General features: G+C 44.1%; 1 protein-coding gene and 3 pseudogenes across 1 annotated transcript; all 4 read right to left on the bottom strand.

Annotated features, from left to right (window-relative positions):
• Nucleotides 1-3,240: 3,240 nt before the first annotated feature.
• LOC133891090 (equilibrative nucleotide transporter 3-like) lies at nt 3,241-7,370 on the bottom strand. The gene is made up of 9 exons (XM_062331786.1): nt 7,230-7,370; nt 6,217-6,289; nt 5,997-6,101; nt 5,473-5,628; nt 5,249-5,392; nt 5,026-5,131; nt 4,367-4,542; nt 3,915-4,075; nt 3,241-3,784 (listed from the first exon to the last, which is right to left on the bottom strand). The coding sequence occupies exons 2-9, from the start codon at nt 6,256-6,258 to the stop codon at nt 3,418-3,420; spliced, it is 1,257 nt and encodes a 418-aa protein (XP_062187770.1). The 5' UTR covers nt 6,259-6,289; nt 7,230-7,370; the 3' UTR covers nt 3,241-3,417.
• Nucleotides 7,371-21,889: 14,519 nt separating this feature from the next.
• LOC133891454 (equilibrative nucleotide transporter 3-like) lies at nt 21,890-26,874 on the bottom strand (annotated as a pseudogene).
• Nucleotides 26,875-29,456: 2,582 nt separating this feature from the next.
• Nucleotides 29,457-43,516, bottom strand: LOC133890335 (equilibrative nucleotide transporter 3-like; annotated as a pseudogene).
• A 27,014-nt stretch (nt 43,517-70,530) lies between these two features.
• LOC133890336 (uncharacterized) overlaps nt 70,531-72,089 on the bottom strand; it is a 5,229-nt pseudogene continuing 3,670 nt past the window's right edge.

Raw genomic sequence — 72,089 nt, forward strand, 5'->3', positions numbered from 1 at the left:
TGTGAAACATTTCTCCTTCATCTGTAATGCTCCGGCATGCACAACTTCAGAACATTGGACCATCTGATGTGTACAATACACTCAGAAAAACACTTTGATGTGTACAATGGCACTACACCGGATTATCCGGTGTGTTCAATTTTCTTAAGACTTCTCTAATTCAATCAATCTTTGTTTCGGTTGTGGTGGTTTCTTCGTATCTTATATCCATTAGACTTACTAAAGCATATACTTGGTAAATATATTAATCTAATTGATTATGTTATCATTAATCATAAAAAATATATACATGTCTTAATAGAGCCATATTCGCTACAAAGAGAGAATTGATGAACAGAACGACGAGGGCGCTTGTCTCGGCTTTCCTCTTCCCCACTGCTACCCCATCCTCAAATCTGATTCCCTAGTTCTCGGACCCCTTCTTCTTCCCAGTCTACCACTCTTTTCATATTTGATTCCCCTTCTTCCAACTGTATCTACTCATACATGTATTTGAAGATAATGTTGGAACATAAATCTTATACTGTATGTTGATTAATCGGTATTGATCCAACTAGTTCGGGACATAATAGTATCAGAGCCATTGATACATAGAGCACAATATGAACGCGCATAGCATGGTCATTACAGCTATCCGCTCTCATGTCGTGATCCGATAGGGGTGGAGATGGCCCGCATGCCGCAGCAACACAGTAGCTGCGCTCGTCGGCAGCCGAAGCAAGTAGACTTTATTAGCCCTATCAGCACAAGTTGATTATTGCTTCAGTGATGGATGGTCTAGACTACTGTGGTAGGCAATGCTGTTCCATCTCCCAACACCTGAGATTATCAGATGTGGAAGACAGGGAGGGAGACATCAGGTGGCAGACAGCCATTCTAATTCGACTCAGCGCCTCGAGCTCCTGTTCTTCGGTTTGGGGACACGACCGACTAACTGTGAGTCTGTGACAAGCTCACAGCTCACATGTCATTGGCAGCTTGTTTCGATGGTTGGCCATGTTTCATGTCAATGTTATCAACGGAATCGTTCAGTTTCTGCACTAAACATAAAATAAATGTTCCATGTTTGGGCCTGTATTTTCTTCTTTTACAATTCACGCAGATTAATTCTGTTCACCGAGAATTCATTGCTAGATGCGATTTGGAGATCCAGTATTAGTAGTATTTTGAGATCAATGTATGTGCTGAATCCATAGCACGGTACAGTCTGTGACAGACTCTAAACTGAATTTGCTGGATTGTCTTTAACCAAGACCCGACACACTCCTGAATCCTGAAGCGTAACTGAAAACAAATACTACTAGCTCCCATCACTCTTCCCGCTCAGTCTACTCGAACCCAACAAGAACTGGGAAAAAAAAAAGAGAAATGGGGGCATGGAGATCCAATCTACTAGATCTCTCTCTGTTTATTTTTCCGTTGTCCCATCCTGAACTCAGTAAATTCAAAACAAAAATTTCACATATGTACACAGTCTGTGGGTATGGGCCCGATGCCCTGGTCCATCAGACGGCACTGGGCTCTCGTTTTAGCCCGTTAAGAACGAGAAAAAGCTCATGTGAACTGCGTATCAGTAAACTTCTCCTTTTCTAATACGAGGATTAAAAAATAAACTATACCCTTTATTGTGAGCATGATACACTTGTCAATCACGGCTCGTAAAGAAAAGGATTGTCCATACATGTACTAGCGCCCTCTTCTGAAGTACAACGCACTAGTTCTGAAAAATTCACCAGCCCTTCCCTACGAGCAATCGGGGTGGCATAGCAAGAGGACCAGGGGGACCGGATGGAGACCGAGACACGAGGAGGGAACATGTAAAAAAAGTTTTAAGATTTGTAGAGCAACAGAATATCACTATTTTAAAAAAAAAGATGAAGAGAAATTGAACGGTGAGTAATGTTCATCACGGGAAGCACTGTTTATGACGGCGTCTTCTTAGCGGCGGTAAAACCTAACCACCTAATGAGAGAGCGGTAAGACTTGGCAGTACCACTGTGACATGCTTTTCACTTTCTGAGATGGCTGCAGTCCTCTCAAAAGATGATAAACGTCTATTATTATAAATCTATTCATCCAAGTCTATTTATTTAATTATTTAAGTTCGAAAATGTAAAAAAAAAAAACTCTGTTCCATTCCCGCCGACGAGTTGTTGGCCTCCTTTGTATTGCTGACGTTGGGCTTGCTTTGAGCCGTAGCTTGGGCTACCGGACTTGCCGACCCACACAGTTCGTGATACTGCATAGGCATGACGTCCTCCTGAATCCTGACGTTGATCGGTGATGGTTAGCCACCACCCAGCCTCTTTCGCGGGACTCCTGTCGCGGTCGCAGGTCGCCAGCGAACCCAGCCGGCCCGAGCCTTCGTCGTGTCTTCTTCCTAAAACGGAGAAGGAGAAGTCCCTCAGTAGACCAAGCTGATCGTACTTGAGCCGCCGAGCGAAGCACAGCCAGGCAGGCAGTGCCGTCATGCCCTTGGTAGCTGCGAAGTCGCTGCCATTTTTTCGATCGCCTCGGCTGTCTCGCACCGGCACCCCATCCCACAGCCTCGAATTCTACTCTCGTTTTTAAGACAAGCCACCGCGCCTTGGGATACCCAAAAGTCGAGGAAAAAATGGGGAATACTCCCTCGATACCAAGTCGTCGTTGAGAGCTCATGCGGAAACCAAGCTCTGCGTAACTGGCCCGCGTACGTATCTGTGCATGTATTGCCCATATGGAGAGAGGTCTGGGAGAAGGTGAGAGGATAGTCACATGATGCAATAATCCCATCTCATTAAGAACAGTCCATTTAAGATTGGTGGAACGACTCCATGTCATTGCTAGCGCTGAATCAGTGTCGTACATCTACTACGATCATCATGTACTATATTGCATAAAATTTATGGAAGGGGAAGAACCAAAGAATGTTTGAAGACAAGTCAGTGTACCCTTAGCAGGTCTTCAATCTGAGGCACTGTTTATTTGTTTCTGTTTCTGACGTCTCTGACGCTAAAAGTAAGTTTAAATAAACAAGATTGCTGAAAATTATTTTAAGCTAGAAGTCTATTTATAGTGAAAATGAACTAGAAACTGAGAATAATTTTTCTGAAAAATTATATGCTGAGAAGTTAAAAGTTATTATAAAAACCTAACAACTAAAATTAAAAAAAAAACAACATACAACAAACAAACATTCTCTGATCGACGAAGAGATAGGCATATATAAACTAGCTTGCAATCTATCGGAGATAGCCTAGCTACATTGAGGCACCTTTCAGTTTATTCATGTAATCACAACAGTTACAATATTTGAATTTCTCCTTGTTCTTAAATAATAGAGCTGTGCTCCTGCTCATAGTTTAAAAACAAAGAGTGAAGCTTCACGAGCAAGATGAACAGAGATCTAAAATCTAACTGATCCCGCGCAGGGTCGGATCACCACCCCTTGCCGATCAGCCACAGCCAGTCGAGCACGACGCCGGAGAAGATGCCGCCGAGGAGACAGACGACGAGCACGTTCCCCAGCGCGTTCTGCTCGGGGCCCTTGTACCCCTTGGGCGCCTCCGTGAGGACGCACACGGTGAGGTACCCGTTGCTGAGCCCCAGGAAGGAGGTGAGGAAGATCATGTACCCCTGGTCGCCGTACTTGGCCGTGAAGTAGAACGCCGGGATGAACAGGAACCGCGCCAGGGTCGCCGCCGTCATGCCCTTCCGGGACGTCAGCTTGATGCACGGGATCAGCGGCAGGTACCGCCCGATGATGTCCCACACGTTGTACATCGCGATCAGCACGAGCGCGTACCTGCATGAATTTCCGTCAGGAATGGCATTTTCAGACAACATGGATATCCTCCATTGTTACCTCAAGAAGTTATAATTTTGGTGCCTCTTTGGTACCTTTCCAAGGACAGTAAAAAGCTCAAAAACTTTACCATTCTCCCAGGCTGTGCGCTCCGGTGTCTTCAGACAAAAATCCTGGGAAGATCGACAGTGTCAGGACGTATATCAGGTAGATATTAAGCGCGTAGTCGATGTTCTCCACCAGCAGCTCCTTGGTGCTCAAACGCTTGAATTTCTGTGGATCCTCCTCGGCCTGCACGAGTCACTCAATATACATCACCAGCACTCGATCTATCATGGTAAAGCTGCAGGGGTACGCGCGTGCAGCGAGTTGGTTAAGGTAGCCGGTTGTGGCGCCCCGGGTACCTACCAAAAAAAACACCCCACCTCGCTGCTGCTGCTTTGAGCGCGCGCCTTCGGTGGGGGGTTTTTCTCGGTTAGTTGAAAGCCCCCAGGATGTCTTCCTGGCTGGGTCGAGTTTTTTTTTTTTTAATGTAAAGCTGCAGGAGATGCATAACCGTTTGGTATCAGAGGGCATGCGTACTTGTCCGTGCTGTTCAGTGCTGAGTCCTGCAGCAGCGAGGTCGCTGGCAACAGTCTTGCTCCCTTCAGCGGCCGCCTTCGAGCGGTAGTACTTCACGATGGGTAGTTTGGGGAAGACGAACGTGTATAGGAGGAGGCACACCAGCTCGAACAGGCATGTTACTGAAAAGAATAGTACTGCACCAAGTAATGAAAGATGGGTTATTTTACTGATAAATCATTATTTTTTATTAAATGTGTAGACAAGATTGTAACAGGGAAGAACATCCAAGGAATGAAGAGAGTTATGAACAACCGTTGAAATTGGATATTTCTTTTGTTGTAGTTTTCTTTTTTAGATCGGTGGATATAATTCAGCAGATAAAAGCATCTAAGGCATGCATCTTGACCAAAATAGACAAATACATAGCTCTAGTTGTCATAGCAAAAAAAAAAAAAAAAAAGAGGAAAATTACCATCACTTAACACAAATGAAAATGCACAGATCTAAAGCACTTATAGTAGTAATCTCATGCCATTGATCATCCCCTTTTAATTCCCCTCATTTTCTTTAAAATTCATGAAGTTTTTTTTGGGAAGTGTCAAGATATGTTTTTGTTATTTTAAACTAAAAACATAAATATACTAAATCTGCAAATGTCTGAAAAGATTAGGACTTACTAGCTCCAATGCGAAGACCATCTTTTGAGTTCTCAAAAGCTGCCTTGGTAATTAACCTCAGAGCGGATGTTAGAACTCCTGATGCAGCCAAGCCCGCAAGGAAGGACTGAAAACTCAAAGCACGGTATGGATCATGAAAGGTGAAACAAAATGGCCTCAAAGACCTATAAGGATTACCACGAACACCACAAATGATTGAAAAGAGACAAATGTGAGATGTTACCTGAATGAACTCCGGGCACATCAAGGAAAGGTCGCCAACCAATGCGCCTTGACAATTCGCATCAGCCGTTCCAAATACGGCGCTGATTATGCATACACCAACGAAGACTCCAAGCCCACCCCGTCCTTTAGTAGCAATATCCAGCTAGAAGAACAAACATGATTACGAGCTGATATGCTGGCATATCAATCTGTACTCTTTGTTTGCAATGGCAATTTACTTACAATTATCAATGCGAAAGAACCGATGAAGAAAAGGGAAAATCCTGCTAGATTTCTGCGTCTTGTGTTCATCTTCGCTTCATAGTATGTCATGATGCAGGTGATTCCAAAGGCGAAAGGCTGGTAAACTAGTGTGAGGACTCTTGTTGGGTGGTAATCCTGCAATCAGAAGAAGTAAATTATACATCATTACATATTTGTTACAAATTTGAATATATGATGGCAACAAATTCTGCAAGGGACCCTTTTTATCTTCTTAGTAATCATTTATAAATGGACTGAATTGAGAATAAAACGACAAACCGTATCAGTAGAAATGTGTTCAATATTTAATTGGCAAGTGGGGCATTTGAATGTTTAAATGTTAACTGAGTTGAGTAAATAATATTGGTTACATTCAGTTTACCCAAGAACCAAGACAAAACAAGGGCTTTCCCCCCATCCTTTTCAAGTTCATGTTTGCTGCTACTATGCTACACTGTATACTGAATTGTTCCAACTATAAACCGAGTTTCACAAGCATGTACCGGGAAGAGAGCGACATAGTAATCTTCGATGGTGAGCATACTGTTCCACGCGAAAAGGCTTCCATTTCCCAAAAGCCAGCAGACGAGTATACCAAGGAACTTCCCCTGTCAATATCAGAACCAAACACTGTATCTCATAAGTACAAATCAATTTGCAGTTTACAACACTAAACGGACCTGTATCTGAACTTGCAGAACAGAAGGAAAGAAGCGAAGATACCTTAACTTGAGGTGCCTCTGCACCTGCTATCTCGATGCTCATTAGTAATTAGGGTAATTATGCTCACATGCACCTATAATGGGCACACTGCCGTAAGTCCATAGTCCATACAACACAAAAGTTACATGTAATCGCTAACCAATATCAAATTCTTATCTGCTTAGTTATGATCACGCATATCCTAATTAACAAAAGGGTTAACATTTCAATTAGCAATGTCATGAATTAACTTTAATTCCATTCCTAATATGTACAACATACTGAGTTTAATTTGTTGTTCCATGCTTGCATTAACAAGATGTCATGAATCATGTGTTGATCACGATCAATGGAGGATGTCAAAACTGTTCGGCTCTCTCCAGCCTCCTCAACTGGTTGCAGGTGCATATCAAAACCCAATAACCAAAAAATCCATCAGAGAATTATCAAACGGCGCACAACTACCAAAACAAATCAGAGAGTCACAAATTAGACAGATTTGAGAGCAAGAAATCTATCAACAGATAAATAGCAAAATCGAAATAAAAAAGTTTCAGACGTCTAACAGTAAGACACCCGCTACTACTCAGTACTCACTACTGCTACCTGACCGACTGACCCTGAAGCTGAGGATCTGAAGCATAAGAAAAGGGTCGATACTCAATTCACGTCACCAATCCGATTCCGACTTTCCGACCACTCAGTCAGAATAAACTAGCAGAGAGCAGATCGATCTCTTCGAGTTCGGTCTCTCGTGTCCCACTCACAAAACATTAGCAATCCGGAAGCATACTAGTACTAGCAGAGGAGCAGATCGATCTCTTCGAGCGCATGAACCCCAAAGAGAAATAGTCAAAACACCACGCACCATAGCAGCGTATAGCGACGCGAAGAAAAACACTCCAATTCAGGAAAATGCCAGATTTTGATAGGGACAGCTGAACGCCAAAAAGAACCCCAAGATTGCATCTTTTCCCGATGTTATCACCAGAGGAGAGGAGCCGAAACAGAGAGACGGGAGAACGAACACTCACCGGCCGGCGCAGCAGTCGATCTAAGCGGGCACGGCAGCGGCGGCGGCGGCGGCAGGCAAGAATTCGATAATAGCAGGGCACGCGGGCGAGGAGGCCGGGGAGGCCGGGGGAGGGCAACGACCGAGAGTACCAGGCTGTTGCGCGCGGTATCCGACTGTATATATATAGCAGTTGAGATTTACACGGAAAAAATACAGCTGGAATCTCTGAACTTTCTTTGAGCCCTCCTTGGCAGAATCTCTGAAGCCAATTGAAAAAAAATGCGCGTGTAATGTGTGCACGCGCGCATGAGAAGCGATGCGCAAAAAAAAATATTTTTTTTAGTTGAAAGGAGGCGAAATTATTTGGGCCAAGCTGGTGAGGAATTACTGTTACCAGATTACAGCTTATCAATAGCTTTCGTCTCTCAAAAATCATATGCTACGCTAAACAGGTTGAGTTTATGATGACTTTTAAAAAACTGATAGTTAGGTTATGATAAAATAAACTAAAAATTGATAATATGATTAAAAGTAATTTTTCTGAAATGTTGTATTCTGAGAGTCTAAAAATTAAGACCATAAATTAATAGCTTTTTTCAGAAATCATAAGTAGCTTTTCAGTAAAAATCTATAAATTTTAGCTGTTCTAAACAAGACCGTAGTTTAGAGATCCTAAAAGAAATTACGTAAAGGAGATATAATATAGGGGAACAAATTTTCCCTTTTTTATTCATTTGTATTCTATAATAAGGGGTTTTATCCCATATATATAGTGTCAAAAATATCTAAGAGATAGAATCGATCTTTTAAGAGATCGAGATAGATCCATATTTGGTTGTAAAACTCCAGGTTTCATAACACTCCTAATTAGCACTTCTCGCGAAATGTATATATCTTATCAAAACTCCTCAAAAATCCGGTAGAAAAATTCAGAGAAAGAGTACATAGCTCGTGACATGGCCACACGAATTACCTTATTAAAAACCTTATTATGAGAAACTTCAGAAAAACTCGTTTAAGGGGAAAAGTGTATAATCCACCCAAAAAACTTCATATAATCTTCAAGATTAACTTTGAGCACTTAATCTTCTTGACTATGATTTAATTCCTTGTATTTGTACCATGTGAAAATTCTTCCTCTGAAATATGTAACTCTTTAAGCCTCTTTATCCCAATACCATAAACACATCTTTCGAAACTAGATGCAAGAAGAGACTTAGTAAATAAATTTACAAGATTCTCACATGATTTGGTATGCATTACCTTTATTTCATTCATTTTATGCAATTCGTGAGCATAAAAGAATTTGGGGTGATATGCTTCGTTAAGTTATTTTTTACATATCCCGATTGCACTTTTGCAACACATGCAGCATTATCTTCATAAATAATGGTGGGGTGTTAGAAGTGTTCAAACCACATAACTGCAAGATATGATTAACCACTCTTATAAGTTATGTGTATTCCCGTGCGGCTTCATATAAAACTATTATTTCCGAATAGTTCGTCAAAGTAGATACAAGACTTTGCTTTGACAATTTCTAGGATATTTCAGTTCCATCATATAGAAAAATATAGTCAGTCTGTGATTTCACTGTATGCGGGTCTGACCAGACTTATGTCATGATTCTTTCTATAGAATAGACGCATATCTTTGCTACCTTGCAAGTAATACAAAATATCCTTCACACCCTTCCAATACCTTTTAATGGGTTCTGAACTGTATCGTGCAAGTAGATTTACTGCAAACATTATGTCTGGCCTAATGCAATTAGGCAAATATATTAGCGCACCTATTGAACTTAAGTATGGAAATTCAGGTCCCAATACTTCCTCCTCTTCTTCTCTAGGTATATAGAAATCTTGATCTGCTTGCAATGACCTTCTGATTGTGGGGGTTTTAAAGTGAAATGATTTTTCAAAACTAGACCGCTCTAACACCTTCTAAGTGTAGTTTAACTGATATACAAAAATTTCATTTGTCACATGCTCTAGCTGCAGATCTAAGAAAATCTTAGTTTTAACCAAATCTTTCATTTCAAATTCAGACTTCAAGTACGAACTTGCTTCTTCAATTTCTTCTCATTCAGATCATCTTCATATGCATAAATCCATTCTGAGACCTGACTGTTTCAACCCATATAGTGATTTCTTCAATTAGACGCTATACAGATGTCTATTTCTTCTATCCGGATCCGACAATGGTATTTCTTCATGTACCTTCATATAAATGTTCGAATCAAGACTCCCATAAAGATATACGATCACAACATCCATCAGTTTTATTTTCAACTCTTTGTTGACTGTCATTGAGATTAAATATCTAAAGGTAATATCACCCATCACCGAGAAATAGGTTTCTTCATGATCAATGTCTGATCGTTGAGTGAAACCTTATGCAACTAGTCATGTTTTGTAAATCGCAATTTTATTCCTTTCATTCCTCTTACGAACAAAAACCCACTTATATCGTATTGGTTTGATGTGGAGGAGGTGTGCGGCATACTAGCTTAAAAACCTCTCTTTTATTCAGGGACAACAATTCGACTGTTATTGCCTCTGCAGTCTTCCCAATCTAACATCATTTTACATTCAGTGAGCGATGCAGGCTCAGTGTCATGACATATAATTGTGACAATTTTATTTATGAAGTATATGTCAACTACTGTGATTGTTCTGTTCCAGGATTCCCCTGAATTCACATAGTTCATTGCTATTTCATCATGGGTTGTACTTTCAGGTGCTTCTTTATCTTGCTCTTCATTATTTATTTCAGGTGCACTGTCAGGTGCTTCTTCATTATTTCTTACTATAGGATCAAGGTCCTTTACTTTACCAACATCGATTTTAGCGTGCGTATTTTCGTTGGTTTCTTCTTATGTTGGAAGATTCAAATCTGGTATGCCTACTTCCTTAGATTTCATACCATCGTCAGGTCTCAACTGGCTCCCATTTTTCTTCCTTAGGACATTTTTATGATCAGCTGTGATAAGCTCTCATTTCCAACTTTCGCTAGACGTCTTCGGCTACTTGAGACTCGAGGAACCAAATTTCTTGTCCTTCTATTATTTTTCGGAGCTTCTAGGACAAGATGAGGGGTACCTTACTGATGAACACCATGGTTGTGGTTTGTCTGTTGGCCCGATCTTTCAGTGAGTTTGATAAATGACGTCTGATGAGGAGCGAGGTTGACGATCCGACTACAACTGTACATGATAATACGCTTTAACAATTGCTACACCACGCCTTGAGTGTTATCAACCTTGCCACGACACGGTTGGCTTAACCACAAAGGTTAATTCATGCAATGCGACGAAGAACAATGCAAGAACAAGATAAAGGGCAATTTGAAATTGCGGGTATGAATTGAAGCTTCAAATTGATAAACTCAACAATGTGGGGTTCTGAAGATGAGTAATACGAGCGATCTAGTCGACACGCGTGATTACAGGAGAAAGTAGCAGTAGCTAACTTTGATCTCCCGAGTTCTTCAGCATCGACTGTTGAGTATATATGAGAGGAAGAGGGCAAGGAGGATGTGTTAGAGTCGGCCTACGGTTGTGCACGACTAGGTGGGGTGCATATAACTTGGGCATGGGCTCCGACACACTTATAAGGCCCGGTTCAGCCTATCTGGTGATGCAACACCTCTCTCGGATGATTATGATGTGGAGACAACGAATCTACCAGTGAGACTGGATCCGTTGGAAACTAGACTTAATAAGTTTTCTAAGAAGTCTAAGAACATACGGAACAAACAAAGCCATTTGAATCCATCCCAGTTTTTGCAGTCTAAATCCGAATCCAGAATGTATTCAACTAAAAATCTTACTTCCCTTGGCCCATAAACGATGTGGTGGCTTTGAAGAATAGTTGGAGAAGGTTCAGACTCGGTCCCCAATCAATTTCATTTATTCTCCTTGCGTTCCACGCGTGTCATCTTTTATTTAGCTTAATCCATGCCAACACTTCTAAAAAAGAAAACACACAGAACTCATGGTGCAACACACTTTGCTCAAATATATAAAAAGTAAATCTAACAAAGAATGCATGCACCTTTGGTTCACTCTTGTATAACATAGGATGGTCATATGTGAGCCGATGATGTCCTCATCACTTACTTTGGTACTTAAACCCTCTCCGGTGCATTGCATGCAGGCACATACAACTTAGTCACACTTTTTAAACCACAAAAATGATCAGGCAGGTCATTTGCTAATTTCTATAAAATGATAATTTTCTATACTTCATCATTTGCTTCACTAGTGCGACGATCATGTGTCGCAATTCCTTCCGCCTGCCAAATAATTTTCCAATATTTTTCATCCAAGGGTATATTTCCTCCCCCTAATGACGGAAAATTGTTTTCATCAAAAATGCAGTCAATGAAGCGGGCCGTATGCAAATTTTTAGTTGTTGGTTCTAAATATCGGATTATGGATGCAGTCTCATAAGTAACATATATTCCAACTTTCGAAAGGTCCCATAGCGATTCACTATGACGGCGGTATTAGCACATAAACCATACATCCAAATTTGTGTAAATGTGAAATTCTTGGAATTACCCCTTGCACTAGTTGCATAGTGGAATGGATGTTATATGAGGATGGTATATAATTAATGAGAGCTGCATGTAAGACTATATGTCCCCAACATGTAGCAGACAAATTACAGTGCTGTAACAAAGGTCTAACAGTAAATTTTATTCTTTTTATCAGTGCTTCCGCTAGTCCATTCTAAGTGTGGACATGTGGTACAAAATTTTGAACTTTAATTCTCGTATCAGTGCAATAATCATAGAACAATTTAGAAGTAAATTCTCCAGTGTTATTCATTCTAATGGATTTCACTCGATAGTCAGAAAAATTATTCCTGATTTGTATGATCGGCGAGATCAACTTTGCAAATGTGTGGTTGCGGGTAGATAATAGACATACATGCGACCACTTCGAGAATACGTCTATCAATACCATAAAGTGTCGGAATGGGCCAGAGAGCGGTTGAATTGGACCACAAATATCCCCTGGATTTAGTCCAGGAATACGGATTTCATCTTGTACCTTCAAGGTAGACAGTCTTATTATTCATTTTCTGGTAGCATATGCAGTGCATATAAAATCTTCATGATTCGGGAAATTCTTTACATTTATGCTATAACCTTATGAGTTAGTAATTATATTCCTCATCATTCTAAGGTCTGGGTGACAAAATCTATTATGCCATAAGAAGAATAATTCTGCACTACGAAACACAATATTCAAGGTAGTCAACACTTCAAGTACTTTAATGCAAGTATAGGACTAAATCACCCCTCATGGAGGGAAGTTATTCTAGTATTCTCACTTCACTATCACGCTTAGTGATGAGTAGGTGTTCTCTAACATCTTCTTCACCAGTTTCTACATGAAAAATATTAGCGCAAATATCTTTAAAACTTAAGAGATTTCTTGTAGATTCAAGATACAATAATGCTTCTTCAGTATGCAAAATAGTTCTCATAAGTAGTATGATTGTGGCTCTTCCAGAACCTACTATGCAATTATCACTACTAGTGACAGTCATCACATTTACAAAAACTATTTCTAATAGACTATAAATACATATTTTCTCTTAAGATAGTATTTGTGGTTCCACTATCCACAATATATGCCTCCTCTATACGGGCGCCACGTATATTCTATAAATACCAAAAAAAATTGTTTACACCTAAGCTTGCTCTTCTAGAACTTTCATTTATTCATTCAATCCTTCTAAATTCAGCAACTAAATGGATGGCTAATTACTCTAATCCTAGATAGAGTCTGCGAAATATTCTACCACTTCTTTTTCAATGGCTTTCTTTTCTGCTTTATCCTTCATGGCATTTTCTATGGCAGTGGAGCAGGGCAAAGTAGAGGTCTCTGCATCTTTTATTGGGTGGTCTTTTACTGTCAATGTGGGAGCATCATCAACTTCCATGCGAGATGTTTTCCTTTCAATTGTTGCTGTCGTGTCCACTTTCGTCCCCATTGCAATAGTAAGGTATGCTTCTGACTACTCTTTTTCTTCTTCCGGTATGCTTCCACAACATACTTTGGTGCTTTGCATATTTGGGACAAATGGCTTCAAACACCGCACTTATAGCATGTCTGGCTCTGCTCACCATATAGCTTGACTTCTTTCTTTGTCTTGCCATTATCATCACCAGGTTTGACCTTGTCTGCCGTCACTTCCCTTCCTCTCTTCCCCCGCTTCTTGCGTGCTTCGAAAGAGTTGTGATTGACTTCTAGGCCACTGCTCTTTCTTTATAGCTGGGATAAGAAGTTCTCGTTTATGACTCCATCATAAACTTAATTAAGCTGCAACACATCAATCAGTTTTGAATACTTCTTGTATTTTGACTGACGGTGGTTGCGTGCGGATTCTGCCACATTCAAGTGGAAAGTGGCGAGAGTCTTCTGAATTTTCTCATCTTCTGTAATCTCTTTCCCACAGAGGTATAGAAGTGTGCAAATATGATGCAGCGCTGAGTTGTACTCTCTTACATGCTTATAGAAACGGAGTCGGACTCATTTTTGCTCTACAAGAGGCTTGATGGTGTACTTAAGGCACTCAAAACGCTCCTGTAGTGCATCCTATAGTGTCTTAGCGCTGGTCATTGACATGTACTCATCCTTCAAAGTAGGGGAGAGATGATGGTGGAGAAAATGAGGTGTCTAATCGTTCTTATCCTCCATGGGAACCATTTCACTACTTATTCCTAGGCCAATGGTACCGCAGAACCTTTTTGCTCCTAGTACAATCCAGACGTCCGACACCCAAGTGAGATATTTGCAGCCATCTGCACTCAGCTCTGTGGACTCCTTGTTCGTGATGCCAGCCATCTTCATATTTAAATGACGCAAGTATTATTATTAGTAAGGTTGCATCGTGTTGCTAAATAGGATTGCTGCAAATTTTTCGATATTTTCTATGATATTATATGAATATTACTGAATTTAAATGCATAACATGCAATTTAAATAGTAACAATAACATAGAAATAAATAATGCATAATTGCTAAAACAAATACAAAATTCAAATTCTGGAGATACTTATATGCAAAAATAGAGCATCTGGATAATTTTCAGAACAACGAGGAGCCTAAATGAAAAGATAGAGATTGTGCTCAATTAATAGAAAAATTGAGGGGCTAAAAGTAAAATTTTATTTTCCCTTTTTTTCCTTTATTTCCTCCACCTTTCATCCCTTTTTGGTCAGTCTGCTAACATTTGGGCTGGTACGCCCAATCCAGCCCGCACACGCCTTCTTGGGGGAGGCTAGGGTTAAACCCTAGCCGCCACCCGGCCCATTTGAGGGCCACCATTAGGCCGGTGGTGCATGGTAGCATCGAGTGTCAGTGAGCCAGCGTGCTGGCTAGGATGGAGGTGCGCAACAATGTAGGCGGCAACACATAGCAATGTATGCGGCAACATGCAACGGTCGTCGGGACTGGTGTGGCTACCCGGTGCAGCGGGTGAGGTGAGGTCGGGGCGGGGCAGTGATGACGAAGCTGGTGTGGAGCGGCACCGATAGCCTGTGGTGGATTGCAATGATGCAGCGCGTGATGGCGCCGCTTCGGGCGATGCGTGGTGGTGCCACTTCGGTGGTCTCGTGTGCGGGCGACATGATGGCTTCAAGTGACAATGCGGGAAGTGTCACATCCTAAAAGTCCTAATCTAGTTATTTAGCGTGCATGAGCATCATGGCATCTTAAAATCATGTTTTAAGTGTTCAAAAACATTTCAAAAATATATGTCTTTAGTTTATGTGTGTTTCCACCATATTTACTTTGAGTGGAAATGGTTTGGCAGTGGCTAAGAAGACCAAAAACCCTTTAGAAATGGAAAAGACCCCCCCCCCCCCAAGTGGTCCAAACGAGCACATGCCCAACCCGAGTGTGAGAGAGGGGGAGAGAGAGGATAAGAGGGAAGATCCCCAACCTCGAGCTCAATGGAGGCCAAAGATCGAAGGAGATGGTCGTCCACGAGTCCCCCACGTCGTCCTTGAGCTTGTCCCCAAGTTTTCCCCTTGCCGAAGCAAGACCCAAGCCAGAGGGGAGAGAGAAGAGCTCCACCTTTACTACCACAACGTCTGGAGATCGACAGACATGGCTTCCCCAAGCTCCTTGAGGACTTCCCCGAGCTCATCCCCCTTCCTCCTCTTCGCCGGAGACGTTTCTATATGGATTCATCTACACCAAGCCCGTACACCACCTCAGAGCCTGATCTCCAAATCGGAGCTTCCTCAGAGTGATCCCCTCCAATAGAAAGCTTCTCTACACTAAGGTGAGACATCTCCTACTATTTTCCCATCGTTCCCGAGCCCTAATAAGTCCCTATTCCATTTAGACTTAAGCTCCACCCTAGCCTAGATCCCATCCATGAAGCTTTCCAAGTTTAGCTCAGTGAATGTTGTTCAACCCACTCTAGAAGCACTCCACTAGTCTCCTAGAGCGTCTTGGTACCCTTCATGTTCAAAGGCATCATAGGAGCCTTCGTCGATGGTCTCACGGAGATGCTACCGGCTAGGCCCAGCAATCTAACCGCCATTATGGCCATTCTGATCGCCGGGATGGAAACTTAGCCAATTAGTTCCATTTTAGACTCAATAGTCAGGAGTCAGACTGCCGTTTAGCCGATTTCACTGCCAGCCACGGTCTGATAGCCAACCCTCCTAGTCTGACTGCCAGATCCACTCAGAGCCATTTTCCTCTATGTTCGCCCATGATCTGACTGTCACCCTGCCGCTGGTCTAACCGCCAGCCACCTAGATCACAGTACCCTTAGGTTGTCTTATCTGATGTTTAAACCTCTTCTAGCCAATCGTCTAAGCGTTCTTTTACAAATATTTTCGTAATCACGCATCATATAAATTATTTTGTAGTATTTCATCATACTTATTACGATGCATTCTCCTCTTTTAGTGATTGTCGAGATGGAGAGTAGCGGGTTTTCGCAAGAAGGTTTGTGGGTTGATCTCATTTTGAAGCAGAGTAACAAGATAAGCATCTAAGCATATTTTACCTTATAATTTAGATCATGTGGAGTCTAAAATGATAAGTTATTGCTTATGTAAGTTATGCATGCTAGCGTTTCAATGCCGGGTTATATGGGTAGAACCTATGTTGCTGTATTATTTCTACTTTGATCTTGCTGATGATCCTTATCCTTGTAACCTGGATAGAATATTGTTGATGTCTAACTTAAAACGTTAACCGCAATGCTTAGCAATACATAGGTCATTGGTAGAAGTCAAGTAGTGATTCAACCATTGTTCATGACCTTATGACTTATTTTATTGTTTATCAAGATAATTATGATATTAGGAAGTATGAGTTGTGAGAATGATACAAGATATGGGCGGTACTAGGATAGGTTCGGAGAGGAACTCAGATGTCATAGACCGCTTGCATCGTTTAAGCATCGACTGTTATTGCAGTTGACTCTAGCATTTTTCGTACTAACCATATATTTGATTATGGGTAGGATGAGTCGAATACCTCATGTAGATGTGGCCCTTTGACTTGCACGTCTCAAGTGTGGTGGGTATAATATGCTTGTAGAGGTATCTAATTTGCTCTAGGAGTAGTTCTAGATGACCCCTGCACCTAGAGACCCCGGTTCAAACAGTTGGGGCTTACTTAGGAAAGGTTGACACGAGTACCCCTTGTATGAGTCTGTGTGGTCATACAAGCCGAATTGCCCTCGAGTCGTGTGGGTAAAGATATACCCCAGATATACCCCTGTAGGGTGTAAGAACAATTCGAATTGTTGCGCTCTCGATCATGAGCATACTTCTATCTATTTGCAACATCGTAGAGTACCGATGTAGGATGATGGTATAGTATGTTAGAAAATGGTTGGTGATAGCTATTTGATTATGGGAAGGATGGACCGAATACCTCATGTAGATGTGACCCTTTGACTCGCACGTCTCAAGTGTGGTGGGCATAATAGGCTTGTAGAGGTTCTGTTACAGATATATTTGTGTTATGGATTTTAGGATAGAAGGGTATATATTGTTAAGTGTAGATGCTCACACATTTGTGTCAAAATTGCTTTTACATATGAATCTACTTAACCTTGTGACCAATTTCTTGCTAACTCATCCAAATGTATAATTCTTAGAGTTGGGTTATTATATGTACCCATTATAGATTAAGTCTTGCGAGTACCTTCGTACTCACGCTGCTTATTTTTTTTCAGATGAAGTTATATGCCAGCTACTTGTCTCCCACCGAGAGTGGTGTGGTGGCGAGCAGCAGCTATGCTACTCTAATCCTGGTTGTTGGCCTTGTAGGCAAATAGCATCACCAGTTTTATTTCTTTAGTTTTATTTTTCCCTGCGATGTATATATGTTTATGCTAGATGAAACTTTGTTTTTTTGTTAAATGTATCCACTTGTAATCTTTTGAATCCTAGTAAATATTGATGTTGTGATATTCATGCTGTTAAAGATATATATATGGGTAATAGTTTTCCTAGAAGTTACCAACGCACACATACTGGAATTGCTGGAATTGGATTCAGGCTAATCATTAGTGGTTACGATCTTTGTGATGAGATGTGGGTTAGCACACGACATGTCGAAAGACATGTGTGTTCTAGCTCTCATCTTATCAAATGATCGTCCTGGTGATTAATTCGAATATAATTTGGACGAGTCCTCACAAGAAGGTCGCCGGCTTCAATACAAGCGGTGTACCCTTACTCCCCTTTTTTCCTCTTTTCTTCTCCGATCTATGGTGGTGGCCTTCGAGCCACCGCGATCTGTGCGGGGTATGGCTGCCGGTTTGCGGCCAGTGGCATGGTGGTGATGCGGTGAGCACCGATGGGGAGGTCGACGGCTTCCATGCCAGCGAGGTGCCATGCATCCTCTTTCTTCCTTTTTTGATTTGTGCAGAGAGGTGGCTGCCGGTTCCCAATCGACGGTGTGGTGGTTGCTTGTAGGGCCCACTTAATCATCTACTGGCCATGGCAACGCACCCGTATTGCTACTTATGCTACTATTCATGTAATTCATGCTACTGTTCATGATATACATGCTATTGTTCATGCAATTTACAGATCTATTTTGACGCAAAAACAGTAGTAGCAAGAAAAATGTACCAGACCGATCTCGTACCTTTTAATTCTTATGAACAGATTTATACCGTGTATGGCATATAGGTTAGGCCATGACTTGCCTACTTGATGACGATGTCGATGCAATACAGATCGGTCACAGGCAGATTCGTTCCGCTAGCTTGGTCTCCGATAGAGTTTTTGTGTTGATAACGTGTTGAGGATCCACTACTATCGGGCATAGTTCAAAGACCACTCAAGAAAATAATTGTACAAAGGATGCACGATATAGTAGAAAACTTTCTTTTATTTATTCATCTGTGTTCTATAATAAAATATTTTGTCCTATATATATAATATCAAAACTACTCAAAGATATAATCGAATTTTTTAAAAAAGTCATGGCAACTCACTTTTAATTGTAAAGTTTAGATTTGCCGACAGAAGCATGTATGAACGGCGACTAGGAGTCTAGACTTGATAATTGATAGGAAAATCGGACGGCGTTCACACTGTCCCCACTGCGTCAAAGTTCAGAAAAAAAAGTCTGGTGTTGCATAAGATATTTCCGTGTTAGGTTTCAGAAGAAGAAAAATAATTCGCCACGTTAGACACGTACTTAAATTTAATCAAATCCAAAACTGAATAGCAAATCAGCAACTAGCTGGTCCTGTTGGCTGTTCAAAAGAGACGGGGTATCTTATCTCCTAGCAGTAATCTTATCTTTGTTCGTTCGCAAAGTGATGATGGCTGGCAACTCAAAAAAGCTCTTCATTTTCTTCACTACTTTAAAAACAGAGTGGGTGGTCGTGATGGTCTTCCGTTCGACGCATCCACCTCCAAGTGAAAAACGCGCCGACAGGTGGGCCCGCTGCTGGCGACCTCGGCTCCGCACAGCAGCGCACCCGATCCCCTCACTCCGCCAGCCCACGGCACTTCGCCTCCAGCTCCTCCACACAGCCCCTCAGCCATTGCCTCCCTCCCCTGCCCTCACCACCGCCGCTTCCTCACCCCTCCGTACCACAAGATTTTGCTCGAGCGGCTCCAACACGGCAACATCTCTAGGATGCTCTTCTCCGGCCGTTCGAAGCAAGAGGGACGAGAAGTCCACCATCTCCGGCCGTTCAAAGCAGCCATGGAAGGAGAGGGACGAGAAGCGGGTCCACCAAATCTGCACTCGAAGAGAATGGTTGAGATGGTGGATACTGCAGAGATCCGAAACGTCTTGCCGGCACCGCCGAGGTGGCGCGCCGTGGTCTACGTGCATCTGAATAGGTTTGTTGGCGAGGGTTAGAAGCGATGCGGATTTGGTGGGAGAGCCCAACCTGCACTGTCGAGTCCCAGGTCGGCGTCCAGCGGATAGCCCAGGTCGCGCGACTATGCGGGAAGGCGAGAGCTGGGGGTACTGCCGCCCTCCTCTCCTGCTCCTCAGTCCTCACCCTCGCGCCCACATAAAGCGAGCATCTCTAGGCACCCACACACCTCGCTTCAGATCCACTGCACAATGCTTAATTTAAGATTATTTTTAGTCATATTCTCTTTATTTCGTTTTTTTCTTAATTCTTTTTTTTGTTTTTAATTTTTTATATATAATAGTTTTTATTCGAAGAGATTTGTGAAAAAAAATTCATCCTAGACAAATAAAAGGGGATTCCTGAAGGAATTCGTAAAAAAAAACAGTTAAAATGTTAAAAGAAATAAATTCGTGAAAAAAACCGTTAAAACGCTGAAAAAAATAAAAATTTCTTTATGAAAAAATTCTCATTCTCGGAGAGAATCGATTAGGATGCTTAAGGAAAACCGGGATAGTTGGGATGAGGATAGCACGTTGACTCGATTTTACATGGCCAATAGCGAGATCAGCCATTCCATGCGACGGATTTTACAACGGCGATGCACATTGACGAGAGGAGGAGAAAGAGAAACGTATCACTGCCAGTTTGTAGAGCTCGATGTCAATTTACCAGGTGTGAGACCTGTTAAGTTTCCGAGGCAACGCCTGCCCGTGACAAGATTCGTCTGCAGGGCAGTGGTCACTGACGCATGAACCCCACCAAGTCTGGGCCCACGCGGCAGTGACCTTACTGCCCTCTGCAGTTACTGCAGAGGAACCCGTTCCTGCATTGCTTTGCCACAATCATACGCGTATGCTATGTGCATCCAGAACATGGTGAATGGGTGACGTGGCGGTGGGTACAGGTTATTGCTATATATAGTGTAGTCTCTAGCTTTGGCGTGTGAAAATCAAATTTAAAATGTAGATTTCAATAAGTATCCAAATGACTTAAATTCTATAAATATTTTCTCATTTCGAAAGGATATCTCAAATGTAGCGACTGTTGATTTACAATGGAATTAATAAAGTTTAAATGTGTCTTGATATTTTATAGGGTTCACTTAAGTCACTTTGCATTGGGAATGTGGAAGTACGGAAAATGTGTTGAGTGACTTGTTCGTATGTTGTACTCCATCATACATATGATTCAATTATATTATACCATAGCAATGCAAGGGCATTTTTTTTTGTCCGAACCAATTCACCGTGAAATGAGCCAAGCATGCATGAATTTTTCTCTTAGTCAGTATCCGGGGTAGCTTGTCCTGTGTCCTTAAAAATGCATGAATTTCTCTAAACATATGTTATAATTGTTAAAACAATTCTATACATGACATTGCTCTCAAGGGAGTGTAGGATACATAGGAGAAGCAACCAACTATTATGTTTTTAATTGTAATTGTTATGGAATTCACATCATATAGATTAACTTGCTTCTTCTGTTTTTCTAGAATTAGATTTCGTTTACTTGAATTTAGAAGTCATAGTAACGCACGGGCACCTTGGCTAGTCAAAAAAAAAAAAGCTCAGAAAGGTCATGCCATCGCCGCACAGGGAGGATCGTCAAAAGGAGACGAGGGGCCTACTCGATTTGACCTAAAATTCCAGGAGAGAGTGACACCGTGATGGAATAAGCTAATCTCATCCTCGAGCCGCACGAAGTCGCACTCATCATTGGAAAAACTAGGATAGATTCCCACCAAGTTGCTAGCTAGAAAAAAGAAAATTAGTTGCTGACACCACTAGCTTGGTGTGTTCTTGCATGACCAGGTTTCTCATCTTGGCTTTTCTGCCTGCCACTTTGCTCAGTTTTTGTCATCCGTTGCTTCCAAACTCGCACCTTTTCCTGCACGCTTTTCGTAGTCAAACGCTGTGAACCTGTGAATGTGATGTTCCTAATCTAAAAGAGATTGTTTGTTTTATCCCTGTCCTAAACCATGGTTTAAGGCGTTAATCATCTAGTCCCCACCACCTAAATTTTTCGTATTTGCTTGCATGAACAGCTAATCTAAGAGGCCTGAAATGAATAATGCTGACAACATGTCGTCGTCTGCATGATTGTGTTAGATACCTTCAGTGTCAGCTAACCTAAGCTCATTTTATCAGATAAGTTGAACTGCACCATTCTTTTATCAGCATCAAGCTTTCTCATCAAAAGACGAATATATTACGGAATGCCTTTTGCTCTAGTCAGTTTCAAGCCTCTCTATCCATTTGTTTCATATCCGAAACCTTCACGAAGTCCGAACTGGGGAAAAGATATACAAATTGGTACACGTCCGAACTGGGGAAAAGATATACAAATTGGTACACAAGTACACCATAACAGTATAACTCATAAAATTATACAACTCAGCATGTCTTTCCATTAGTTTTTGTTCCCTACCCTTTTTTTCTTGAAGCAGTTGGAAGCGAAATCTGAACCCGCGACAAACGTAGTGCAGTCGGAAGTGAAATCTTCAGGGGGGGAAATGATCCAGCCACGCCGGAAGACACCGACAAGAACATGTTACATGATTTGATCACCACCCTTTGCAAATGAGCCACACCCAGTCGAGAACGGCCCCACAGAATATGCCTTCCAAGAGGGAAAGCACAAGCAAGTTGCCCAAAGCATTTTGTTCTGGTCCCTGCATGCACAATCATGAACATAACTCGATCAGATGCTATAAAACACAACAGTGAGGGTTCAAAGCATTCATCCACTGACATGTACCCTTTGGGTGCCTCAGTGAGGACACACACGGTGAGATATCCGTTGGTCAAACCAAGAAACGACGTTAACATGATCATCCAGCCAAACCAAGAAACGACGTTAACATGATCATCCAGCCCTGATCACCGTACCATATTTTGCAGTGTAGTAGAAAGCAGAAATGAGCAATAACCGTGAGACGACAGCAACTAGTAGCCCCTTTCGAGACCTCAGCTTAATTGTTCAATTAGAGGTACATATCTTCCAATCAGATCCCATACGTTATAGCTCGCGACTAAGGCAAGTGCATACCTGCATAATGATGTGACATGGTATCAGAAGAATTTGTTGTCATTTTCTTACAGTATAAACTTTGATGTCCTATCTGTTAGCGGAGATAATTCACGCAACTGATTGATTGATTTCATAAGTCACAAGAGATTACACATATATATAGCTAGCTATGACTAATGAGAATCATGACTAATGTGAACACTAGACTAATGTGAACACTAGTGGGAATGCATGACTAATGTGAACACTAAGCCAGTGTGAACATGAGGTGCGAACACGACATCTGTCTAACACGTCCTCGTAGTCTGAGCGTCTACTCACAGACGTTCAGAATGGACCGAGACAGACATAGGCAATCCCTTGGTGAAGACGTAGGCAATCTCGAACGTCCCCCCCACAGTCGTAGCATAAGCCCTCTCATACTGGAGTGTAAGCCGACGATTGGCTCAAGATGATGATAGCCCTTTTATTGCTAAGGTAGCCGAGAGCAAGGTGATCGTAGTCGAACCGTGGAGGAGGATGCAAGTCTAAAGTACCAACACGAGCACACACGTGCACAAAGTCAGGTTGATCCGTCCGTGGACCTCGACTGGCGGCAGCGGCGGCCTCGATGGGTGGTGGCGGTGGCCTGGAGGTGTTGGAGGAAGGCGCTAACTCGGAGCGGTAGCTAGCGTGATGACGAGAACGAGCAGCATGGGGTAGAATCACTGTTTGGAGAGACGGGGACCCCGATGATGATGGCATGACCACGAGCATGGCGCTGCAGCCATGATGGGCGATGCAGCGACAGACTTATTCTCGATGGTGTGACGGGCTCGTGCTTGCGGACGACGAGCCGACGACGATGATCCGACGTAATGACAACGACGGAAGGCCGTAGATGAGGGCTATGTCGATGAACGCGTCGTGTCCAGCCGCGAAGCCATCGGAGGAGAGGAGGCGCCGGAGAGGTCGAAGCCAAGGCGGTGAAGTCCAAAGCCAAGGAATATCGACAGGTCGACAGGGCGACGCAAACCGATCTATGATCGGAAAAAATAGAAAAAAATCCAATCTGAAGATGATTGGGGAAAACTCTAATTGGTGGTAGCCGATATTTGGATCGGCGACACGAACGCTAAACTATGGGTTGCGCAACCCCCGGTGGAGATTATGGGGATTTATATCCCCGGGGGTGGCGTGGCGGAAGCGATTTAGTAGCTCGGTTGAGGAACGAAACCCTCTAATACCATGTTAGCAGAGATAATTCACGTAACTGATTGATTGATTTCATAAGTCACAAGAGATTTACACATATATATAGCCAACTATGGCTAATGAGAATCATGACTAATGTGAACACTAGACTAATGTGAACACCAGTGGGAATACATAACTAATATGAATACTAAGCAGGTGTGAACACAAGGTGTGAACACCAGGTGTGAACACAAGGTGTGAACATGACATATAGGTAGCCAACTACAGAAGTTTCAGATAGTACAGTAACAAGAGCCCAAGCTGTGTGACCCTGTATCTTCAGCTAAAAACCCCGGGAAAATTGACAACATCAATATATAGACCAGGAACAAGTCCAATGCAGAGTCTATGTTCTGCAGTAGCAATTGCTTGGTGTTCAAACACTCGACACATGCAGGGTCTTCTTCAGACTAAAAAAATACATGCAAAACTTAGTTTACTGATTAGACACAATTATACAATACTTGCTGCCAGTTAAAATAGATACCGATAGATTAGGGCGATTTTGGACGCCACCGGCAGCAAGATCAGCAGTGACTGTCAAAGGTCCCTCTGAAGCTGCTTTTGAACGATAGAACTTGACGATTGGCAACTTAGGGAAGATGAAAGCATATAGCAGAACACAAAGCAGCTCAAAGAAGCATGATATTGATGAGAAGAGCACTGCATAAATTTTAGTGCAGGTAAATATATCAGATGCAGGCAAAGGGAGGCATGGGGAAAATTATACATAGTTGTCGCAACATACTAGCTCCTTTGCGAATGACATCTCGGGAATTCTCGAAAGATGCTTTCGTTGCAAACCTCAAGGCTGAGGTTATTGCTCCTGATGCAGCTAGCCAAGCAAAGAACAACTGCAAATAAATCAAATTAAACGAATAAGCTACAGTTGTAAGTCAAATCAAAATGTGTTACTTGAACGTTTCCAAGAAAAAATTGTTCTTGTGAAGCAGTACCAGGATGAACTCTGGGCACATCAGGGAGAGATCACCCGTCATACCACCTTGAACAGGACCATCAGCAACCCCAAAAGCAGCAGCAATGATACATATGCCAACAAAGGGTGCAATTCCCCCTCAACCTGAAGTTGCAACATCCAGCTGCAACGTTTGCTAACACATCAGCGAGATATGGTACTGTGGATTAGTTATTCAAAAATAAAGTGTCAATGCAATTAGTTATGCTTACAATGACAACTGCAAATGAGCTCAAGAAGAACAGTGTGTACCCCGCCAGATTGTGCAATCTAGTGTTGATCTTTGCCTCATGATAGGTAAATATGGCGGTTGTGGCGAGGACAAATGGCTGATATGTCAATGTAACAACTCTTGTTGGGTGGTACTTCAGCATTCAGAAAGCATGAAAATCTGTTAAAGGGAAATTCCTTTTATACAAGTAATTTGATATAATTGAATAATTAAGTAGAGAACAATAATACTGCATGCAATTCATACCGGGAAGAGGTAAGTGTAGTAATCTTCAATAGTAACCATGCTGTTGAATCCAAAGAGGCATCCATTCCCCAGAAACCATCAAATAAAAATACCACAACATTTTCCCTATGATCAGTGTACCATTGTTGCAGAAAACAACATTTGTTAAGTGAAGAGTTTACAACAACCATTTCAGTGAGGAGAGCTAACGTAAACCTGAACTGTAGCAACTCTGGGGTCCTCTTTCTCATATACCATGTTTTGTAGTTCACTGTGAAGAAATAGATCATGAAAAAGATATGTATACCAAACTGAGCACTTGGAAACAATGAGTACTTACTGGGATGGCATTGTAAGATGAGGAGCTGTGCGGCAAACATAAAAAAGGAAGGGACGCTTTTATTGGCAAAAAAACCAGGAAATTCGAAGGGACAAATGGAACAAAGAGCAGACTAAGAAGGGAAGGAACACGGAAGAAAAGGTTGCACTCAGAGGAGGACTAATATGAGGTTAGATGAACCAATGAAAAATACTTCATAAACATAGGCCATCATATATAAGTACTATACAGATGCTTGCTTCATTTGTTGGCTCCAGAAGATGGGATCACATCCACATGACGCTGAAGCAAGAAAAAAAAAATGGTGATAACAATGTTGCGTGCCGATTGTGCAGTATGCCAGTATGGCTGAGCGTGGCAAGTGGAAGTATTTTATCCTGGAGATATTAAATACGTTTCGTTCAACGCAGCGCATCAGTTGTCGCATTGCGCCTAATCATCAGGAAACAAAACAGAGTTGCCGCGTTGCTTGGATTCATGAATTTTAGTAGAATAATCAGCACTCGACAAGGCAGCAACGGGATTGACATGGACGGCTTCACAATTCAGGAAGCCTAATCACTGCACCCTACCCTAGGCTAGTGAGCGGCGGCGGATCCACCGGGGGGGGGGGGGGGCTTGAGCCCCCTGCCCCTGGGAACCCCTAGCCCCCTTACAATTGTTGGATATGGAAGAGGAAGAAGAAGAGAAGAAGAGGAGGAGTAGAAGGAAGAAGAGAAAAAAGAGGAGATGAAGGTAGAAGAAGAGGAGGTTGAGCCTCCCTAAAAGTTTGCTCCGGATCCGCGCAGTGAGCCACCCACTGTGAGACTGCGATGGAGTGAACCCATGGCCAGGTTAACTCTGCTACCTGGAGACACAAAAATACAGGACGCAGAACGAATTCCCGAGCTCAAGAGACAGTTAATGAAACCAAGAAGCATCAGAACGCGTTCAGAAATCATTATCAGGATGGCATCTTGGCTTGGAGGAGGAAAAGACGACTTACCCTGTAGAAGAGGAAGCTCTCCCATCTTCCTGGCCTGAGAACCTCGGCCAGAAGCATACGAGGAGTGGCCGTCGCAGGGGGGGGGGGGGGGACAACCACTAATCGGTGTGGAAATGTTAGCGCCGGAAGCATTATTTAATCCCTGCCACCGCAGAGCACGCAAAGAGGGATGGCCGCACGGCAGCGCGGTTGGGCAGCGCCGCCGGCGGAGACGAGCATGACAAGAGAGAGAGATGGAAGCGGAGGCCGGCGACGAGGGTGGTAAGTGAATCGGTGTATAGCTGGGCTGCAGGTGGGCTACTAGCTGGGCTGCAACCGCATCATGTTCATGTCCCGTGTACTACAAGTCCAGCCCGGTTCCTATGTCGGCCTAGCTAAGCCCAGTCTTCCCTAAAAATGAAAAGTTTAAGCCCAGCCTAGGTCCAACTTGCCTAACTCAGGAATATTAAGAGCAAAATTTCATAAACCTCCGTATATATCTTCTCAAATTTTGAGACAGGCATACAAATACATTTTCAGCATTTACACCGTAAGTTACTCCTCCTTTGATTTTTATATCCTCTTTGTTGGTTGTTCTTGTCTATCCCTACTTGCTTGGAATTAAATCATGTTGTTGTTTACACCATAAAAGCATCTCCAGCAACTCTTTCATCACCCCCTCCATCCACCCTCTAGCCAAAATGCCCAAAAACCAGTCTCCAGCAACTCCTCCATCACGCCCACTATAGTGACGCACTCTCCATCACCGGTCTTCCGCATGCCAAATATGGCATCCCTTTTCTCCACGCCATCCCCAACCGTCGCTCCCTCGCTGGCTCTTGCCTAGAAGGAAGGAAGCCATGATGGGGGACTGGCGGCGACGATTGTAGCTAGCACTACTCGTGGCTGATCCACGAGCTGGGTGCGCTGCTGTCGGAGGGTGAACTTCTCAAGCAGGGATCCGGAGGGACCCCATTTGAGATTCGGCCGGGGGATGATTCTAAATCTATTTTGCGGGTGAAGTAAATGGGCGTAAATACGATGTAGGTGGAATGGAATGATCGGATGCAGAAGTAGTAAATGCACAGGAGATTTTTAGACTGGTTCGGGCCGCACTGAGCGTAACACCCTACTCCTATGTGTATGCTATAAATGCTCTGAGAATATCTCTCAGAGATGTTGCTGGTCACAAGAATATTTGTCTAGCCTAGAGCTTCGGGCTCCTTGTTCTTCGGTGATCTGAGCTTCTGTGCTTGTACCGAGCCTCTGTCTATTGTTCTGTGTCCACCGGTCCTCACTTAGTTGTTACTCACCTGTCTTCTCCGGGGAGCCCACCCCGCCTTAAATACCTGCCGGGGCGGTAGCATACCCAGAAAGTGAGGGTGCGAGTTCCGAGGCGCTATAAATGGAAAGCAACCATCATGAGCTGCTGCGCTAAGTGACAGGGAGGGTTAAAAACGCGTCCCCATCCGGTCTTGTTCGTCATCATGTTGTTCTTCAACAGCCACCGCAGGGAGGACCCACCCAGTCAGAGCGAGTTTGACACAGCAGGGCGGCAGGCGGGGCGCCTTGGGACTCGCGATGTTATCCCGAGGAGTACCGGATGTCCCGCGATGGGACCCGTGCATTAAATGCCCCCACGCCCCCTGCCAGAACGTGGCATAGACTGTCAGCAAGCATGGGGGAGCAGTTGGAGGTGACAGGCCACGCGCTCTCTTAAATGCAGCATCGGGCCTTTCACTGGTTGACACCTCATCGCTGGACCTCTGTGGGGGGCCACCGACGAAGGACTTCCGAGGCCGTTGGGGAACCGAGTGCTCGGGGATCACTGTTCACAGCCCCGAGCACTCTCTCCCGGAATTGCCCTTTCTTGGTCCTCGGGTGGGTCCTCAAGGTACTCGGGTGCTCGGAGGCCACTATTCGCAGCCCCGAGCACCCCCTTCCCGGTACTTGGCTTTTCTGGTCGTTGAGGGACTCGAGTGCTCAGGGACCACTGTTCGCAGCCCCGAGCACTCTCTTCCCGGCACTCGGTCTTCTCGGATCATCGGGGAACTCGGGTACTCGGGGACCACTGCTCATGGCCCCGAGCACCCTCTCCTGGGATTTAGTCTTCTCGTACCTCGCGGAGGTGATCCCGCGGGAGGGCGCCACGTGGCAAACTGCTGATCTGGCCTCGGGACTCGGGGACCCTGGTTCCTGTGTCACCGACAGCTGATCTTCACAATCATCTCCCCTTAGGTTCCGGCGCCGATGATGTCTCCGGCAGCTGTGGCGTCCATGCTGCTCCATATGTAAAAAGTGTCCCTACCATTACTTGGTCTGATAATGTGTTCCAAGAGAATATAAAAAATCAAAACAATCACTAAGGTATGGTCCGTCTAACCTGATAGTGACTATAATTTCCAACATTTTTTCAAAAAAATGTAAAAATGATCATTTTTTTTTTTGTTTCAATTAGCTTTATCTCCTTGCTTCCCTTTCTTCCATATAGATGCAACAATGAGCGTAACATATGCCATAGACATTTTCACATGACAGTTTTAGACCATGCGCAACAAATGCAATGAACGGAAAAATAATAATAAAAGAGGGGAGTTGTAGGGTATATAAATTGCAGTGAAATTTCAGGGAGGGTGGTTTATACGTTAAATAATTCCCCCTTGTTCAATGTACTTTTACTGAACCCTCAAGAACTTTGAGTAGTTCAACAGTGTGACAACTGGTATACTATGTGAATTAGATCATTGATATTGATTTGTGACGAAAAAATAAGCTTAATTTGCTGTCAACTATTAGAACACGATAACTGTTACACGATCTGCTCTATTGCATGGATACACTAAAAAAGAAAAGAATAGTTTGATCACCACCATTTGCCTATGATCCACAACCAATCAGAAACAGCACCACAAAATATGCCTGCCAAGGGAAAAAGCACCAGCCGGTTCCCCAAAGCATTTTGTTCTGGTCCCTGCAGAAACACAGGCATGTAGATTACTTGAGCAAACACTGCTGGAAACAACGGTGGTTCAGAATGTTCAGACACCAACCTTGTACCCTCTGGGCGCCTAAGCGAGGACGCATACGGTGAGATGTCCGTAGCTCAATCCAAGAAACGACGTTAACATGATGATCCAGCCCTGATCACCGTACTTTACAGTGTAGTAGAAAGCAGGGATGAGCAGAAACCTTGAGATGACTGCGATTAGTAGCCCCTTCCTGGATGTCAGCTTGATTTGTTCAATCAGAGGCAGGTATCTTCCGATCAAGTCCGACGCATTAAAGCTCGTGATCAAGACAAGCACATACCTGAATTGCGGAAAGATGAAGTAGCAATCATTCGCCAAGATCATACACAGTTTAGCAGTTACAAGCAGGTGAGCATAGTCAGCTGGATAAATTGAAGTAGGCTATTAGTACCAAGAACCCAAGCTGTGTTATCCAGTGTCTTCAGCCAAAAACCCTGGGAAAATTGACAATGCCAGGATATAGATCAGGAACATGTTGTGACGTCTGAATTTTTGCGCGGTCCAGCCCAGATTTTCAGCCCGCAGCCCAGCTCCCGGCCAGCGCAGCCCAGCCCATCCCCTTTCTCTCTCTTGCTGACAACCGGGCCCCGCACGTCAGCTTCAACCTCGCGCCGCGCTAGCAACCGCCGCGCTGCGTCTTACGATTTCGCCGGCACGTCCAGCCCGCGCCCACGATCTCTGCAATGGCCTGCACGTCTATGTGCTTTAAGATGCATCGTAGCCCCTGCGCCTCCCACATCCCGCACTCCCTCTCCAGTTCCTGAGCTGCCATTGCCGTCGCCGAGCTCCGCCGAACGCCGTCCGCCACGTCCAAGCTCTCTCCTTTGCGTCTGAGTCCGTCGCCAGCTTCGCCGAAGCACGGGGGTTCCGTTACACCGCTTGTCGATGCCTCTCCGCCGCCAGAATCGCCTCTCCACCGAGCGCCGGTAAGACCCATCACCACCTTGCTGTCGATAGCTCTGACCGAGGCATCCCGCAGCCAATTGACTCTCTCTCCGGCACTGCATGTTCCCCAGGAAGCTTCCCCGGTCCTCGATTTCGCCTCTTTGTCGCCGTAGCTGCGATTTCGTCGAGCTCCGCCCTCCGCCGCCGTTCTCCACCGTCGCCGACCACCGCAAAGACCCTGCCGACCGTCGAGAACCCCTAGGTGAGACTCCCCGTCGCCGTCTCGTTCATTTGCATCATAAATCGTCGAGTTTGGTAGCCCGTAACGCTAGATCAAGCCTCACCGGCGATGCTCCGCCGAAACCCGCGACGTCGTCGCCGTCCGCTAGGCCCTACCGCCGCCCCTCCCTCCCCAAACGCTGAGAGCCGTTGGATCTCCCACCGACGGCCCAGATTAGATCAACCGAGCCAATACCCTTTCGGTCCACCATGGACCCGTGGACCCAGTCCATGGTACCGGTCCACCATCCCTGTCAGCAGCCCTGTAAGCATCACGTCAGCTTCTGAGCCGAGTCAACAGCCGCGTAAGCCGCCACGTTAGCCCACCGAGCCCAGTCAGCCTACTGACGTAATAAATAGGTTTTCCAGTAAAAAAATAATTCCCTTATTCCCTGAAAATAGGTAATTTTATATTTAGGCCCCCAAACTTTTCTATTTTCATAAATAAGCCCCTGGTTAGTTATGTACTTTACTTTTTAGCCCCTAAACTTTTATATAATTACAAATAGGTCCCTAAATTTTACATATAGGTCCCTAGAACTTTCTAATTTTTTGCAATTTAGTCCCTGTAATTTTTTAGAAAAGCCCCTTAAGATTAAAACCATCACAACTTTTTCATACGAGCTCTGATTTAGGCGATTCTTGCGCTCACGCGATCGTAGCAGCGTGTACTGTCCATTAGTAACCATTTTATAGTGCTTTGCCTCTGTGTTTGTGTACTGTACTTAGCTATGGTGTTTGTTTGTTTTCCAGTGTTCGCGATTGCTTTAGGAGACAAGCAGTGTGTAAGCTTGCAGGACCAGGCATTCGAGGATTTTGATCAACCTGCATTCGAAGACAAGTGCCCTTGACCACTTTGACACCATTGTAGGACAATGTAGCTTTTATTTTTCCCAAATGCATGCTTGCTTAATACGGAATCCCATGGTTATGGTTTTACTAGAATTTGTGTGACATTTCTTGTAGCCATTGAAGAGTCATGGGAAATAAAGGGTAGCTGTACTAGTGCTGTCATGGTAGGGGTAAAGATTAACCTGCACTAATGTTTATGTAATAAGAAATTGGGTATGGTAATCTTATAGTAACATGGTATAGGGATCCCAACTGGATGGCTAGTTTGAGTGGAGCTGCATAGCAGGGTTGTGTTTGTTCCTGTGTGGGATCCTAAGGATCAGTTTGTGAAACCTGTTACCCGGTATAACAACACAACCACGAGACTTATATGGGTACGGCCTGGGCAAATAATTAGTTGTTTTTCATGTTCTGTATGCACCAGTGGACGGTTAAGTGGTACAAGAAGGGTTCTTTGCAGTGGATAGAATCCCTATTAGCGGTGAAACCTTAGTGGGTGTATATAGATTTGGAGGCGCTTTGTAACGGCCTTGTAGTGAGACCCCGGCTCTACACCCCGAAAGTGTAAAGCAAAACGAGAATCACGATTCGTGGGTAAAATGTGCAAACTCTGCAGAGTAATAAAACTGATTAATTAGCCGTGCTCACGGTTAAGAGCGGGTTTGGACTTCTTCATAATTAGTGAGAATCTTGAATGATTGGTTTGGGTAGTCGGGTGGTGGAACCCTCGATGAGTCGGTAGCCAAATATGGGATATCTGGTGAGTCTGGTAGTCGGATGGAATCCGATTAGTTGTTTTCTTTAATGTCGGAGTCATAACCTAGTAAATAGGTTGCTATGTTTTTTGAGTCCTAGTTTAGTTTGGCATAGTTGCAGTCACCCCGAGTCAAGCTTTCCCTTATCATAAAGCCTACATGTTATGTTTTCCCTCACTTGCTGAGTACTCTATGTACTCACGCTTACCTTCTCCCAACTTCCAGACGCTGCTTAGAAGACGAAGTTTTCGAAGACCTTCCGGATGATGGTGCCGAGTTCTAGGTGAAGGAAGACGTCGCTCTAAAGACAACACCTGTGGATGGATGGAAGTCCTGCTACCACTAGAAGCTTTCTTAGTGTTTTCTTTAGACCTACGGGTCCTTTTATAAGGAATATTATCATTAATTAATGACACAGTTATGTTATCACTGATGATGTCACTGCAGGTATGAAAACTTGATTCTAGTATACATGTGAAATACATCTGATTTGTTCTCTTAAAAACCAGGTGTGACACATGTCCAGAGCATAGTCCATGTTCTGCTGCTGCAACTACTTGTTGCTTAATCGTTCAGAGTGAGCAGGTCCTTCTTCAACCTGGCCAATTCATAGAAAATTCAGCATCATGATATTGGATTTGGTTGACTGTTAATGCCTCCGGCAGCAAGATCAGCTGTGACCATCAGAGATCCCTCAGAGGCGGCTTTTGAACGGTAGAATTTCACAATTGGCAACTTTGGGAATACAAAGCGTACAGTAGAACACATTGCAGCTCAAAGAAGCATGAGATTGAAGAGAACAGCACTGCCACCATTTAAGTAGTCCACGTGTATGTATCAGTAACGGTAGGTTTCATAAATCATGAGGTAAATTCACCGCTGATTGTTGCACGTACTAGCTCCTTTCCGAAGGCCATCTCTGGAATTCTCAAAACCCGCTTTTGTGAAGAACCTCAACGCCGAAGTTGTTGCACCTGATCCAGCCAAGCCGGCAAAGGAGGACCGAAAATCCAAATCCGAACATACCAAAAGGTGCGGTAAGTTTTATATTAAACAAATTCTGACCAAATGTTACTAGTCAATTTCTGTTGTAGTGATTATTAATATGAAATGCCACCTGGATGAATTCCGGGCACATTAGGGACAGATAACCAGTCATCCCACCTTGAACATGATGCATACACCAATGAACGGGGGAATTCCACCGCTCCCTGAAGATAAAACATCCAGCTACCGCATACAAGAACAAATTAGGTGAAGTTTGGTAATAGGGATTTGTGGTTCAGACTTCAGAACATGTCTTATGCTGGTAGGCGGTAATCAGCAGAGCTTACAATGATCACTCCAAATGAGCTCAAGAAGAACAGCACGTATCCTGCCAAGTTGCGCACCCTAGTGTTGACCTTTGCCTCGTGATACGTAAATATGGCGGTTGTGGCGAGAACAAACGGCTGATATGTGAGAGTCATGTCGACATTCGTACTGGGAAGAGGTCGACGTAGTAATCTTCGATTGTAAGCATCCCATTGAACCCAGAGAGCCATCCATTTCCGAGAAGCCAGCAGATGAAGATGTCCCAGTACTTTACCTATTATTATCAGCATTCCAGTGCTCCAGGCACCAATATTTAGCATGCGAAAATAGTAAAAGCATCTCTTCAGTAAAGTCAATAAGTGCAAACCTAAGTTTTTAGCTACTCTAATGTCTTCGTCATCGTATTCCATGCTTGATTCACACTGATGGCCGTACAGATCAAGACGACAAGCAGCAAGAAGAGTGGCAGGGGTCAAACTGGTGGCACGGCATACCATTTGTATTAAGAAAGAGATTGAACTGTATATTTTGGTAAACTGAGAGTACATACTGGGATAGTGCTGTAAGACGAAGAGCCGGCCAAGGAGCACAAGTGGGAAGAAAGGACAAGTTTTTTTTAAAAGAGAAACCGGTAGGAGATCTGCCAATTTTATATTGATAGAGTAAAATACAGTATCATAAAAGATCAAAAAAACCAAAAAAGAACCCAAACTAGGGAAGAGAAAAAAAAAAAGAAGCTAGGCTATTGACTCCGGCGAGGCACCACGATTGAGCCTCCTCCTTGATTTTCGCTACCAGGGCGATCAAAGTGTTCTCTCGTTGCTGAAAGATTTGCTCATTTCTCTTGTTCCATAGCTCCCAAGATATAAGGATGGTGAGAGATCTAATGACCTTAGGCATCACTCCTAGCACGGACCCTATAGCAATCCACTATTTCTTTACCGTGTCAAAGGAATCTTATGCCGTTATGCAGTTGGTTGTCCCAGTACACCAAGTATATATGGACTCCCACACGCGCCTGTAGAATCTGCAGTGTGCAAGGAAGAAACGACAACTAAAAAAAACCAAAAGAAAACACCAATAGAACAAACAAAAGAAGAGGGCAAAAGTAGAACAAAATTGAAGAAACTAAGGTCAGTCTCTATAGAAGATTAGGTGATCTAAGAAGTTGTTGCTTATACGCCTAAAAGATCACATGGAAATATTATATGTATCATGTGCTCACGCGCCAACACCACCACCTGGGATCACACTCACATGAGCTTAGCCAGGAAAACAAAAAATATTTTTTTTGGGACGAGAGCGTTTTTCTGGGCCAGAAAATTTGGTGATAGACTGATAAGATCATGAAATGTATCAATCTGGCATAGAAGCACTCAATTCAAGACGCGCAGCACTACGGCAGCGTGTTCCCTGCTCAGCAAGAAGAGGAGCTCGGCGCCGTGTTTCCTGCCACTGGACTCAACTGAGTGCATTCCGTGGTAAGCAATCTGCATTTCTTTCTGCTGTGATGGTGCATCTCTGAACCCGTTCTTGTTTCCTAGTGTTTTTCCTTTCTGTCACAATTCCAGTGGCCTCCTGCAACTGTGCTCTAGGCTGCAGATTTGGTCTTCCAAGACCCAGGTGGCCTTGTGTTACACACCATCAGCTTTGTGGAGCTTCCAAGCACCGGACACGAGGTAAAATTTCAAATAACAAGGCAAGGACAAGGAGAGAGGACGCGCCGGAATCAAGACCTGGAAGGGAGCCCGGGGCCGGAGCAGACCGTGCCCCCAGCACGCGCGTCAGCCGCGCAGGCGGGCCGGCGGGCGAGACTTGGGAACAGGGTGAGAGGGCACCACCGTTGATAGCACCAAGCACTCGGCGGTCCGTGCTGACCGTGCACCGGAAGCCGCGCGGCTGCGCCGTGGCGGCGCCGCGCCGCCCGGAAGGGGTCTGATCTCTCTGATGACGCTCGGGCAGGTACTGCTGTGGACTGAAGGAAAGCTTGTTGTCAGCAGTGCAATTTCTATTCGCGTCAATCCAAAAATTTTACATGTGCTTGTGCAGGCACGGCTTATTAAGATAATTTATTTATATTAGGATTTGCGGTGAAAAAAATCGTGAGATATGCAAAGAATTAAAGAATACATGAGTATCATATGTGAGAGATAAACAGCCAAAAGAAATCATAAATGTGCAAATGCACATAGGCACTGCTACTAGTCAAACAGTTTCTCCTTCATGCCTTTCCGGTGACAACTGGTTGGCTGCTGGAGCGTGATTAATTTAGAAATGTTATAAGTTATTTTCAAGTAAGTCACACCAAAGATTGTAGTACAACACTAGGGAAATGCAAAAACATTATAGGACACATATAAGACATTGAAATGAAGATAAACAATTGGACCGCAACCGCCTGAAATTTGAACAATGAAGCAGCACTTTCAGACAAGTAGACACCAAAGGATTTGAATTGCTTTCTACGCCACCAGCGGCAAGGTCAGCATTGACCGTCATAGACCCCTCGGAAGCAGCTTTTGAATGGTAGAACTTCACAATTGGCAACTTAGGGTAGACAAAAGCATATATCGCAGCATATAGGAGCTCAAAGAAGCACGATATCGAGGCGAATAGGACTGCGTCAAACATATAGGCAATATCAGAGGCATAACCACTTCTCATTGCTCCATATGGGAAACATACTCCTGCTTGTTGCAACGTACTAGCTCCATTGCGAAGGCCGTCCCTGGAGTTCTCGAAAGCCCTTTTTGTCACAAGCCTCAGTGCCGAAGTTATCACATCTGATGCAGCTAGGCCAGCCCAAAAGGAGTGAAAACCCAAACAAATTTAGATAAGCATACTCGCTTTGTAATAAAACACACTCTTGTGATTGTTGGCACCTGAATGAACTCTGGGCACATCAAGGACAGGTCCCCAGCCATTGCCCCTTCAACATGACCTTCTGCAATGCCAAATACTGCAGCAATGGTACACACACCAGCGAAGGTTGCAGCCCCACCTCTTCCTGAAGTTGCCACATCCAGCTAAATAACAATCAGGAGAAACATGCACATCAGTAAGTGTGTACTCTTGGATTCTTGATCCACAGACATGAATAAAGAATCATAGGAAAAAGAACTGGGGAACAGGCCATGCTTACAATGATCAGCTCAAGCGAGCTCAAGAAAAACAGTGTGTACCCCACCAAACTGCGTGCCCTGGTGTTTATCTTTGCCTCATAATATGTGAATACCGCACTTGTGCAGAGGACGAACGGCAGATAGGCAAGAGTGATTACTCTAGTTGGATGGTAATCCTGCATTTGGACAGCACTGAAGTATTTTAAGATACAGCATTTCTCTATCTTCAGCATGCTCTTCTAAAACTTTTATTGAACAATTTTCAGAGGACTTGAATCAATAGTGGTGCATACTGCATACATACAGGGAAGATGTAAACAAAGTAATCTTCCATAGTCAGCATGCTGTTGAATCCGAAGAGGCACCCGTTTCCAAGAAGCCAGCAGATAAAGATGCCCAAATACCTGCCCTGTGGTCAGAATTCCATGGTTGCAAAACCGATGCTTAGCAAGTGTTGCTTCAAAATTTGTTTATTGACTGAACAAATCGATCACTTTTCAGCACGGAGAGTGGAACCACAAACTTGAGTTGTAGGCAATCTGGGATCTTCTTCGTTGGCAGGCATGCTCGGTTCAATTTGATGGCCCTATGGATCAAGAAAACAGGCACCAGTTACCAGCAAAGAGATTATGAGAAATGTAGGTGACATAGAACTGTGTTCTCTTGGAAAAGAAGAGAGTGCTTACCATGTGTGGCCTGTAAGATGCAGAGCGATCCATTGGGCATATAAAAAGAAGGGCAAACAAGTACTAACAAAAAGGAAGCCAAAGAGGAAAACCAGCAAAAACACAAAGAGGATGGGAAGAAGAGAGACGTAGAAGGATCAAAGCAAAAGAAGGGGGAAGAATAGAGAAAACAATGGGAAAAGTTGATTGGGACTTCTGTTAGTTCTGTAATTTTGGAAGCCTAATGTATGCATTATTAAAAGTTTCTTTCCTTAGGTAGTTGTACATCTGAAGAAATGTGTTATATTTTTGGCAACATTGTAATGCTTACAAACACAGACAAATGGTGCCAGTCCTAGATCTCATTAATGGAAACGGAGAGTCGCACACTCTGTCCACATCCAAGAGCCTAACTCTGTTACTTTAACTGAAAGGAGAAAACTTTCAGAACTCCAAGTCTCACCCAGAAATGGAAGCGAGGGACAAAAGGGTCAAATCACACCTTAAAAACCAACATAGTAACCACTGCAGAAGTCATTAGTATCATTGGAACGAGCACCATCGAAGTCAAGAGAAGTGTCATCCTCCACACCCATAACGCCAAATTATCAAAAATAACAATAGAATCTTATGAGTAATACATGGATCCCAACACAAGAGGGCACATCATAACGAAGCACTATGTATGGAATTTAGCTTGTGGGAAATGAGGGCTGGGAAAGGGATACAAGTACTTCAAATTCAATCCTGGCTATCCACTCATTTCCATCTTTCTATCATAACCCTTCATTCATTTCCCTTTCCCTATCCCACTCCTCTTTTCCTATTTGCCAAACGGCACCTAAAGGTTTCAATTCACTAGATGAAGAGCAGTTTATAAGGTGTCGGAGCATCTCCTTACAAGACAATCATCATACAGATGGACAGCTAGTAGTAACGTCTAGTGTGGTGTATGCTATGCATAAAAGTGCAGATAACCAACCTCAGATAATTGGTATTTCATATACAACCCATAGAAGCTCAACCAAAACTTAACAGGCTTGAGGTTAATTCATTGATTGATAATCCATGTTCTTTTTCCAACAAGGAAAAAAAAAAACAGATGCATCGGATAGAGTTGTGGAGGTGCTGGGATTTAGTTGTCCATATGAGATGGTGGGTTTATGTAATTTGCTGTCCTGCTTGTGATGGGTCTAATCATCTAATAGAATTCACCTAGATGAAAATGGAAAACCTACTTATGCCAAACTAGATTCACGACTACACTATGAGATTTTCATTTAGATCCAGATTCTGAAGCAATCAACGAATTAGAATTCCATATCTGAATAATTCAGTGGAGAAGGCAACAGCAACATGTATAAAACACCCCCGTTTCATTCCCAGCAATGCCATTCATACAGAGCAGCTGACAAACAAGCAAAAGTATAGCATGGCATCTGGAAGAGCAACGCGTCGTCGTCGTCGCCGCCAGGGACAGCAACTGCTAAATTCCTCGCAGCACATGGTAAACAACAGGAGCTACTAGATTACTCCAGACACATCGCGTTTCCTCGCCTCCTCCGACGTACCGAGCTTATGCGGCTGCCTGAAACGGCCGTGGTAGTCGCCATCGGCCTCTCTTTGCAGTTTCTTCTTCGAGCGCCTTGCGCGCAGGCGCCCCGTGGCCGCATCGTGTCGGGGACGAACTCCGCCATCGACGTTAGCTCTTTTAGTGTCTCCGTACGCGGCGCTGCCGCGTGATTTGTGCGGCGCGGCGGCCGCCGGAGAGACTTGATGGCAGGGCCGGCTCTAAGATTTCGATGGCTAGAGGTGAAACTAAAAGAAACCCATTAAACATAAACATTAAAATACTTATATAGTAATTATAAATATAATATTCTGGTATTAAAAAAATTTAGGTATCCTTTATGTGACTCTATCAACTTGTCAACTCGTTTTTTCTTTCTTTTTTTGATGTTAGATACGTGCTTTCTAGATATTATGTTATCACATAATAATAATTAGATACAAACAGTTCTAAAAATTGAAATAAAAAATCATCAACAATTGACAAACTAGTGCAAAGCTGTAAAAGAATTAAATCAAATAAACGAAATCATTCGGTTAGGAATTAGCCCTTAATGCGATTGAACATGAAATCATGCCTGTTGGCGATCAAGTGGAGAAGAGGTGAGGGGAACGGGTGAACAATGGCTCACCGCGATCAAGGTTGGGGATTATGCCTTTATCAATTTTGGATGATCGATCTTGAGCTTCGGGAGGAGGAGGATCAGGTGAGCTAATGCATATGCGTTGTTTTGGATGGATATATGGAGAGGTTGAGAGGAGGGGAACAGGTGAAGATCGTGATCACTGCTGCTGTTGGGAATTGGAATCGGTTTGATTGGGGTCAACGATGGCATGACTGTAGTACCGCACGATCAGACTTGCGCATGATGCTTTGTTAGTTTGGGAACGATCAATCATCCATGGTTTGGCTGGGTTAGGTTACTAGGTAACGTAAGGTTGGGCCTTAAGCTATTTGTAGATTTTGGTTACTCACTTGGGCTTGGTTGCTACTTGCTAGTAGGTTATGTAGCATACAAACTTGGGCTAGATTGGTAGCTAGTAGGATAGGCCAATACATATAGAAACCTGATTGGGAGGCCCCTGAATTTTGAGGGGCCATGGTGGTCACCCCACCCACCCTGCCCTAGGGGCGGACCTACTTGAGGAGGAGCTGTGGTGGAGGCGGAGGCGGAGGCGACAGCACATTGGGCCTGCCTAGGGCATAACTCGAACGCAATGAGTAGTTCGAGGGTCCTTTGTGAAAAAATCACACATGCCACTTCAGTTGCTTATCAATCAGACCGCTTATATTTGATCGAATGGTGAAGGAACTACATGTGCTTGGCCCGCGGAAGGGAAATACAACTCAATATGCCCTTGTGCATGCACGGTCTATCTCAATCATCCATCCCTACTACATGATATTTATACATCAGTTGTTTCTTTCACATATTATGATTTTTTCACGTACCCCTCTAATACTAATTTCAACGCAAATTAACGGTCATGATAAATGTTTATGTACCCTAGTGGAATTTTTGTTTTCCGTCCGACGCAACAAACATGGCATGTTTGAACGTGCCGCTATCACTCGGTGAGGACGAGGTACCCCTCAAGTTGGGAGATGAAACGTGTCCTTCGAACCAAGGACTAGGAGGACGAGGACAGTGTTGTGAATGATCGCTTCACTACCACCGCCATGGGTGGTTACTGATTCGCCGCCCGTTGGGGAGGGATGCCTCTCCAATAGGCACATGTACATACTGTATATATGTAAAACAACATCAAGGAATCAAGGAATCGAATCGTTCTATTTTACACTATCTAATGTGTTCAATCTCTCAATCTCTCTTTACTCCAACACGTTATCGACACTTTCCTCTCCAAATTGCTAAACAGCCACTACTGCAGATTGGATGAACATTGATGGAGGAATAGAGAACTGAGGAAAACAGCGAGGAACAGAGGACTCAAGTACGTCAACGGTGAGCCATGGAGTCTACTAATCTTCTTTTCCACAAAGTTATTCGCTCTCTTGTATCCACTCGATGCTCCATCAGTGTAAGACCCTAAACCCGGGATCTCCTGTACCTGCTGTATTAGCCCCTGGATCAAATAGCTGATACGCACAGTATAACAGTAGTAGTATCACAGTCAAACTTTATACATAAGTATTATGGTTCAGAGTACAAAAGGTTTACGAACCATACTGTATATTACAAACCTAGCCGACAGGCCAACAAACACAGCGGAAAGCAAAAGCCTAAGCCACAAGCAGCTTAGGGTGCAAACGTGACTTATAAGACTACTCTTCATGCCTTCCTTCACCTTTGGCGAAATCAGCATCGGCTTCCTCATCTGAATGATAGCAAGAGTGAGCACGGAAGATACTCAGCAAGCCCTATACTACTTCAAGGTGTTTGATAGATGCATAAAGAGGTGTTTCAAGGATATGGCTTTATGGTTTAGTTTTAAGCGTAAATTAGTTTATGCACGTATCCGATTGAATCATCTATAATTGACTTTAAAACAGTTTAAAAAGTTCAAAACCAGGTAACAAGCTATATCTGGTGTTTTCTCGGTCCTGGGAGGGGCTACACCTCACTCCGCAGTACCTTTCATCTCATTTTGTGTACCTCTAATACCACACAGATCCTGACGGATTCAGCCAGCAACCTAATCACACGAACATCTAGTCTACACACTCACTCATCAAGACACACGCACTGAGAGTCTATTCAAGCGTGACCATGCCTTCGCATGTCCATAAACGTGGACACGGCTATTTGAATAGGTTTACACTCTGAAGAGATTGTACACGATACCCACGCGATATACTTAGCCTCTATTAATTGCAAGCGGATGAACGAATCATACCGAGACCCTTCAAATACCTTTCCTACCGGACTTTTCTACGAGATTTACCCCCAAGTACTAGTGTTCTTGTAATGAACACTAGGTTCCCTTTTTAAGAAGATGTCGGTCTCTGCACGTTCAAACAGAGGGCCACATAGTCACTTGACTGCTCGTTGCTCTCAGCCTCCTAGTATGATGCCTAACTCAGTTCGGTGAAGAAAAGTCAAGTCCTACCCATTCAGGACGCATGGTTGCACGGTGGTGGCTAAGCATGCCGCGCAAGACTCAGTCCTTAAACGACCAGGGTAGGTATCTTCTGACCATGAACACCACATAGATGACTCAAGCCCCCAGGAGCATCCTCCACCAGAGTACTACTCCACCTGCCCTCGTCAAAATAGTTTTCACCTATTTTTACACATCTCTCACCATATCCCACATGACATCAAGGATTTCATAGCCATCACGGGATTCTCAATCATCAAGGATTCATGGTATATGGGTTCACAACCATACGGATCCTATCGCACTTCCGGTTTCAGATCCACCCTCAGGGGCCATAACGATGAGAACCCCCTGGCGTTGTTGCCGAAGGCGAGATGATTGCCTGGATGATTCCATCTATTCTTTGTAGATAAGAGAGGAAGTAAGAGCTGAGATGCACCTAAAAGATGAAGGCAAGCAAGATAAAAGCAAGGACAATCCCTGCCAATCACGCAATCAAGAGACAACAAGAATCAACAGTAAACACAAGCATCAACAACATGTATTAAACAAACCTAGGACTATCTCTGCTAGGTCACTAGTACAAAAGTTCTCATTCTACAAACAACAAAAGCATGCTCACTAAGCATCTCACTACAGGGTTATCTACAACAAAAGCTACAAAAGGATCTACTCCTACTGCTAATTACCACGGCACGTCGTCCTCTTGCGTCATCTACGGGCCTGTCAGCGGCGTTGTCAGCGGCATTGCCAGCGGCTGACTCAGCAGGTGAGTGGGTCCCTGTTGGTGTCGGGGTGGAAGTGGGGTCGAAGATCATGTCTTCGCCGTTGTCGCTGTCGGGGTCACTAACGAGCTCGTGCTTGCTAGAGTCCTCCTCCTCCGAGTTGTTGGTGAGTATCACCATGTCTCCATCCTGAATCGGCTCGACGGGCACTAATCCTCCATTGGCTACTGGAACTGACGAGGGGCTAATCCTACTGTCTGCTATAGCTGCTGCTATATGTGCTGGTAGGAGGGGTGCACTTGAAAGGACGATGTGCTGGGTTTGACTCACGGGTAAACTAAAAGTGCTCTTCCTGGCAGTTGTTCTGACTTAGGAGCCATTCATGGCATTCTGTCTGTTAAGATCCCTGTGATGCGTCCTTACCGCCCTCTGCCATCCTTCGCAGTTCCTTACCGCGGTGTCTTCAGCGGCCGCGGCTGGACTTTGGTCTGATCCAGCATCATACGAAGGGCTCTCTCCCTTGTCTCTGACTCCTCTGCCCTCTCATGACTATCCTGGAATAGCTGATAGGTCTCATTGTGCATGTGCTCCAAGGCGTGGAGGTACTGTGTCGTGACGGCCATGGTGGTGTCATCCTCTTCTTCCTCCTGTCCTGCATCCTCCATGGCGTTTAGGTGTGCACACCAAGCAGCTCTCTAGCCAGCGGTAGCTGGAAGGTGCCTCATGGGTGTGTGCCACCTCCCTGACACGTCTCCTGCATAGGTGCTGAAGTGCTTCGTAGGCTACCAACTAGTACGTGTTAGGGTATAGTACTCTAATGGTGTTGACGTGCCACGGTCGCTAACTGGGGTATCTTGGACAGTCAAAGATCTGCAGCAAAACCTGATATTTCTGGGATTCATTCTCATCGTAGTCACGCCCAGTGTACTCTAGGCGTCGGGTATATCCCAGACGACAACAAGCTTCCCACAATAATTTGGGAAAACCCTCCACTTGTAGACATCGTACTGTGTTCCAGTCCTCGTCTTCCATCTACCGGGGAAAAGAGGACAGCTTAGAACCAATATAAAAGAGGTTTCAAAAAGCAAAAGATAAAAGATAAGTATAGAAGCAGTTTTGACAACATAGTTTTTGGAAAAATAAACAATTACGAGCAATTCTATCCTAAGATCATGTCCTACAGCTAAGTATGACTCTGATACCACTCTTGTAAGACCCCAAACCTGGGATCTCCTGTACCTCCTGTATCAGTCTTTGGATCAAGTAGCTGATACGCACAGTATAACGGTAGTAGTATCACAGTCAAACTTCATATATAAGTATTGTGGTTCGGAGTACAAAAGGTTTACGAACCATACTGTATATTAAAAACCTAGCCGACATGCCAACAAACACAGTGGAAAGCAAAAGCCCAAGCCACAAGCAGTTTAGGGTGCAAACGTGACTTCTAAGACTACTCTTCATCGCTTCCTTCACCTCCGGTAAAGTCAGCATCGGCTTCCTCATCTGAATGATAGCAAGAGTGAGCACAGAAGGTACTTAGCAAGCCTTATACTACTTCAAGGTGTTTGATAGATGCATAAATGGGTGTTTCAAGGATAGGGCTTTATGGTTTAGTTTTAAGCGTAAAGTAGTTTATGCAAGTATCCGATTGTATCATCTGTGATTGACTTTAAAATAGTTTAAATAGTTCAAAACCAGGTAACAAGCTATATCTGAGGTTTTCTCGGTCCTAGGAGGGGCTACACCTCACTTTGCAGTACCTTTCATCACATCTGGTGTATCTCTAGTACCACACAAGGGCTAGCTCGCCGTGGCCACCAAGATCTTTAGCATGGCGACGTTCGTGCACATGGTCGATGTTAAGAAGGAAAAAAGTGACACGCTCGAGTACCGCTCCTTCTACAGCGAGGAGCTTCGGCTGGTGCTCAACGTCATCTACCGCCTCTCGTTTGTGATGGTCTTCGCCATGCAGGGCGCAGGCGGCGGCGGCAAGCAGGGCGTCACTGTGTGCGCTGTGATGGCGGCCTTTGTGACTCCATGTTTTCTTGTGCAGGGCGGAGCAAGGCCGGACTGGCGCAGCAATGACGGCGGAGCGCACTGGTGGTGGCGGCAGCCGAGCCGGCTCGATTTTGAGCTGGTTTGTTTCTTCTTTTTTCTTCTCTCGAAACCACTTTCACTACCGATTATGCAACCGACAGTGATTGGGGCATGACTTTCACTGCCGACCAATCACTATCGGATACAGAACCGGCAATAAAGACTACTTTAGAGTTGACAGTAAAGACACTTTATGTAGCAGTGATATGCCTCCAAAGAAAGCCAAATAGGTGTCGGACTATGTGGTGCCAATGACCTTAGAAGCACACATAAGTGGAAACCTCACACGCTACGCATGGCACGTCCCTATTTCTATTGGCTTGATCTGCCCCAAACTCCGTCTGTGAGCTTGTCTACTTACTGCCCAACACCGGTGGATAATTCTAAGTCCCACAATCTTGAAATATAGGGCAAAGCTAGCGCCAAGTACACGCGCATATATCATATATGTCATCAGGGAAGCTAAACTGGCTTCGGACTAAGTGTCGTGCCGATGGTCTCAGAAGCCTACACGAGGAGAAACCTCCTAAATGTTGCATAAGCATAACCCTACTACTATCACACATCTATTTTTCGTACTGTCAAAGCCGGTGTACCATGTGAAGTCTCATCTTCTCCCTAACTGACGAGGCTGGGATTTTCCTTTTTCACGACCAACGACAAATCTAAAATTTCTTTGCTCGTGACCGATGATGCTAAACACTTTTTGAGACTTCATTATGGGACCTGCACGACGAGGCCATATACTTTTTGTTAGGGGCCAATGAGGCTTTGGCACTCCTTATTTTTTTATTATGTTTATACATACTCAGAGACAATTCTTATTTTGTTTGGAGATGACAACCATCAACGTATCATAATCAGAGGTATTCCATAACCCAACATTGTGGATGTAATTAACCGGTGGCTTCGTAACACCATATGAACCAATAACTACATAGCCGTCTACTAAGTCAGATATATTACTTAGGCGCTACTCAATCTCAATGGAAATTTGTACATGTAATTCTATCAAGGAGTAATGAAATGCACACCCGCACATTTATTTATTAAATCCACGCATTAGGATAATTCGCTCAGGGAGTGTTTCTCTTAGCGAAACACCCACCAATACTATTCTTCCGTGTGATCACCACCCTTACCTATGAGCCACAGCCAACCAAGAATTGCCCCAGAAAACAGGCCTACCAGGAGGAAAAATACAAGAATGTTGCCCAAACCGTTTTGTTCTGGCCCCTGCACATGACAGTACGTAGCTTAGCAAATTGTGCGGAACAAAAACAGCATGTGGCTGTGTTTTTTAAAGATTCATAAACACTGCTGACCTTGAACCCTTTGGGTGCTTCGGTTATGACACAAACAGTGAGGTATACATTGCTCAATCCAAGGAACGACGTTAATACGATCATCCAACCTTGATCTCCGTACTTTGCAGTGTAGTAAAATGCAGGAACAAGCAACAACCGTAGAAAGGTTGCGATTAATAGCCCCTTCCGTGACGTAAGCTTGATGTCCTCAATAAGAGGTATGTACCTTCCAATATGTTAAAGCTCGCAATCAGGACGAGCACATACCTGCAATGCCACATGACTAAGTCTTGAGTGACATTAAGATTTATAGTTGTGCATGGTAATTCTCTAGCAATATAGAACTTTTTAAGTAGTCTGCTACTGAATAGAACTGATAAGAGAGATCAAGATAATGTTGAAGCTTAATTACATCTTAATTCATAAGATCATTAGCCCTAATATTAAACAGCACCTTAAACAGAAGCATGTGGATGTACCGGCGTTCAGAGATGCCATGAGTGATCGGTGAGGAGCGTGATGTAGACGTAGCCATGCGTGGTGATGAGGGTAGATGCCATGTAGACCGTCGGTGATGTCGTCGCCGGTGTGATGAAGATGAAGTAGATGTGGCTGGCTTCATGCAGTTGTACGAGCAGCTGGAGGTGATGGTGATGGTGGCGGCGGTCTTCGCTCCACACATCGTCTCCCATGAGATCGGTCTAGGGTTTTTGATGTAGGGGTGTGCGTCGGTCTTGCGATATGGATTATCACCGAGACCCGGGCCTTGGCCCTCTTATATATAGCACTGGTGAAACAGGACTGCAATCCATACATTGGTTACACCCCCATTAGGGTGCAAGTGGTGGGGACGAACTCCCCCTAGACTCTCGGTGAGTTCGTTAGGCAAACATGAGGAGCCAATATCATATCTCACTATTTTAATCTTTAAGTTGTACTGATTTTCTACCTCAGCCTTAAATACTTTAAAATTATCAAGAGACTTAGGTCAATCTTTAATTGAGTATAGCTGGGAGAAATCATCCATGAAGGTAATGAATGAATCAAAACTATCCACTAATATCACAGAAAAAGGACCGCAAATGTCCGTGTGAATTAATTCTAATAATCATGTGCTCCGAGTGGCCCATTTTTTTTATTTTCTTAACGTATTTTCTTTTAATGCAATCTATACAATGGTCATAGTCAGATAAATCTAAGGGTTGGAGGATCTTTTCCTTAATGAGACGCTCCATTCCCCCACTTAAAATGTGGCCTAAACGCAATGCCATAGTTTCGAAGAAGCCTCATTAATCGCACTTATCTCTCTTATGGCTTGCATCATAGACGTTCATAAAACAGATGATTCATTAAGGGTAAGCATATAAATTTTGTCTTATCGAATGATGAGATCAATAACATCTAAATTAAACTTAAGAATGCACTTATTGTCTCTAAAATTACAATCAAAATAATTGTCGTCTAACATTGAAACTGAAATGAGATTCCTCCTCGTGGAAGGAACATAAACTATATTATTCAGCCTAAGAGTGAAGCCCCTATCAATAACTAATGAAAGGGATCCGACACTTTAACTTCAGCTTCTTTCCTATTGGCCACTCTAAGACTTCGCTCCTCCCTTCTTAGTGTTTTTATAGTAAGGAACCCCTGTAAGGAGTTGGTAATGTGCACAGTAACACCTGAGTCAATCCACTCGTAATTAAGGGAAAATTAGTATAAAGAGATTCATCAATGAATGTTTTTAAATCATTATCGTTTCTTGTGAGGCACTTCAGAAAACCAGCGCAGTCTTTCTGATAGTAATCCTTCTTGCGGCAAAAGTAGCATCCGCCATCCTTAGGTTCTTGAGAGACAGGAGTAGGAGGAGCAGTTTCCTTGGGCGTCCTCTGCGCTGCCTTGTCATGCTTAGAGACAAAATGCAACTTCTTCTTGTACATGAAATCCCCTTGAAATTTGCTTTTGTTGTTGGGGCTACTAACGTGATTCACAAAGTCTTTCTTTCCAGTCCTCACCCTCTCTTCCTCTTGGACGCACATCGCAATCAAATCGATCATGATCCACTTTTCCTTCTAAGTATTGTAGTTGATCTTAAAAGGAATAAACTCAGGAGGAAGAGATGTCATAATGAAGTGGACAAGAAAATTCTCAGAGATTTTCATGTCCATGCCCTTGAGTTTGTTAGCCATGTCTGTTATCATCATGATGTGCTCTCTTATGCCGTCAGACCTATAATTATACTAAGTATTAAGGAACTTCTGAATAAGTGTACTAGTATAAATCTTAGAGCTGCCTTTGAATTGCTCCTCCATGGATACCAAGTACGTCTTAGCTTTCTCTAAGTTAGAGATTGCTCCCCTTATAGCATCTAAGATGAAGTTCCTCATTATCATAAGTGACATACGCTTGGATCACTCCCACTTCTTAAAAAGTGCATCATAAGTTTTCTTTAGTTTATCATAATTCTCCACACCAATGATAGAAGCAGTGGGAGCATCAACCTTGAGTGCATAGTCAGCGTCCAAAACATCAAGGACAACCATCACTTTAGCCTTCCAAGCGGAAAAGTTGTTCCTCGTAAGTTGCTCTATATTGTCAATTGTGGCGGTAAGAGATGAAGTGTTAAGAGTTGGAAATAAAATTTGGGCGAGATTAAAATTTATCATAAATAAATAATTTTCATGACAAAAACCATACGTTGGTATGATTAAAATCATGCAAAAATTAAACTCCAATCCGCATCATTATAGGGCAGAAGATGGAAAAGAATTTAAATAAATACATAAAATGGTGCATAATTACATTAAGTGTTGGTCAAAAAGTAATTATGAACCTACGTAAACTGATCTAAAATTCTCTAGAAAAAACTTCCCATTAGCTCCAATTTATCCAAAGAATTAATCGTAATTTTGTACATTAAATATCATTAATTTTGGGCTATTTTCATTAGAAATTACAGTGCATAAAAGTTAAAATGTTAATAAATCACTGGAAAATCTGGGGAAAAGGAGAGAAAAACCCAAAAACTTGGCCTTGCAGCTCAGAAACTAGCTCATAAAATGGACGCATCTTAGCTATCCAAATGTCGCATCGACCAGAACCCTAGATCTAACCCTCTCACTCTCTCCACTCCTTGCTTCGGCCCCAAAGAGAGAGACAACAGTGGCGGTGGTGGCGAAGCGTGAGAGATCTTCGGCGATGGCAAGTTGCTGGCAACTGAGAGAGAAAATGTGGGGAGAGAGAGAGAGAAGAGGGCGGCGCTATGGGCCTATCCACTGGAGTGCGCGTGCGACTGAGGTCATGCGTGCCTTCGTTGGTTAGAGCTATGATGTTGCCCATTTGGATGGGGTGTGCAGCGAGAAGAAGTTCCAAGCGGCAGAGCTTCGACGTGCACACACTAGATGAAGAAGTGAGCGACCAAGGAAGATCTGATGCACCCAGGAGGAGGAGGAAAATCCGACGACGGCATAAACGCGCAAACACATAAGACCCCCTTCTCCTTCTTGTTTAGGGCTTTGATTTGAGATTTAGAGTTCGGATTGGGGATTAGGGTTTCGAATAGAAGGGAAAAATGGGGATTTCTGTGAGGAACCGTCCAAATAGTATTCTAATTAATCATCAGGAGGATCATTATTCATAATCACAACCTCGACGATTAACCAGAATACCATTCCGGTAGTCCCGGCACGTGTTTTGTGCCCAGGATCGGAACACATGCCTTCCAACTCAAATATCACAACACAGTTTAATAGAGAGCAAATAATTAAACTGGATTACCATTATTAAACAAGCAACTGCTTCCACAATTTACAACAAAAGAGGAACAACAACAACTATGCAGCGGAAGAAAAACCTATACAACAAAAGAGTATGGAGCCGCATGCCCTTAGGCTCCATACTCAAAAGCGCCGGAGTTCGGAGTAGAAGGTGCTACTCCTGCCCGCCACCCTGATCGGCAGGCACAAAGTAGCCGAACACTGCCTCTTCTTCGCCAACCTGCGAACCTGAAAGCAACTTAAGGGCAGCACCCCTTAGTACGAAGGTACTAGCAAGTCTTACACAGTATGAGTATATATATTCTCGACTCCAAGGATCATGCATTTAAAGCTGTAGCAAGGATTAAGACATGTTTAAGTTTATTAAGCGGTAAGCAACCTAGACTCTAAGTGTAAGCAACTGACTTAACCAACCACCGACTCAAACCCTGCCAACCAACTGATCAAAACAGATATACAACAACAAGAGTATAAAAGCAAACCATTCCCACCAAACCACCAACCACATACCGACCAAACCACCCCAATCCAACCATGCCACAACCCACATCGAAACTCTACGACCAAAATATGGTCGCTCGGTGGAGATAAGCGATAGCGATGCTCATGACCGAGAGCGCGGCAGTTCGAACTGATTATACACCCTGCAGGGGGATACTCCTGGACCCACACGACACAGGGACCATACGGCTTGTGCCACCCGCTAAGATGCGCACAAGGGGGTACCCGTGACAACCTTTCCCAACCAGGCCCAACCATGTGGATCAACCATAGCTCGGCGAGGCGGTATTAGAACTACTCCCCGAGCAAACTAATACCGCTAAAAGCCCGGACTCAAACCGGACTCACACCGTCTATGACGAGGCCCACATGACCACGTCTGCGAAGGTAATCGGCTCGCCTACCATTATATCAGCATGTGGTGAGTAAGGTATGTGCTAAAGCCGACTACACCGATGATCGGTGCTTAACCGGTGCAAGCGGTCTACGGTGTCCGGGTTCCCTCCCCGAACTGCCTGAGGACTCCTCGTGAGCAGATGACACCCCTAACACCGCCCACACCTCGTCTCAACTCACCACTCACCAAACCGACTCATCATCAACACAACCATAAGTGCGAACAAGTAATAAGTCCTAGGCTCGCGACAACGGTGGACGCCGTCGTCGACTTCTACCGGAAAGCCTAAGTACCACTAAGCATAGCGAACTAAAATTAGACCTCGATGACACCACTAGGCTCCTAGGAACAACACATGACACGTGACCGAAATGGGATAATGCATCGGCATAGGTTCTACCCAACTCAGTACCCGACACATGCAATGTATACATAAGCGTAGATAACATATTAAAATTTCAAGTAGACACGGTGCAATATGAACGATGCTTGCCTTGCTGCCCTGAATCAGAAAGGTGGGACGCCTCACGATCGCCCACGGCCTCCGGGATCGACGGATCGGCGTTCACTACAGAGAGCAACGCGTGCAATGTAATGAGCATGTATGAAATGCGATCATGTAAGAAAAATACGCTCCACAATACATGACAACATTATTCCAAGATCGTACTGTCCAAACCAGAATTTTCCAAGTGGTCTCAAAAAGTTTGGAGTTCCTACGAATTAACTACGAATTTTACAAGCTATCAGCTATCAGGAAAGCCTGATAAACCGTGCTCGGGGGTGCCCGGGATGAACAGTACTCACGGGTACCCGGGGTGAACAGTACCCGGGGGTGCTGGGGGTGAACAGTACCCGGGGGTGCTCGGGTGAATAGTACCGGGGTCCTCGGGATCGACCGTGCTCGGGTGCTCGGGGTGAATCAGTACAGGGGTGCTCGGGTGCTCGGGTGAACAGTACCCGGGGGTCGTCGGGTGAACAGTACCCGGGGGTGCTCGGGGGTGAACAGTACCGGGGGTGCTCGGTGAACAGTACCAGGGTCCTCGGGATCGACCGTGCTCAGGTTCTCGGGTGAACAGTACCCGGGGGTCGTCGGGTGAACAGTACCCGGGTGCTCGGGAGTGCTCGGGGTGACTGCGCTCGGGTGCTCGGGTGAACAGTACCAGGGGGTCGTCGGGTGAACAGTACCCCCGGAGTGCTCGGGGTGACTGCCCTCGTGCTCGGGTGAACAGTACCCGGGGGTCGTCGGGTGAACAGTACCCGGGGTGCTCGGGAGTGCTCGGGGTGAACCGTGCTCGGTGAATAGTAAAATCAGCCTCGTGCAGCTCCAGAACAGCAGCCATTACGAAGGGAAAAACTGGGCTAAACTAACCTGGGAGTCTCTCTAAATCAAAAGTAAAAATGCCTAGAAGGGTGTACAGGGTCTAGACTTTGCTCAACCGCCTAGCAACATGATTCCTAACTCAAATCCACATAAATCCTCATTTGTTCCCAGACTGCAGAACTTTAAGAACTTTGCAACCCTAGTTCCAGATTCAAGATCTATCCAACCAAAAATGAGCATACATGCCATGGGAGTCTCGCAGACTCACCCAAGGTCCTTTGCTGAGGTTGGTGACCGCCAGTTGAAGGAGGAAACGACGGAAAATGGCTTGAAGAAGAGAGGAAAAACTGCTGCTTCCTTGCTTCTCCCAAAGAACACCAAACAAGTTCAGAACCAGCTCGAATTCCTTCGGGGAAACTGAAAATGAATTGGATGGACGAGTAGTCCTTGAGCTGGTGGTCTCGTGAGTACCACATACGTACCTTGATCTTGCTCCCAGAGGTAGGGATCCAAAGGGGAAAAAGGGAGCCTAAGAGAGAGAGTGAGAGAGACAGCCAACTCCAACTTGTTTCCTCAAAAAGCCTTATATGGTGGAGTGGGTGAGGAGTACGTATGGGCAAGTTTGAGGGGAGAGATAGCTGTTGCCCACTTATAGAGAGATATTTTCCACCCAAGTGGGCCCCATTTACCTAGAGGAAAGTCCAGACTTGCTTCCAGCTCCTTTATTTCTCTTAGTTTTTCCTTCTCCCACCTCATTGACTCAAAGTGAAGTGCTCCAGCGACCCAAACTGGAACATGAAGCTGAAATTGCATGTTTTAGGATTAAAACACACAATTATGGATTTCGGGACGTGACATTTGGTCAGGCTCGTGGAACTCGGGCTCATCACCTTTAGCATCTGGCTTAGACTGTTTGCTGTGGTGCTCCACAACGGCACCTTTAAGCTTTTCTTCGACCTTCTTTTTGAGGACGTAGCATTTGTCGAAGTCATGCTGATTGGTTTGATAAATAGGGCACCACTTCTTGCCTCCTCGACTCAGGCCTTTACTATCCCCGGTGTTGCTCAACTTGCTCCTATTGACTGCGACTGCAGTCGTGTTCGGATCCTTGTGCTTGTTACCAGGCTTGCCCTTCTTCCCCTCATTTTTTGAGGACTCGGGATTGTCCTTGACAGGTTGAGGGTTGTTGGCATGTACCTGAGCTTTGGCTTTCTTTGCATATTTGTTGGCTAACTCAAAAAGCTCCTTGACCATCTAGATCTTCCGGGTAGCAAGCTTCCCGACCAGATCTATGTTCCCGACCAGATGACAACATAATATCTTAATTAGTGTAGTGCTTTTATCCTCGATTACATGTTTCTTTGTGCTTATATGTGTCCAATTGTATGCTTTCATGTTCCCAAAGTTTCTAATCTTCAAGTTCTACTGTTGCAAGAGCATGTATAATGTGGTGTTTAAAAGATATGCTTATGGAAAAAAAAATAGGTTTTCTTAACTCTAATAGCACTGTTGTTATATTAGTGCTAACAAAATAGTTAACCGTATTTAAGCACATATAGTCTTTGCTTGCATTGGAAATTACAATTTTTAAACACATATAGTCTTTATTTGCATTAGAAATTACACTTTTTATATATATGCTTAACACTCTCTTTCTTCAAGCACTTAGCCATAACCACATAGTATTGCTCATACCCTTAGCTGCTTTGGAGGGGTCTTTAACCATCATTGCTGACCTTGCTGCTGGAGGAGTCCAGAGCCATCAAAAGTCAATTGGTAGTAAGGATTGTATCAGTTTCATGAACATGCTTATATGGGAAGTTTCACAATTTGTTTAGCCTGAAGAAGACCCTGCCTTTCCTAAACGTATGAGTGGCAGACAGCTTCTACTGAAGAACGTGGACTGTGCATTGGACTTGTTCCTTATATATACAATGTCAATAGTCCCAGGTTTTGTACCTGAAGATATAGGATCGCACAGCTTAGGTTCATGGTATTGACTTATTTGTTGGATATGATCTTGGCTCCTAACATTTGCATAATGAACTCACTGAGAGTTCAGGAGAAGTTCGTCCACACCACTCGTGCTCCGATCGGGGGCGCGACAACGTATGCTTTGTGGTCCCATTCCACCAACGCCATATATAAGAGGGCTAAGACCAAGGTCTCGGTGATAATCCATATCACGAGACCGCATGCTCCTACATAAAAACCCTAGATTGGTCCCACGGGAGGCGCTGTGTGGAGCGAAGACCGCCGTCACCATCGCCATCACCTCCAGCTGCTCATGCAACTGCATCAAGCCGACCATATCTACTTCATTTGCATCATGCCAATGACGACGTCACCGACGATCTGCGTGACATCTACCCTCATTACCACGCAAGACTATGCCTACATCACGCTCCTCACCAATTGCTCGTGGCATCTCCGAACGTCGGTACGTCTGTATGCTTCCGCTTAAGGTGATGTTTGATATTAGGGTTGACGATGTTGTGAATTAAGACGTAATTAAGCTTCAACATTTGGCATCAGAACCATAGTTAGCCCTAATCAGACCCAATTAAACATAAAAGATATTTTTAGTGTTCGGTTGATATCGTTTTATGATCAATAGGGCCTAATTGTTTTGTTTACATCAATTAGCTGTCAATTATGAATCTTTAAGATGAATTAGGCTCGGATCAATGCATATATTCATGTTTTAGGCTGTTTATGTCTCATATTAATGTTAATTCAGCATGTTTAAGTGACAATTAGCCCTAATTAGTGTCAGATTAGAACACATATTTATGAATTAGGGTTCTTTGCATTGAATTAGATGTGTTTATACTTGTATATGTGTGTTCATGTCCCTATTAGGACTCGTATTAGATGTTTTAAGATTCGGATGTGGTTAATCCGGCTTGGGTTTAGCATTTAGAAGGAGGGGAAAGAAAACCCTAAAGAAATTGTCACATCCCGAAATCCATAATTGTGTGTTTTAATCCTAAAACATGCAATTTCAGCTTCATGTTCCAGTTTGGGTCGCTGGAGCACTTCACTTTGAGTCAATGAGGTGGGAGAAGGAAAAACTAAGAGAAATAAAGGAGCTGGAAGCAAGTCTGGACTTTCCTCTAGGTAAATGGGGCCCACTTGGGTGGAAAATATCTCTCTATAAGTGGGCAACAGCTATCTCTCCCCTCAAACTTGCCCATACGTACTCCTCACCCACTCCACCATATAAGGCTTTTTGAGGAAACAAGTTGGAGTTGGCTGTCTCTCTCACTCTCTCTCTTAGGCTCCCTTTTTCCCCTTTGGATCCCTACCTCTGGGAGCAAGATCAAGGTACGTATGTGGTACTCACGAGACCACCAGCTCAAGGACTACTCGTCCATCCAATTCATTTTCAGTTTCTCCGAAGGAATTCGAGCTGGTTCTGAACTTGTTTGGTGTTCTTTGGGAGAAGCAAGGAAGCAGCAGTTTTTCCTCTCTTCTTCAAGCCATTTTCCGTCGTTTCCTCCTTCAACTGGCGGTCACCAACCTCAGCAAAGGACCTTGGGTGAGTCTGCGAGACTCCCATGGCATGTATGCTCATTTTTGGTTGGATAGATCTTGAATCTGGAACTAGGGTTGCAAAGTTCTTAAAGTTCTGCAGTCTGGGAACAAATGAGGATTTATGTGGATTTGAGTTAGGAATCATGTTGCTAGGCGGTTGAGCAAAGTCTAGACCCTGTACACCCTTCTAGGCATTTTTACTTTTGATTTAGAGAGACTCCCAGGTTAGTTTAGCCCAGTTTTTCCCTTCGTAATGGCTGCTGTTCTGGAGCTGCACGAGGCTGATTTTACTGTTCACCGAGCACGGTTCACCCCGAGCACTCCCGAGCACCCCGGGTACTGTTCACCCGACGACCCCCGGGTACTGTTCACCCGAGCACGAGGGCAGTCACCCCGAGCACTCCGGGGGTACTGTTCACCCGACGACCCCCTGGTACTGTTCACCCGAGCACCCGAGCGCAGTCACCCCGAGCACTCCCGAGCACCCGGGTACTCCCGAGCACCCGGGTACTGTTCACCCGACGACCCCCGGGTACTGTTCACCCGAGAACCCGAGCACGGTCGATCCCGAGGACCCTGGTACTGTTCACCGAGCACCCCCCGGTACTGTTCACCCCCGAGCACTCCCGAGCACCCCCGGGTACTGTTCACCCGACGACCCCCGGGTACTGTTCACCCGAGCACCCGAGCACCCCTGTACTGATTCACCCCGAGCACCCGAGCACGGTCGATCCCGAGGACCCCGGTACTATTCACCCGAGCACCCCCGGGTACTGTTCACCCCGAGCACCCCCGGGTACTGTTCACCCCGGGTACCCCGTGAGTACTGTTCATCCCGGGCACCCCGAGCACGGTTTATCAGGCTTTCCTGATAGCTGATAGCTTGTAAAATTCGTAGTTAATTCGTAGGAACTCCAAACTTTTTGAGACCACTTGGAAAATTCTGGTTTGGACAGTACGATCTTGGAATAATGTTGTCATGTATTGTGGAGCATATTTTTCTTACATGATCGCATTTCATACATGCTCATTACATTGCACGCGTTGCTCTCTGTAGTGAACGCCGATCCGTCGATCCCGGAGGCCGTGGGCGATCGTGAGGCGTCCCACCTTTCTGATTCAGGGCAGCAAGGCAAGCATCGTTCATATTGCACCGTGTCTACTTGAAATTTTAATATGTTATCTACGCTTATGTATACATTGCATGTGTCGGGTACTGAGTTGGGTAGAACCTATGCCGATGCATTATCCCATTTCGGTCACGTGTCATGTGTTGTTCCTAGGAGCCTAGTGGTGTCATCGAGGTCTAATTTTAGTTCGCTATGCTTAGTGGTACTTAGGCTTTCCGGTAGAAGTCGACGACGGCGTCCACCGTTGTCGCGAGCCTAGGACTTATTACTTGTTCGCACTTATGGTTGTGTTGATGATGAGTCGGTTTGGTGAGTGGTGAGTTGAGACGAGGTGTGGGCGGTGTTAGGGGTGTCATCTGCTCACGAGGAGTCCTCAGGCAGTTCGGGGAGGGAACCCGGACACCGTAGACCGCTTGCACCGGTTAAGCACCGATCATCGGTGTAGTCGGCTTTAGCACATACCTTACTCACCACATGCTGATATAATGGTAGGCGAGCCGATTACCTTCGCAGACGTGGTCATGTGGGCCTCGTCATAGACGGTGTGAGTCCGGTTTGAGTCCGGGCTTTTAGCGGTATTAGTTTGCTCGGGGAGTAGTTCTAATACCGCCTCGCCGAGCTATGGTTGATCCACATGGTTGGGCCTGGTTGGGAAAGGTTGTCACGGGTACCCCCTTGTGCGCATCTTAGCGGGTGGCACAAGCCGTATGGTCCCTGTGTCGTGTGGGTCCAGGAGTATCCCCCTGCAGGGTGTATAATCAGTTCGAACTGCCGCGCTCTCGGTCATGAGCATCGCTATCGCTTATCTCCACCGAGCGACCATATTTTGGTCGTAGAGTTTCGATGTGGGTTGTGGCATGGTTGGATTGGGGTGGTTTGGTCGGTATGTGGTTGGTGGTTTGGTGGGAATGGTTTGCTTTTATACTCTTGTTGTTGTATATCTGTTTTGATCAGTTGGTTGGCAGGGTTTGAGTCGGTGGTTGGTTAAGTCAGTTGCTTACACTTAGAGTCTAGGTTGCTTACCGCTTAATAAACTTAAACATGTCTTAATCCTTGCTACAGCTTTAAATGCATGATCCTTGGAGTCGAGAATATATATACTCATACTGTGTAAGACTTGCTAGTACCTTCGTACTAAGGGGTGCTGCCCTTAAGTTGCTTTCAGGTTCGCAGGTTGGCGAAGAAGAGGCAGTGTTCGGCTACTTTGTGCCTGCCGATCAGGGTGGCGGGCAGGAGTAGCACCTTCTACTCCGAACTCCGGCGCTTTTGAGTATGGAGCCTAAGGGCATGCGGCTCCATACTCTTTTGTTGTATAGGTTTTTCTTCCGCTGCATAGTTGTTGTTGTTCCTCTTTTGTTGTAAATTGTGGAAGCAGTTGCTTGTTTAATAATGGTAATCCAGTTTAATTATTTGCTCTCTATTAAACTGTGTTGTGATATTTGAGTTGGAAGGCATGTGTTCCGATCCTGGGCACAAAACACGTGCCGGGACTACCGGAATGGTATTCTGGTTAATCGTCGAGGTTGTGATTATGAATAATGATCCTCCTGATGATTAATTAGAATACTATTTGGACGGTTCCTCACACCAAAGTTTGACACACATCTCCGAAGGACAATACAAGGCAGTCGAACGAGAAGTCAACCTGGCTGTTACTGGGCCTACTCGGTACCTCAGGTGGTCCGAAGTTTTGATTACATTCAACCAAGTCAACCATCCGCCTACGGTCCCATATCCTGGTCAATATCCAGTCATGGTACAACCGACTATCTTCAACATCAAAGTTTTATCGAACCTTGGTTGATGGGGGTAGTTCGCTTAACCTCATCTTCGCCAAGACTTTAGATAAGATGGGGATTGAGAGGTCGGAACTCAAGAAAGGAGTCGAGCCTTTCCATGGCATAACCCCCAATTCGTCGATGATGCCCCTTGGACAGATCGAGTTGCTAGTCATGTTTGGCACGCCCGATAATTTTCACACAGAGAAGCTTACCTTCGACATCGTGGATTTTGAGACGGCATACAATGTGATCCTAGGCTGCCTAATGTTGGGTAAGTTTATGGCTATTGTGCATTATGCGTACCAGACACTCAAGACCCTGGGCTCTAAAGGGCTCATAACTGTCAAAGGAGATCAATGAGTAGCAGTCAAGTGCAACAAGCAGAACCTAGATATGGTCAAACACTTCAGTCGATCATCAATTACTTCAAAACATGCAGAGTCCAAGCACCAGAAGCATCAAGCCGCCGGTGATTTCAAGGCCGTAAGCCTTACTAGCACATCCCCATCTGACAATGCTACAAAGGAATAGACCAACTGAAGGGATCAGTGACGTGCTAAGAGGGGGGTGAATTAGAACACTTAGAACTATTTAGGCTCAAAAAACAACACACGATAAACCTATATCAATTTCTATCTAAATGTGCTCTAAGTTTATGTAGTGTGTCTACTCTGCCGATCAAAGTACTTGCAATCTATCTAAGAAGGTAAACTACAAGAATGTAAATGCAGAAACATAAATAAGGTAGAGAGAGAAAACTCGGCACAAGGATTTTTTCCCATGGTATCGATGGCATGAATGCCACCCCTAGTCCACGTTGGAGCTCCACAAAGGATATGTTCCCGACCGGCACCCAGTCACGGCTCTTGAGCCACCAAGTCATAAAGACAAGGTCTCCACCCGGATGAGCCACCAATTCAATGTCTCACCACTAGCCTCTCTTCTAGTTCTTTGCTGTCGTGATCACTTCGGAGCTTAAGCCACCAAGGCAAGGGTCTCCGTGTCCTCGCACAATCACCTTACTGCTGCTCCACACCAAGTTGGAGGGTCAATAAGCTTGCCGGAGAGTCACCAAGACTTCAAGGTATTGACGTACCACTTGGTACAAGGTTGGATCACTCATTGATCCACTCTTTAGGCAGCAATCACCTAGCAACACTCTCTCTAGACCTATAAGCACTAATCACTCACTAATCTTGTGCTTAATTTCCTTGGATAATTACTTTAAGTACTTTGGTAGCTTGGATGTTTTCTCAGGTGTACATGAACTTCTTTGCACTCCAGCACCTTCAAATGGCCGAGTGGGTGGGTATTTATAGCCTCAAACTCGCGCACTAGCTGTTAACCCAACGGCTCAGAAAAGTTGTTAACACCGGATGATCCGATGAGAATAATAATACTAACACGAGATCATTCGGTGAGTATACTCTCACAAACTAGCCATTGAAACCCTACTCAAGTCTCTGTGAACATCAGACACACCGGTGTATACTTCATCTTCATCACTGGACTTTCAGATGAGTTATCCTGAGCCATTCGAGCCTTTACTTCTTCTCTGTGTAAATTGCTCTGGTGTATGCATCAGGTGCACATCACTTCATCACTGGACTATCCAGTGAGTTAATTTAAACCAACCGAGCCAATGCAACCCTATCTGAAAATAATGCTCCGGTGTTACACAGCCTTCATCACCGGACCATCCGATGCCTTGAACTTCGTTCTGCTTCTTTGCAATGTTCATTATCCGGTGTATTGTCCGGTGTTCATTCCATTCACACCAGACCATTCGATGGGTTGAACCTTCAATCTTCAGTAGTTGCATCCTTCTCTGGTAATAATTCTCCAGTGCATTCATCATTCTCAACACCGGACCATCCGGTGGGTTGAGCCTTCTCTTTTTTTTCTCTGAAAATGCTTCGGTGCAACTCCCACTGATCACTAGACTATCCAGTGAGGCTTAACCTTCATTCTTTAGCACATCACCTTCTCTGCAAGAATTGCTTCGGTGAGCACTCTGCTCCAGCACCGGACCTTCCGGTGAGGTCTTTAGGCCTCTCTCCCATTTGACAAATATACTCCGGTGAGTTCAAACACACACATCAACGGACCATCCAGTGTAACACTTCTAACAATTTTGACCACGTGTCACCCAAGAATTCATCTGGTGATTTCATCAACGTATATGTCAGAGCATCCGGTGAACTTATCATCTTTCTGTCTTGATAAGCAATCAAAGCTCCGGTGAGTTCAACACCCAGAGCACTGGACCATCCAGTGAGGCAAATCTTCTTAGGACTTCTCCAATTCAGTCCAACTTTGTCCCGACTGCAGTGGTTTTTTTATGTATTGCATCCATGAGACCTACTAACATATATTCTTGACAAACATGTTAGTCGCATTAACTATATTGTCATTAATCATCAAAATCACAATCATGGCCTAATGGGGCCATTTTCTCTACACCAACGACGGCACCAAGGACAAAACAACTGATGGTGGTGTCAAGGCAGCGCCCCTCGACCCATCTGAACCAGCCAAGCTTGTCAAGGTTGGGGCTGGTCTCAACCCCAAATAGGAACTTGAGCTCGTTGCTTTCCTCTGGGCAAACCAAGATGTGTTTGCATGGCAACCGTTCGATATGTTCAGGGTTCATAGGGAAGTAATCGAGCATCGACTAGCTATTAAATCTGACGCCAAACCTATGGTGAAGAAGCAGCGAAGATATGCTGAGGATCGGAAGCAAACCATTCAGGAGGAGGTCGACAAACTCTTAAAGGCAGGCTTTATTCAAAAAGTTCGTCATCCTACGTGGCTCATGAATCATGTCATCGTCAAGAAGGCTAGTTGCAAGTGGAGAATTTGTGTCGACTTCACCGACCTCAACAAAGCATGCCCTAAAGATCCTTTTCCTCTACAGCGTATCGACCAAATAGTCGACTCCATGAGATGTTGTGTGTTGTTGTGTTTTCTAGATGCCTATTTGGGGTATCACCAAATCAGCAGGGAGTTGAGGACGAGGAGAAAACTGCTTTTACTATTCCATTCGGTGTAGTTTGTTATGTAAAGATGCTTTTTGGTTTGAAGAATTGCCGGTGCTACGTATTAAAGATGTATTCAGAATTATCTACAACCCCAGATTATGTGCAATGTAGAAGCTTATGTCAATGATATTGTAGTCAAGTGATACATTGATTAATGACCTCAAGGAAACATTCGACAAGCTCAAGAAGTATCGCATGATGCTCAACCCTGAAAAGTATACGTTCAGGGTGCCATCTAGCAACATTCTCGGCATCCTGGTGTCAAAACGAGGCATTGAGGCTAATCCATAGAAAATCGAGGCTCTCAACCAGATATGGTCACCTCAAACACTGAAGGAGGTTCAAAAACTAATAGGATGTATAGCAACCCTTAGTCAATTCATTTCCAGGATGGGCAAACGAGAGATGACATTCTTAAAGCTGCTGAAGAAACACGACCAGTTCAAGTGGACGTGAGAAGAGGAGAACGCCTTCAAGGACTTAAAAAGGTGTTTATCATCTCTGTTAATTCTTACTCCACCTAATGAAATAAAGGAGCTCTTTTTGTACATTGTAGCTACCCCACAAGTAGTAAGCACGGTTCTGGTGATCGAACGGGAATGCCCGAGAAAAAGGCCAAGGTCCAGAAACTTGTTTACTATGTGAGCAAAGTCCTAAACGATGCAAAACTACGATACCCGCAAGTGTAGAAATTGCTTTATGCAGCCTTGATGTCTTCCCGAAAGCTACAACACTATTTTTAGGTGCATAAGGTCACTATCGTGACGACGTATCGATTGAAGGACGTCGTATGCAATTGGGAGGCTATTGGATGAATCGCCCAATGGGCGTTTGAACTCAACGAGTTTGATGTACACTATGCACCATGCACAAGTGTGAAGTCAAAAGTACTAGCGGAATTCATCATCGAATGGATAAGCATTGACGAAACTAAGCCAAGTGTGGTCGAGGACCACCGAACACTTATCTTTGATGGCATCATACTCAAATCTTCGACGAGCGACGAACTTAGGTATGTTGTTTAATTATATTTTAAAGCTTCTAACAATATTGCAGAATACAAGGGACTAGTAAATGGCCTTCGCATAGCTGCGTCACTTGGAATTAGGCGACTTTTTGTGAAAGAGGACTCACAACTAGTCGTAACCCAAGTGTAAAAGGAGTACCAGTGCTCGGACGATAACAAGACAGCTCACTTGTACGAGGTGTGAAAGCTTGAGGAAAAGTTTGACGGGCTAGAAGTAACGCACATCAAAAGGAGTGATAACTCTGGTATGGATGAACTTGCTAGACTCGCTTCTTCTCGAGCACCGGTGCCGTAGGAGTCTTAGTTGAGAAACTCCTCAGACCATCTATCCCAACAGCTCGGCAAACAGATGCTACCCAACCTGACCAGTAGTCTGGCCAGGTCAGCGATGCAGAAACCGCAGACATGGTAGCTGCACTACTCGAATGCAAGCCAACTTGGATGACTCCGTACCAAGCCTATCTCGAAGGTTGAGATATCCCTGACAATGATGCGTCTACAGAGAAAATTGCTCGTAAGTCCAAACTATACACTTTGGTAGAAGACAAGCTTTATTGAAAGGGGAGTAACGAAACCTTTATGAAGTGCGTCACTCAGGACGAGGGCAATAAGTTATTGTTTGATATCCATGTAGGCAAGTGTGGTAATCATACGTCTTATCGCACCTTGGTCGGAAAAGCTTTCCGCCAGGAATTCTATTGGCTGACTGCCCTTTATGATGCTTCTGAGCTGGTCAAAAAGTGTGAGAGCTACCAATTTTTCGGAAGGCAAATCACTCGACCAGCCCAAACTCTGCAAATAATTCCTCTTTCTTAGCATTTCTCTATCTGGGGCTTGAATATTATGGGACCATTACCAAGGGCCCAATATAGTTACAAGTTCCTACTCGTGGCTATCGACACATTCACTAAGTGGATTGAGGCCGAACCCATGGGAAAGATAACTACAGAAGCGGCTAAGAAATTCATGAGGAGCATAATTACCCAATTTGGAATTCCGCATCAAATAATTATAGATAACGATAGACAGTTCAAAAGCAGGACCTTTATTGTGTTTTATGAAGAATTCGGCATTAAAACTTATTGCACCTCTGTAGCTCACCCCCAGAGCAATGGTCAGGTTGAGCGCGTCAATGGTATAGTCTTGCGGGGTCTCAAAACTCGGGTTTTTGACAAGCTGAAGGCCTACTCGAAACGATAGGTGAAAGAGCTTCCCTTAGTACTATGGGTCATTCGTACCTCAATTAATAGGGCCACCGGTAAAACTCTGTTCTTTTAGTCGAGGAGTACCATGATCGAGCATCCATTCGAGTAGCTAAGTATCAGCAAGCATTACGTAGATATCATAGTTGCAAGGTCCAGCCCAGGAGACTCACTACTGGAGATCTTGTCCTACGAAAGGTGCAGAAACATGCCTGCCGCCATAAGTTATCACCTAAGTGGGAAGGACCCTACATAGTAGTTGAAGTTACTCGACCTGGATTAGTACGGTTATCTACTCAAAATACTGAGATACTCAAGAACTCGTGGCACATCGATCAACTCTGACTGTTTCATTCATAGATAAGATAAGTTACAGGTAAGTCGATTACATTCGATTAGATTAACTAACCTATCACATACTTTTTCTTTTCCTCTTGACCTACATGGCAAAAAGTGAAGATCCACCACCTCTATGAGTTCAGAAGTATGTGGACCCTTATTCGTCCTTGAACGAGTCGAGAAACCTTTTATACACTTCCCTGGGGCGGTAGCTGATAACCTCGGCAATCGGACATCGGCCAGCATAAGGGCCAGGAAAAATGACCGATGCGAGGACCCTGCTGGAGCTGTTGACCGGCACTGGTGAGCCTTACGGACTCTCTGTGGGCCACAGAGGCGGTCTGGCAGTTGTCGACGGAGAAGACAATCGCATTTTCTTCACCGCCGAGGGCTCATGGGCTTCATCGCCAAAAACTTCATCAACAACCTGGTCGATGATCTCTTCACGATCACCACCAGCTTCATCCCTCTCCCGTGTTATTCGCATCGCTTGTCACGCGGCATAAGCGGCAATGAAGCACTGCACCCACCAGGAGAGAGGTCGTCCATCCCCAAGTGATTCTCTGTGCTCTCTTCCTCTAGACCCCTCACTCTATTCCTTCTCGTCAAAAGAAATGGTGATGACACCGGGTGGAACCATGGCAAGAGGCTTTGGGTAGAAAGTTCCCATGGCTTCAAGCTCTACAAGTTCTACCGGGCAAGGCAAAGGAAGAAAGGGGGGAGACGAAGTGGAAATAAACAGCCTCAAGCCCCCTATATTTATATCTGCAAGAACATGCCATACTATGTAAATGGAGCCATCAAGATCTGAAACGATAGCGTGCTCACCTCGGTCGCGTTGTGCGTCCGACAGAAGTTGAGGAATCATGGGAGCGTTATGACATGTGTAATCTCTGCAAAGAGGGATGGATGGTCATTATGACACATCAAATCAAAGGTTGTGGTGAAAACGAGCATGAACGGGAGCAGGGTTTCAATGCTCACCTATTGATCCGCTCGAGTTTACTCGGTGACCACAGCATAATTATAACCCAATGCTCGAGGGCTAAGCCCATCGAGTATACAGTTGAGAACGTTATGTTGATGCTTACGCTCTACTCTCCACTCAATTACCACATTGAGCAGAGAGTTGGGGGCTACATCATACATTTTTTATGTTTATGCTCTACTCTCCACTCGATTATCACATCAAGCATAGAGTTAGGGGCTATATCATACGTTTTCGATGCTTTTGCTTCACTTTTTGTCTCTAGTTATCACGCCATTCAGAAGGTTAGGAGCCACATGGTATAATATTAAGCGCTTATGCTCCATTATCTACTCGAATCTAGTCATTGAGTAAGAGACAGGGGCCAGTATGACGCATATGCTCTACTCTCTGTTTCGATTATCACAACAAACAGAGAGTTGAGAGCTACATTGTATACTTTCGATGCTAAGGTTCTACTCTTCACTCTATTCCGTCATTGAGTAGAAGGTCGAGGGCTACACTATATTCCTTCAATGGTACATGTATGTTCTTTCTTACTCTCTATTCGAGAAATCTTCTCCTCAACCAGAAAGTCGGAGGCTATATAATAATACCATATTCTTTTGTAAGTATTTTTGCAAAAAATTATCTAGTTTTACGTCGATCGCGTTGGATAGAACCAACGGAGGCATGTGTTGGGCCGATGACGGACAATTACACCTCATTAGGCATAACAACACTGAGATTGTTAGACATCTCACACCTAACGGCCAACAAAGGTTCTGTAAGTCCTAGTCGGTCTCGTGTGTGCTCTCTGATGAGTTCTTATTCGTATGTTGATCAAATGCTCAGATCAGTAATAGTTTGCAAAAAGCATCATGTGTTATGTTTCTAGTTTTACACTAATCTTTTCCTTATTCATTTTTTGGTCGGCTCGAGTAATTACTCAAAGGCTACACTTCTAACGGTTTGTTTAGTTGATATTTAAGGCATTAACAAATTTATAGTCAGACAATCTCGAAAGTGGCGATAGCATGTGCTAATCAGTTTTGCATCTATTCATGCTAACTCTATTTCATTAACAAAAAATAGTAGCAATAGCATATTAGATTAAGCAAAATATCAGTAAAATATTTTTACAATCACCAGCCAAAAGTATATCAGGAAACCTATTACGTATCTAAGGGGAAAGCTTGGGCGACAGCCACCTACAAGAATGACACTTAAAATCCCCTTCAAGGGACTTGAGCGTACTAGAAACTATGTCATGGTAAGAAATCTCAAGCACCTTGTACTCACCCCAGTCGTATGATGAACTCGTTCGGTGAAAGCCCAAAATTTGGCCAAGATGGTTAATCTCAGGTACTGGTGGAACAACCTTAGATGTCAAGCCCAGTATGATTGTTTTTTCCTTCATCCAGGGGACAATTTTCCAATCTAGCGGCTCCCAGATGTCATCGCCAAAGACATGAATGGAAATTGGCGTTGAGGCATTATGCTCAGCAGGGTCGTCAATTTGGTCATCCCAGGACTTTAAGAAAAAGGCACGGGTCTTCTCTAGGATGAGTCGAGTACCCCTCATACAACTTAGGCATCGACTGCTCCAATGTTGCTACAGTCCCAGATGGATCTCCTGAGGTGATTCCATCCAAAAAAATCCGTAATACGCCACCAGAACTTACTACTAGAGATATGGAACCACCATGGAGGGTCGTCGACAAGATATACGTGCACGCCCTTTGTCATCGAGAGATCTAAGCACAACATTCTTGGAACAACAATTATAAGCAGCTTTCTGTTCCTTCGTACTATGCATCCCTCTAGGTTCACCAAGAAGGTATCATAGGAGAGTGGCGAGAGATCAAAAAACCATCTGGTCACCAGATTTAATACCCTACCTTTGATCTGATGCCCTCATTCGATGACGATCAAGAGCCTGCTCAAGGCCCTGATCATCTCCTAGTTGTCGCCAACTAAACCTAGAAAACGAAGGTCGAAGACTGCCTCGCTTCCTAGACGATGCACCTCCACCAAGCCATCGTTGTGCACAAATGGCACTTTCAGGATCCATGATGTGAACTTGGCCACCTTGCGCATTTCACGCCAGGTGGAGCAGGCATAGCGAAAAAAGGCAAAATCTTTCGGGTGCGGTAACTTGTTGGAGATGAGGTCCAACACTCCCAATGGTAGAGCCACCCAATCAGAATTCCCCTCCATGAGGAAGAAGAACAAAAGTTTCTCGAACAAAAGTAGACAATGCTAAAAAACATTGGAGAAGAAATCCAAGAGAGTCTGGCGAAAGCAGAAAAGATGAGGCAATGGAGTTTCTCCTCTAGGGAATAAGTAGGCATTATCTCTGGGTAAAATTCATAAAATGATTCCGCTTTGGAACACATTTCTGTGGCACCTCGATCAGCGTGAAAGGTGGAATGATGATATCGTGCGAGTCTCTACATGTATTAAATGTGTCTATACCCATCGATTCAAATTTTAATCCTTTCTTGAGCTTTGAGTGCGGTTAACATCAGGGCGTTCGACCTAATTGTGTTTTCACTCGATACTCGGAATAGGATCCGTTCTTACTCGATTCTTTCGACTGCATGCTGGGTTGGAGGGCACCTCGAGCATGCGCATGACGCGTGAACCGGAAGGGGACACCTGTGAGCACCCCCATTCGTCCACGTGTCGGTTCCATCGGCACACACAACGATAGGTCACCACGCCTCACCGTGCTAGCCATATGTGAAGTTGGAGGTGAACCTGGGATTTTTTTTTCTATTTCAAAAATATCAAAATTGTAAAAATTGATGTCTGTTTACAAAATTTGCAAGAAAAATATATTTTTATTTTTGGAGAGCTAGATCATAGTATCATCCACACCATCGATTTTTTTTTTTCACAATCTTTCATGACTATTTCAATAGTATTTTGAATTTTAAGAGTAAGAGAATAGAGTATTTTTTTTTAATTTTTAAACCTGTCGTTGGTAGGCCGATATACAACTATTTTTGTATTTTTAAACAGACATCTAATTTTATAATTCAGCGAATTGGAACGAGAATAGACTATTGGTCTGGACATATGGGCTACTTTTGCAGGCCCAATTAGTATTGGATTTTCATTTTTTCGAGTTCAAATGGGCTTTTATGCATGCTGTGATATTTAATGGTCTCTGGATTTCGTCCGACACAATCCCACTAAACTGGGCCTAGCCCACCGAATTACGTCCCATCCAAGGATGGGTTCAAATCAGGGAACTCTTTACTCTCTACCACCGTTTGATCGGGCCTTAACACGGTCCAGATCACGCGCAGCTCACCCCTGAATCGCCCATAATTGATTCCTCAAAAAGAAAAAAATCTCCCATAAATGATCCCAAAAAGAAAAATCTCACGTAAATGCACATGGTACATCTGGCCCGTCCAGTCTCGATCCAACGTTCGGACCGCCCCCTAATTAAAGCTTTCATTTCATTTACTTAGTTATGTGTCCATATGTTGCAACGGGAGCCGAATATTTTCATGCTATAATTTGCGTTGTGACGGTTGAACAAGCAACGGCAAGCAGATACCGGTGTTCAAGCTAGGGACAAACGACGTGATATCGCGTGTCTGCTTGACACCTGCGCCTGCCGGGAGGCCGATGTTGATCCCTTCCTGGACACCAATATCCTAGGCACATCGCATGACACGCGACGACTCACAATGAGAAAGGGCGAGAGAGGGAGTGAGGAGGGCAAGCGGGCAGGGAGGAGGACGAGAGAAGGATGATCCCGTGAGCCCACCTGCCAACGCGTGAGGGGAATAGGCGAACGAAGGGACAGGTTAACGATACATAAATTAGGGATTTTTTAAGTACGAGAGAAAAGAGAAATGGAGGAATAAAGACTGATTTGGGTAAATGGAAACCGCAATAGAAATGAAGAATTTGAAAATTGTTCAATTTCACATTATTGATTAGATAGAAAATAAGACTTGGACAAGAGGGTTCATCCTGAACTACTTTGCACCAGGTTTGAGCATTATTGCGATGCGAAGTCTCCACTCCATGGCTGTGAATGACAGCCCAAGCTCCTCTCATCAGATATGACTTCAAAACACCAAAGAAAATTAGATTACTCAGGTCAAACAATTGAAAGGTACAATAAAATTAAACAGAGGACAGAAGTCTCAACCTTCATGAACAGAGGTGCACAATCCGTGACTTTGGAGGCTTGTTTGGCCATGGCCTTGCTACAGGCGTAGAGAGGATTTCCCTATCTGCAGATAGCACATACATGTCCTCTGCCACCATCCTCTCCTTCTGCACACCTGAATGATGTAAACAACATATATTGTTACTAAAATTAACTATACCAACTAATTATCCTCAAGTCAAACTCAGTGCTATCATAATGTCTGGTACAAAATGGTGTTTCTCTTTTAGAATTTCACCACTCAGATTGGCATTTAGCTAAAGGTTTTAGGCAACAACATTATGAATATAAGCATGATACTTGACATCTTTAATGAACGCTCAATATGCGATGCACCCATGCTTAGACTGAATTAAGATATATAAGCATTTTAAAATGATTTCCACTTAAAAAAACTCAATGTTTGTGAGCTATAATTTGGTAACTAAAACTCAAGTTGGTCTCATGTCAAGTTACCAGTGCCTTTTAAATGAAATATTGTTTGAAGCTGTTTTAAATCTAACCTTGCTAGTTTTAATAAACAGGGGATAGACATGGGTATCAATGGAAGTTAGAATCAACATCAGAAAACACGATTATGGGGAAAATTGCCTACTGACTGAATTCATACGCAAGAACAAAACGTAAATAAAAGGTGGGGGAACATATTCGTCACCTTGAGATGTGAAGAAAACTTGCCGATGGAAAAAGATCGAGGCGTGGGATATATGAAAAAAAAATTGAGTCATTGAGTAACACAAAGTATGAAACTGCACTATAACATCACCGTGACATGTGAGTTTTTGTAATTAATTATGACCAACATAAGCTAAAAGGCTAACCAATCGCACACCAATAAATACACTCCCTTTCTTTTGAAAGAGAAGTGATTACCCCTCCAGTCCTGCTCATTTCTTGAAATGGATAAACATTGCAAAGCACTTCAAAAATCAACTCTTTCTTCAAGCACCATGTATAAACATATTGTTGTGCCCAACCCATGAGGCATTTCGTCAATCACCATACAATGTCATATTTAACCTTTTTTTTAAGATAAAGGAATTAGTTCCGGCCTTTTGCATCCTCCGATGTATACAGCCCCAAAAAGTTTATTACAAAGCCACGACCATAACGATTAAGGACCCAAAGGAAAAAAAAGGCCACCTATAACACTAGTAAAATATTGTTCATTGTTCATTATTACAAAGACTCATTATCATAATTAACCGTATAATCTGTAATTAAGCCGCCACCCATGCTTGGCAAACATATCCATCGCCATCACCTCTAAAGCTTGGGACGCCCTCAAGAAGTCTTCCCTTTGACCCTCCCTCTGTAGCAACCTCCAGAATCGCAGCCAGTAGGTTCCCTGAAAATTGCCTGCATAAAAGTTATATCAGGTTTATGATTAAAAATTATATCATTTCGGCATAGCCATATTAACCAAAAGATGGCTGCCACCCCAACTAGCATCTTATTCCTAGTTTTTTTCTCCCATCTCGCTTAACCAACCATTTAAAATGTGACCCGTACTGCTAGGTTTTTTAATACCTAAGGCAATAGAGATTATTTGCCAACAGGACCTAGCAAAGGGACATTGAAAGAAAAGGTGATAAATGGTTTCATTTTGATTGCAGAAGCCGCACTTTTGGTTACCATCCCAGTTCCTTTTGACCAGATTATCCTTGGTCAACAGGCACCTTTACCTAAGTACCACAAGAAAACCTTAATCTTTAGCGGAATCTTGAGTTTCCACAGACGCTTGGCACTACTAATTGTCGGTTGAGATTTCATTTGCATGTACATAGACTGAACTGAGAATATTCCATGTGCAGTTAAGTTCCACCTGAAAGTATCTTGTCCATGATATAATCGAACGGGAGCAATTTTTGACACCATATGTTACCAAGCAACTAATTTATCCCCTACAATGGGTCTACGAAAAAAGAGGTTCAAAGATGATGATTGCATAACGTCAGCCACAGTAGCTTGACTTCTTCGAACCACATTATAAAGTATCGGATATTGCACACAGAGAGGACTATCATCTAGCCACTTGTCATTCCAGAACCTGGTCTGGCATCCATTTTTAACCTGGAAAAAACCCAATTTGAGGAAAGCATTTTTTACCTTCATAAGCCCTGACCAGAAATGAGAATCACCTGGTTTCCTTTCTACCTGGGTTAAGGTTTTACCACTAAGATACTTGTTTCTAAGTATTCTTTGCCAAACCCCCTCCTCATTAAGTAGTCGATAAAGCCACTTGCTAAGGAGGCACACATTCTTAATCGAGAGGTCAACAATGCCAAGACCTCCCTGGTCTTTTGGCTGGCAAAGAATGTTCCATCTAGCAAGTCTATATTTTTTCTTGTTATTATCCACCTGCCAAAAGAATCTGGATCTAAGATAATCCAACTTTTTAAGGACATCTTGAGGGATCTCAAAGAATGACATCATAAAAAGCGGGAGGCAACTTAAGACTGAGTTGATGAGCACAAGTCTACCCCCGACAGACATTAATTTCCCCTTCCAACTACTTAATCTCTTTTCGAACCTTTCTTCGACCTCTCTCCAATCCGAATTCCTTAATTTCTTATGCGTCATTGGAATACCCAGGTATCGAAAAGGTACTTGT

The sequence above is a fragment of the Phragmites australis genome, chromosome 14, assembly GCF_958298935.1.
Source record: "Phragmites australis chromosome 14, lpPhrAust1.1, whole genome shotgun sequence".
In the NCBI taxonomy this organism is placed as follows: domain Eukaryota; kingdom Viridiplantae; phylum Streptophyta; class Magnoliopsida; order Poales; family Poaceae; genus Phragmites; species Phragmites australis.

Coding starts and splice junctions, on each gene's coding strand:
- LOC133891090 (XM_062331786.1), bottom strand. CDS start 6,258: ATGAGCATCGAGATAGCAGGTGCAGAGGCACCTCAAGTTAAG. Junction 5,629..5,996: donor ACTATGTCGCTCTCTTCCCG/GTACATGCTTGT, acceptor TTCTGATTGCAG/GATTACCACCCAACAAGAGT. Junction 4,543..5,025: donor TGGTCTTCGCATTGGAGCTA/GTAAGTCCTAAT, acceptor TACTTGGTGCAG/TACTATTCTTTTCAGTAACA.